The following is a 72,089-nucleotide window of genomic DNA, read 5'->3' on the forward strand; positions in this document are numbered from 1 at the left end:
ATCCCCTGGAAGGTGATCTTTGTACCATCCCACCCCAAATTCAGAACTTCTGCATTAATTTTTCAAAACTAATTGTTCTTGAAAAAACATCAATTTCTTTAGAGAAATTAGTTTAAAATGACATCACCTTGCAGTATACATTTTAAAATGTGTTAAAATAAAATATCTTTGTGATAATGTCTAAAAGAAAACTATTTTCTTCTTCATCATCCATCATCATTGAAAAACATTTATTCACAATGATTCTGCAAACTTTTTTTTCACCCCAGTAATGTCATTTCCAATGTCATCTATGCCAAATGATTCATAGTAATCAGAATCATTGTCATTCTGTTTATATTTTTTTAGAGATTTCTGCTGCTATAATTTGCATTTTCTCATTGATACCTTATAGGTATGAGTTAGAAAAATGAACTAAAAGCTTTGGAAGAGCTAAGTCAAACTCAGTTACACTGCTGTATTTCTTTATACACACAAAAATACAGTAATTTGTAATTCAAAATTCTAAGGTTGTACAAGGTTACATTGTATTATTTATAATAATTAAATATATTTTAAAATTTTAAATCTACTTCTCTACTAGCTACTTATTTCCTGTCTGTGCTGTGCTTAGTCGCTCAGTCATGTCTGACTCTTTGTGACCCCATGGACTGTAGCCCACCAGGCTCCTCTGTCCATGGGGATTCTCCAGGCAAGAATACTAGAGTGGGTTGCCATGCCCTCCTCCAAGGGATCTTCCCTACCCAGGGATCAAACCCAGGTCTCCCACATTATAGGTGGATTCTTTACCATCTGAGCCACCAGGAAAACCCATGAATACTTGGGTGGGTAGTCTGTCCCTCCTTCAGGGGATATTCCCAACCCAGGAATCAAACCTGGGTCTCTGCATTGCTGGCAGATTCTTTACCAGCTGAGCTACCAGGGAAGCCCCTACCAGAGTCCATGGGGTTGCAGGAGAGTCAGAAAAGACTGAACAACTGAGTATGCACACACGCACAGGTGAAGAGCCTGATGAAGAGATTCATAGGCGAAGGTCTGGAAGGGCCCCAAGTGCAGGATCTGCTATTCCTACGGAAGTGGGGTGTATCAACCTCCTTGTGTGTCTCCAGCTGTGTCTATGTACAGATGTGCCGTGTGAAAGAGCTGCCATTTTCATTGGCTAATCACTGCTTCCCAGAACCATCCTCACCTCCATTACCCCTTGTCCAAGCCTCCCTGCTCCTCAGCAACACTACTGAGAGTAGTACCATCTAGCCAGGCTAGTGCTTGGTCCTCTCTTAATGTAGACAGTTATAGACTTCAACTTCTCTGAAAATAGATGGGTGCAGTCCTAGACTGTTATATGTGGATCATATCCACATACAACCTTCTTGTATGTGAATATGATCACCAATCTAAAAATTCTCCAAACCCTAAACTTTGGGGATTTTTAGGGAAGCTTCATCACATAGACATGATCAGTCAGTCAGTTCAGTCCCTCAGTGGTGTCCAGCTCTTTGCGACTCCATGGACTGCTTCCCTGTCCAACACCAACTCCCAGAGCTTGCTCAAACATAGACATGAGCCATCATTAACTCTTTTTCCAGCCTCTCTTTCTTTCTCAAGAGAATGGGTGACAGGGCTGAAAATTTTAAGCTTCTTATCACATTTTGGTCTTTCTAGCGAACAGCCCTCATTCAGAAGCTATCTAGGAGCCCACACCCTGAAGAGTTGTCTCATTAGAACAAAGGACATGCCTATTGCCTAGGAAATAATAAGGTTTAAGATCTCTGCACCAGCTCTGGAAACAGAGATTAATATATAATTTCTATTATCTCATATAGACACAACTGTGTTCTTAATAAATGGTGTTTGTGGTCATGTTAATGTTATAAAGAGAAATATATATTCAAAGAGAGGACTTATGCATCATATGAAACCAGTGGACGATCATAGGATTCTGACACAAAACATTCTGTAACAAACATCTTTTCCTCATTCTGAAACCATATTCTGATAAATGGGATGGAAGATGAAAATCCATTTTATAGAATACATGCTTTTATTAATTACACTGAAGAGTATAAACAAGATATTAAAAATGAAAACCATTGAGCAGACTCCTGATCCCTCAGGAGTCAGATCATGTCTCTAGGTCTGATCCACTTCACCTGATAAAAATCTTTTAATATCATTTTAATAGCTTGGCTTTGCTTTCATTAAATTTAATTGACTTAGGCTATAGATTGCATGATTACACAATTTAGAAAGAAATTAGTTCGGAAACATAACCAAAAAATGTTTTATAAGAAAAAAAGAAAGCTTTTAATTAAAGAAATCATTCTTCTGTCATCAGTCTGCCTGGTAGTGTTCGGAGGCATTGAAACTGTTAACTAATGAACTAGAGTAACCTCAAAATTATGGTGACACACTAGAGTTTTAAATAAGACTTGAGTTTAAATAGTTTCAGGTTGTTAATTGGAAGAATTCTCTTTGGTAAGACTTAAAAATGTAGCACAATTTTTCGATTTTACTTTTTAAAAGTTTTAGGACTTTCTTTTTTCCCTTTACCCGTTTGATTACTAAGCTTTCGTGTCAAATGCATCTAACAAGAATAAAGTGGAATTGAAACTTTGACTTATTACTCCCCTAGTTATTTTTATACATTTCATAAGGAACAAAGACTTAAGATTTAGCCAGCATCAGAGCCTCGCTCTTACCTAATGTTACTCAGTATGTCGAGTTTCACTGAAGAATTCACTGAAGTAAAAATCTGATCAAACAAATGAGGATCAAACAAGGCATTCAGATACAATGAAACCTTAAAAAATGGTTAAATGGTAACAATGAAGTACTTCCATACTCTATACAGAAAGACTGAAATAAATGATTGCCTGACTTGTTAAATAAAGAAACACATCCTATCAATAAGCATTTCTTGATATGTGTATTTCACATAGAGCAAAATTCTCATTGAGGCAGATGAGATGAGAATGTTTGTCATTCAAATAACTTCAGTTTAGTAGACGCCTTCTCAACTGTAAAACTTCATATAAATTGTCTCTCAACTGTAAAACTTCATATAAATTGTCGTCATGTCTACCTTTGTGATCCTATCTGACACTTCTCAGGGAATAATCATTTCCTGTGGTTCATTTTTATCGATTCGGTTAATGTCGTATATTTGTTTTCTTTTTCCTGATTCTGTGCAAGTGCCATTCAAATTCAGAAGGTACTGAGGAGGTAGGTTGATTAAATCACTAGGGATAGTACTTAATTCTTATAGGAACTTCAAAAGAGAGAAATATTTACTCGTTTAATTATTAAATTTCTAAAAAGTACTAGATAGAGAAGGCATTTTTATGATTTGTTAGAATGTTAAGAATAAGACATTCTTAAGCAAGTAAGAAAGGAGATCTTTCTACACACATCTACTCATCTATCAATGAGATTCAAAATCTATTATCAAAATATCTATAGTTCTCTAGTATTAAAATAATTTTCAGTTATATGCCTTCAACTCAAAAGATAACTTAATGTACGTGACATTTTTATATTGACTGAAAATTTTCTGTTTACTACTCACAGCATGAGGCCACCATGGAAATGCACACAATAGAAGCCTCTATTAATGGCATAGAATTAACAACTAAACTATTTTCTGTTTTATTTTTTAACTATTATGGATTTTTCTTTCTAATCACTTTGTATGCATCATTGTATGTGCTCAGTCACTTTAGTTGTGTCTGACTCTTTGCGACCCTGTAGGCTGTAGCCCACCAGGCTCCTCTGTCTGTGGGATTTTCCCAGCAAGAATACTGGAATGGGTTGCCAAGCCCTCCTTCAAAGGATCTTCCTGACCCAAAGATCAAACCTACATCTCCTGCATTGCAAGCAGGTTCTTTACCTGCTGAGCCATCAGGGAAGACCATGTATCATTGTAGAAACTGGTAAAAATTTGACAAAAAGAAGAAATAAAAAGCTTGGATAATCCCACCATCAAGGATATATTGTTCTCTGCTGACTGAATATACCAATTCTTTTAAAAAAGATACATAGTTTATATTTTATTACATGTCCTTACACACAGACACAGACACACACACACATATATATATATACACACAGTAGAAATCTTATATATGGTTTCATTTTTCAATATTTTGGAAACATTATGTAACTGGTTTATAATGTTCATTGCATTAAAATGCTCTATTTTAATAAGCCATAATCTATTCCAATATTTGTTAATTCAAACTACTTCCCACTTCTGTTTCTATATGCAATGCTGTGACAATTATTTTTTTCCTTAAAGTTTGGTCCACATGTCTTATATTTCATCAGAGTAAAAAAATTACATTCTCAGGACAAATGATATGAAAATTCAACGGTTGCAATCCATATTGCCAAATTATTTCTGTGATATTTCTATATAAGGGATCTGAAATCATTTATATACCAAATTCTGCCAAGTATTTCACTATAGTGTGTAAAATCCAAACAATTTTTGGCTTTGAATTTCTCCATCATTCTTGCATGTTACAATGAAACTGTTCCAAGTACTAGAGTGATAACTTACTACCATTAAAAACTGAGATAAAAATCTGTATGCTACCATTTATCTTTAAATAAATAATGGCACATTTGATAATACTTTTACATTTTCCAAGTACACAGTGCTCTAATATTAAGATACTGTGCAGTTATAGAAGAGAACAGCTGATCTTGGAACTTTACAGAGTTGTCACATCCTTATTGTTTGACAATCAGATTGAATAAGATTAGAGTCATATATCAATCTGAATCAAAGAATTCTAGATAAAGCCAAAACCATTGCTGGAAACAATGAACCATAACATCGTCAGCTAAATTTTGCTGCCTCAGAAGTACCTTGTCAAATGATGCACAAATAGACAAGGGACTAGAAAACATACCAAGATACCCTGACCATCTGTTGGTAGATTATCAAACAGAAGTTGGTGCCAATAAGGCAGGAAATGTAACATCAAGGTCAGCATCTAAAGGTTATGGTACTATATTTTCAAAAACCAATTCATAGGTTCAGACTCAAATGTCTTTCCTGTGCTAAAAATAAAAAGTTTTACCTGCATCTTGCATATTGTATTCAGTATCAAGTATGAAAAGAGATAGCCTCTCTAATAGGTAATGTGTTACTTACTTTATTGCTATTGCCTCCCAAGGAGCAAGCTTGCACGTACTTTCTGACCTCCTACTTTCTTCATTCTGTCCTGCCCTGGGGTTATGGTTACAGGACAAAATACACTAACATGTTGAGATCCTCTCTCTAATTTATTAATCTACTCCTTACAAGGTAATGTTTGGTCTCAAATTTCACAAATAGTTTGTTCTGAAACAAACTCTATCTCTACTAAACATGGTTTGACAGACCTATTTAAACACACAGCCATTTTAAAAGGTGTAATTGACACGTAACACTATTAGCTTCATCTGTACAACATAATGATTGATATTTATATACACTGTGAGGTGATTACCACAATGTCTAGTTGACATATGTCACCATACAGTTATCTTTTTTTTCTCATGATGAAAACTTTTAAGATCTATGTTCTTAGCAACTTTCAAATACACAATACAGCATTAATAACTATGGACATCATAATGCACATTAAATTGCATGTATTATGTATTTCATAATTGGAAATTTATATTTTTGAACATCTTCACCCATTCCATTCACTTCTCACATCCTGCCCTTGGTAACCAGAGTCTGTTCTCTGTATCTATGAGCTCATTTGTTGTTATTATTTGTAAGATTCTACATGTAAGCCAGATAATATGTTTTTTGTGTTTCTCTGTCTTGACTTATTTCACTTAGTATAATTCCTTCACAGGTCATCTATATTGTTGCAAATGACAAAATTTCATATTTTATGGCTGAATGATATTCTTATATATATATATATATATACATATATGTATGTGTATATATATTCCATTCATCCATTGATGGACACTTAGATTGTTTCCATGTCTTGGCTATTGTAAATAATGTTGCAATGAACATAGAGGTGCATAAATCTTCTTGAGTTATTTTTAAATTTTCTCTGAATAGATATCTAGAAGTGAAATTGCTTGGCTGTGCTATTTTTAATTTTTTGAGGAGCCTCTATACTGTTTTCCATAGTGAATAGCTGCACTGATTTACATTTCTACTAACAATGTACAAAGGGTTCCCTTTTTTTCACATCCTCACCAACACATATTATTTCTTATCTTCTTGATAATAGCCATCTGACAGGTGTTAACTGATATCCCATTGTGGGTTTGCTTTGTATCTCCTTGATGATTAATGATATTGAACATCTTGTCATGTGCTTTTTGGCCTTATGTATGTCTTCTTTGGAAAAATGTTTATTTAGGTCCTCTGCTTCCTGTTTAAACATCAGATTATTTGAGTGTTCTTTGATGTTGAGTTATATGAGTTCTTTGTCTATTTCAGATACTAACCTTTATCATATATCTAGTTTGCAAGTATCTTCTCTCATTCAAGAGAAAGTCTTTTTGTTCTGTTTATAGCTCTTTTGCTGTGCACATTTATCCTTTCTTAAAGCTAGGCTAGAACAAAGCTTGTTGTGATGTTAATTTTATGCCCAATCATTTGGCCAAACATTTCTTTGGGTGTGTCTGTGAGAGTATTTCTAGATGAAATTAATATTTTAATTGGTGGAGTGAGTAAAGCAGATTGCCCTCCCTTATATGGATGTGCATCATTCAATCAATTGAATATCTAAAAAGAACAAAATGAGTGACCAAGAACTCACTTCATCACAAAAATGTGACAATGGGCCCATGCTTAGGGGATTCACTAGTTTTACCATATTCCCCACCATCCTGAAGCAGCTGGCTTGACAGGATGATTGAAAAGCTTTTCAAAGTCTCAGTTACTGTGCCAGTTGAGTGGCAATACCTGGAAGAGTTAGGTCAAAATCTTTGTAGAAAGTCGTGTATGCTCTGAATCAGTGTCTGATATATGGTTCTGCTTCACTTACAGCCAGGCTTTGAGGTCCAGGAATCATGGCCATAAATGTGAAAGATATCACCCACTTTTACACTTAATGATCCCACTAGCAATATTTTCACTTCCTGTTCCCATGAGTTTATGCTCTGTTGATCTAGAGGTCTAAGCTAAAAAGGAGGCATTTCCACCAGGAGACACAAAGATGATTCCATTGAATTAGAAATTGAGACCAGAGCCCAGAGATTGTGGAATCCTTATGCCTTTGGATTAACAGGCCAAGAAGGGATTTACTGCACTTGCTACAGTGATAATCCTGAATATCAAGGGGAGATTGGGCTACTACTCCACCAGGCAAAGAATCACAACAGGCTGAAGTGCTTGCTCAAGGCAAATAGAATACAGGATGAATAGTGGATGAATAATATCAGCTATAACCTCGTGACCACTAAAGAAATGAGGATTGTGACTGTTATTAGTATTTTCTCCTTATTTTGTTGTGAATCTGTGCATGCATATATGAGGTAAATATGTTTGCTTTCTTCCCTCTATATTCCCTCATCATGTAACCCAAGATGTGTTAGCCTTATATCATAATGCTTAAGTACCACTAATTAGTTATGGAATATCAAGGAGAAGAATAAACATCACTCAAGGACTTTACCTTCTTTTCTCGGAAAGGGGTTAGTGTGTTTTCGATTGTACACAGCTGTATTATGTGGGGTAAAATTATGACCTTGTTATTGTCCTTATTCGGAGCTAAATGAGAGTAATATTTGAATTAAACAGAGCAAAGAAGATAGACCTCTCTAATGTGAATGGGATTCATCCAGTCAAAGACCAGAATAGAACAAAAAGTCTGAATGAGAGAGAACTCCTGCCAGACTGCTTGTCTCCCAGCCTCGGTCTTCTCTAGCCTGTAGGCTCAGACTAAAACATTGGCTCTTCCTGCGTCCTGAGTCTGCAAGCTTTCAGACCAGACCTACACATCAGATCTCCTGCATCTCCAGATTGTCAGCCTCAGGTCCTGGAGTTTCTGGTCTTGGGGACTACGGCAATTTCAAGCCCAGGCACCATGTTCCCTTCTATGAGTTGGGTGTCTGTCCTTTTAATAGTATATCCAGACACTTTAACAATATATCCAGAACCTTTAATACTGTATCCAGAAACTGAATAATTCTAATCTTCTGCACTGCCACAATCTTGCTCCAAGCTGGGAGCTGCCCCCATTTCATGCCTAGATAATTGCAAAAGCCTCCTAATTTTCTTCTGCTTTGCCCCCTGCCCACCGTCTCATAACCCTATTCTCAACACAGCAGCCAGAGTGATCCTGTTAAAACATAAGTCGGGTGTATTATTCTTCTGTGAATAACCCTGCAAGGGCTTCCATCTCATTAAGAAAAAAAGCCAGCCTTACCTTAGCATGACTGAGCCTACCTGATATGGCTACTCATCACCTCTCTTCTCTCATGGCCTACTTTTCTTGCTTTCATTTTCACTGCTCACACACCTTCTATCCCCACTGGCCATTAAACACACGGGGTCAACTCACATCTCTAAACTTTTGTATGTGCTTCTCTCTCTATTCAGAGGTTCTTCCCCAGATATCTGTGTGGCTTGCTCATACCCCTTTTGGATCTGTATTCAGGTATCAGCTTTTCCATGAGACCAGATGAGGCCACCCTCTCTGATGTATACACACTTCCACATATAAAATAGGTAACTAATAAGGACCTACTGTATAGCACAGAGAACTCTGCTCAACACTCTGTAATGACCTATATGGGAAAAGAATCTAAAAAAGGATGGATGTATGTCTACATGTAACTGATTCACTGTGCTGTACACTCGAACATAATACAACATTGTAAATCAATTATATTTCAATAAAAATTTTGAAAGGTAAAATAAAATTGCAGCCACCTTCAGATACTTTTTCCCCTTTTCTGCTTCATGGTTTCTTTCTATATTTACCATTATCTAACAGTCTCTGTATTTACTGGCTTATTTATTATCTGTTCTTTGACTAAACTGCTACCTCCATAAAGACAGGAGATTTTTCCTATTTCATTCACTGCTACATCCTAATCTCTAGAGCTGTGCCTAGGACATTTTATGTGCTCAGTAAATATGGGTTCTATGAATGATTACAATTTAGAAATGTTGTATCATGTATGTGAGCAGAGAAAAAAGAAATTATTGAAGATGAAGTGGTAAAGAATCTGCCTGCCATTGCAGGGGACACAAGAGAAGGGAGTTTGATTCCTGGGTTGGGAAGACCCCCTGGAGTAGGAAATGACAACCCTCTCCAGTATTCTTGCCTAGAAAACTCCATTGACAGAAGAGCCTGGCAGGCTCCAGTCTACGGGGTTGCAAAGAGTCAGACGTGACTGAGGAAACACACACACACGTGCACACACACACACAGTTGTCTTACAATATTGTATTAGTTTCAGATGGACAGAAAAGTGATTCAGTTTTATATTTATATATATATATATGTATATATACATATACATGTATGTACATATATATGTTTATATAGAAATCGATTTTTTTTCAGATTATTTTCCATAATAGGTTATTACAAAATATTGAATATAGTTCCCTGTGCTATACAATAGGTCCTTATCATTTACCTATTCTATAAATTGTTGTTTTAGTCACTAACTCTTTTAAGACCCTATGGACTGTAGCCCACCAGGCTCCTCTGTCCATGGGATTTCCCAGGGAAGAATACAGGAGTGGGTTGCCATTTCCTTCTCTGGGGGAATCTTCCTGACCCAGGAGTCAAACCCATGTCTTCTGCGTTAGCAGGCCGATTTTTCACCACTGAGTCACCAGGGAAGCCCATTCTAAATATAGTGGTATGTATATGTTTCTTGCAAACTCCTAATTTATCCCTCCTCACTCCCCTTCTCCCTTGGTAACCATAGATTTGTTTTCCACCCTATAAAAGAAAAAGATACAAATGAATTTATATACAAAGCAGAAATAGACCCACAGACATAGAAATGCTGTATTAACATAGCTGTATGCTGAATGAGTTCACCATCCTTAGAGAAGATTGTCTTTAAAGATGAACTCAGAGCACACCTTTTTTTGTTTGTTTGCTTGTTTTTTACTCACTTGCAGAACTACTAAGGTATAAGACACAGTTCTGACCCTGAAAAATCTAGCAAGGAAGAAAGGGTACTTAAAATTGTAATATACATTTTTGTAGAATGCCCACACTAAGGTTATTCCTAGAATTTACAGCTCTAGCTGAATGCAGATTGTAGGATCAGCTTCTTCCTTCTTACTCAAAAGGCAAGAGAAGGAGAATTTGTTAAAAAATGCCATCTTTATCTTCCTCCTTTTTTCTGTGAAGCTAAAACTCCTCCTGGTTCACCTCTCAAGAATTCCCTGGAACATATTGGCCATCATTACCACTCAGTCTTTAATTTTCCACAGTGAGCTGCCTCAATATATATACAATTTTTATCTTTTGATTTTTATTGGAGTATAGCTGATTGACAATGTTGTGATAGTTTCAAGTGGACAGCAAAGGGACTCAGCCATATATACATGTTTCCATTCACCCCCAAACTCCCCTCCCATCCAGGCTGCCACATAACATTGGGCAGAGTTCCCTGTGCTATACAGTAGGTCCTTGTTGGTTATCCATTTTATTTTATTATTCAATTTTTTCAAGTTTATTTTTATTGGAATATAATTGCTTTACAATGTTTTATTAGTTTCTGCTGTACAATAAAGAGAATCATTTGAAATATATGTGGGTATGTGTTGATCTCAAACTTCCTAACTATGCTTTCCCCCCACAGCCCCCACCTCCCATAAATTCATAAAACCATAAATTCATTCTCTAGTTCTGTGAGTCTGTTTTTGTTTTGTAAATAAGTTCATTTGTATCATTTCTTTTTAGACTCCACATAAAAAGGATATCATGCCCTAGAGATTTGGAGCTTAATAACAGATTCTGGAAAAACCTTATGTCCCAGGACTAATGGGATTTTCCACCTCTACACTCCCAATCTGCTGCTTTTTCCCCCTCTTTCAACCCAGTGGTGAGCAAGTCCCAATTTGGACTCTTAATCATACTCGACCACATCTCTTCCTTTGGAATCTCATGGCTTTTCTTCTGTCAGTTGCATCATTTCCCATACGAGTTACCGTGACTAGTCTTCCAGGCTCCAGGCTGGTTTGGCTTCTGATCTTTTCAATACTCCATTTGATGAAAGATGGATTAAAAATTCAAACCTCTGAAAAGCTAGAGTGTGATTTCACTGCTTAAACCCACTTCGTGGCTCACCAATGCCTTCAGGATCAAATTCAAACTCCAGATAGCCTTCTTTACTGGTGATCTGGCATCTGCAAAAGTCTGCAGACTTGATTTTTCTGACTCATGAAGTTTTACCATCCATCCATGCTAAAGTACTTAAGGATCTTTGAAAATGCCATACTAGACTTTTTGTGCAAAATATATTACCTTTCTCACCCAGCCCCTCAGTTGGCAAATTCCTTCTCACTATTCAAAATGTAACTCAGATGTCTTATCCACCAAGAAGCTTTCCTGATCTCACTTTGCCTTCTTCTTCAGTCATCTATTTTCCATTCTGGCTGGAATGCCAGTGCTCTGAGTACCCTGTACTCGCATTTTTAACAGAGAACTTGTCACACTGTGTTATAAGTACAGGAACTCTTCATACTTCATCTCCTATTTAAGTTATAAAACCTTCAGGGCTTAACGAACTGTAACTTCTCATTGTCCATCTGCATCTAAGCTTCCCATCCTCGATGTAGCCTGTCCTCTCTCACCATGATAACCCTTGTTGGTCTTAGAATGACCATTACCCTGGGTAGAAGAGCTTAGCATGTTTCTAGAATTTTTAAAGCAGCGACAAACTTAACCATTTCAGGTAAAAACACAAAGGTTTTTCTCATTTTATTATTTATGAAATGCATCTCAGTTGATTTTAAAGGGAAGAAAAAAAGTCTTGGCTATTGAGTGTCTAAGGATACAGCTAGAATTTTGTATAATTTTGTAGAGAAGCAAATTGACTTCATAGATTACCTCACTATATAATTTTAATGGTAACAGACCTACAACATGTAGCTAGAACCTTCATATTTATTTCTCTGATTTCCCACGAGACTAGGAGTCTATGGCTTTTTTAGGGATTGCAGGTTCTGATGCTACTTGTCCCCAGTCAACCACAAAGAAAGCCTTATTATCTGCCTGTTGGGGAAACTTGTGCATCAGATCCCTGACTCTGATGATATTTTCTTCTTTTCACACTGTGTGAAAAGCTGAGATATAGCTACTGTCGGCCTGTTTGCTTCCCTCCCATTCATACAAGATTCACCCTCAGGAATGGCTGCCTTCATTTCTGGTTTGTTCTCATCTCCCAGAATTCAGTGGCTTTAAGCTACCTTTTGGACTAACCTTCTGACCAGGGCACTTGGTGATATTCCAGTCTGTAATCTCCTCTCCATTGGTAGGTCTGTTTTCTGAGAAGCCGGGGAGAAGGAAAGTTTGGCTGTCTTTGGAGCTAAAGTATAATACCAGATAGGATATGTTAGGTATTAAATGCATAGAAATTATAAGCTACAAGTGTTCAAAGGCTACCATTTTAAAAACAGAAGTTTATAGAAGGTAACCAAAATGAATCTTGCCAAGAATGGTGTAAAAGTCACAGAGCTTAAATTAGATAAAGATTTGACATGAAGAAGATGGAATCGTAATAGAAAAGATAGCAATTCAAACATTAATGATAAAAGGAGATGAAGAAATATACATCAACTGGTATTTTTAGCCTTTTATTAGGCCTTTTGGATATAACACACAAGAAAAATTGAACAGTACCTAGTGGTTGAGAGCAGGATTTGGAGCCAGAGACCTAGATTCATATTCTAGCTCTGCCTCTTCCTGAAGTTGGGAAGTTTCTTATTCCCTCTGTGACTCAGTAAGCTCTTCTGTAAAGTGGAGACAACACTAGTGTGAATTAAAAGTGATTGTACATGGCAAATGGCATGTTATAAGGTATGTGTGTGTACTAGTCACTCAGTCATGTCCGACTTTGTGATCCCGTGGACTGCAGTCCACCAGGGTTGTCTGTCCATGAAATTCTTGAGGCAAGAATACTGGAGTGGGTTGCTATTTCCTTCTCCAGGGAATCTTCCCGACCCAGGTATAGAACCCGGGCCTCCTGTATTGCGAGCAGATTCTTTACTGTCTGAGCTATCAGGGAAGCCCATAAGATATGCAAATACTATTAACTATTATTAATTTTATTATTATTATCATTGTTATAATCACTGTTAACCTTTCTTCTCAGATATGCATCTAAAATGATTAGAAACTTATTGCTGTTTGAAAAAGAATAGAGAATTTTGAAAACATCTCACAGATGATGTTCTTTTAAGAATCTGAAAAGTCATGATGGCTCAAGGGTCTATTATTTTTAGAACTCATTTGGGGCAAGCCAAATATGTCCTACATTGTATTTTCATATATAGTCTTCTCCTAATTACATATATTGTTATGGAAAAAAGAAGCAACCCATGTTTCATTAGTGTCATTTAATAAAATTAAACCAATCAATCAATAAATCTCATCTTTGGTTGGATATTGCTGTGCCAGTCTGTGGACTGCCATTGTGAAGTGCATCCTGGGACTGGAATGAGTACATGGTCCCTTTAGCTTACATCATCCCACATCTCAAGCTGTTTAATCCATAAAGCCCAGAACATGGTGAAATACTTTTATTAACCATACTTTTTGTAGGGGAAAGAGAATTATGGCTTGTCCTTTGTGGGTATGATGAGCTTTTTTTGAATTAGTATCTTATGAACACTGATAATGCAGTGGCTCATAAGCTTATGTTATTTGGTCCCTTGTTTAGGTTGCAACTCTGAGCTCTTTAGTTGCCATGGTGACGGTAATGATAAAAGCTGATTGGAAGAAGATAACATCTTATCTGGGATTTTTTTTTGTTGAGAGGGAAGACCACACTCCATGTTGCCCTATTAGACGAGATACTGGGTTACATCTATGTTGATTAGCAAGGCTCACATTTTTTAGTACAGATTGTTTTGGCGTGGTACTTTATAACTAAACACTCTAAGAACTGACTTGGGATTTAGCAAGTTTAACATAACCTAATATCCCTCCTTTGAGCTTTCTCTGAGAGTAGTTGATCAGTACATGAATTATTATAAGAGAAGAAATACTACATTTAATACCAAAAAGCCAATTTCAGAAGTTCAAGCAATGTACAAAATAGTTTTTGCATTGATACAATTATTCAATAAGACTCCATTAAGCAGTCAGGAAACTATAGGAACTCCAGCAATAAGTAAATTATGAGGGCTTATTTCCTTTTAATTCTCTGATCCCAGCTGGAACAAGGTGTGATTGGAGAATGGCTTAATTGTTCATGGACATCTGTCTTTGGAGTCAATTGAAAAATAATACCTTGGGCATAATATGGCCTCCAGAATTTTTGACATTTTTATATCATTCACAATCAAGCCTTTGTCAAAAAGTCAGGTAGTGAAACTCCTAAAAACTTATGGATACATTTAGGGTAGAGGGGAATAAAAACCTGGTAATATATCAATATGCACAGCTGGAAAGCAGATGTTCAACTGAATGATCTCAGTACTTAGAGAAAGGCATTAAACCTGTTACTTACTTAAATGAGAAATCCTCATAATTTATTGTCCTCATATTTGACTGACTTCTTTTGGCTCCTTTAAATTAACTCTGGAATGATTATTTCTATTATTATTGTTGTTGTGGAAGCCAATTACCATGGAAGTTTGACTCTATGCAATACTGTAACATGAGTGCTAAGAAATGCCCAAGGCTGCTGTCAATCAAAGTAACCAGTGAGTTACAAGTTGTTTACTGCACTGGGAAATGAAGTGATAAATGTGTACCAACCGGTAAAACGTGACACTGAGTATTAGAAACACCACGTTTAAGTAGATTTTTATTCATCTCTCAGAGTGCCAAAATGTAGTTTTAACCGAGTCTTCATTGTCAAAAGAGACATGTAACATTCAGCTTTGTAAAATACTGATGATTGTGTGGTTTGAATTTTTTAAGGGCTGTGCACCTGGGAGGGTGCTGACATAATTTAATCTAGGTGCAATTTCATCTTTTCTCTGTGTTATTGGTCAATCACATAAATTACCATCAGCTCTTTTGATTCAACCAAATTTTGGGGATGAATCAGTGTGGGCTCACAATATGACTAGTTTTCCAAGGATAGCATCAGAGCAAGCCTACAGGCTTACTACCTACAAGTTTTCCAGTTGCTGTCTTCACTGACTGTCCAAAGTGAAATGATGATTCACCCACCTTTGGACTGAGGAGGGACTTTTTGTTGTCATTTTTTTTGAGTTGCTAAGTTGTGCCCAGCTCTTTTGCGACCCCGTGGGCTGTCCATGGGATTTTGCAGGCAAGAATACTGGAGTGGGTTGCCATTTCCTACTTCAAGGGAACTTCCTGATCCAGGAATTACACCTGTGGCTCCTGCCTTGTCTCATACATTGCAGAAGTGTTCTTTACTGCTGAGTTACCAGGGAAGCTATGACTAGTTTAGTGAACCTTAAAAAGAGACTTCACAGGGATTTGTATCATCCTTACAAATATTAAAGACCACATCTTGCTAGCATTATTTGATGTTCCATAGTTACTTTAAGTTCACATTGCGTGGCTTCTTCTCCTGAGATGTACTAACAGGATTCCTTTAGGGGTCCTATCAGAGGCCAAAACTGCCCTGCAGCACTAGAAACTCTTAATGAGATGCCCAGAGGAGCTGGCAAGGAAGATTCCAACTCTGAGAATACCACTTAAGCATGAGTACTGCGTCCCCACTCCAGAGGGAGAAAGATCCCTTTTCTCATAGTCTCTTATTAAAAACAAAAATTAAATGCTTGTGAATTGGTGCTCTATGAGTCTAGCTCTGCCATCTCCCTGAACACATAATTAGATAATTACATTTTAGACAAAACAGTACTATAGTAATTCACAGCACAAATTCCAGCTAGGGAATAGAAATTGATACATGAAATATGTATCAATACAAATATAAATACGTGCATATGTGCTCTATGCAGGCCTCAGCTATTAAGGGCCATTAAAAACACTGGAGCAAATAGCTCCTGGGGATTAAGCTCTAAGAGCCCTCTTTATAATCAGAAGGCAGCTAATCCCTGCCTACCTATTTGAATGCTTAGTTTCCCCAATACAACATTAAACTATTATTTTTTATTCATGATGCCGCATGAGCAAGGAAATACTGCCCAAAAATATCATCCCCAAAAGATCTTGGGATGCTTCCAAATTGAATAAACCTAGAGGTAAAAAAAAATACAGCTTGGATCACAGAATATTTAAAAAGGTTAAGTCCAGGTAAAATTCATTAACTCGTTTATTTCAGCTATCTTGACATTTCCCATGACTATCTCACACTTCCTCAAGCTTCTTTTCTCCTGCTAAGTTGCATTTCTAGGTTCAGAGAGTAGGTCTTCAATATTTCCTGACACCTATCTATAAATTCCTCCTAAGTTCTTAGGCAGATTTTGCATCTGCTTTATCTGCTAAAATGTTATGACCTTGTAACCTTGAGGACATCACCGTCTGTTTTGACTGGGACCATTGATGGTGGTCAGAGATTGTCATAGTTCTGTTCAGAAGGAGCTGAGACATTCTTGAGGCTTCCTTCTTCAAGTATTTCCTGTATGTGTACATATACTATTAGTATAAAAGCATATGGGATAAATCCCATAAGCACTAAATACCAAAACTTCTGTTTTCTTATTATTAATAGACTCCAACAGAAATGCTTCTGGGCATCTTCCTTATGCTTCCAATCATAGTTATCTCTTGTGTAACAAAAACTGAGTGGCAAAATACTTATGTGTGCTCATTTGCTTCAGTTGTGTCTGGCTCTTTGTGTCCCCATGGACTGTAGCCCACCAGGCTCCTCTGTCCATGGGATTCTCCAGGCAAGAATACTGTAGTGGGTTGCCATTCACTTCTCTAGGGGATCGTCTTGACCCAGGGATCTAGCCCAGGTTTCCTGAATTGCAGGCAGAATCTTTGCCCACTGAGACACTTGGGGAGCCACGCAATATACTTTTATAAAAGTACAAGTCTGCTCAAGATGAAGGTAAATGATAAAATAAATAAACAAAAACTGACTGTATAGTACAGCGAACTGTATGTTCAATATTCTGTGATAAACCATAATGAAAAAGAATATAGCAAGTAATATATATATATATGTATAAATAATTGCCTTGCTATACTGCAGAAATTAATACAACATTGTAAATCAACATATTTCAATAAAATAATCTTAAAAATTAAAAAAGAAGATAAATAATATAAATTTAGTGGAATTGCTTGTATTGACTTTAAACTCACAGTTTAAATGCTCTACTACTTTATCTTTTATATTAATATGCAAATGCAATGTGAAATATTTTCTTCCCTTACTCCCATGTCCTTATTTTTATCAATTCTTCCAAAGGAAGATGGTTAATGACTTCTGATTTTCCAGGTAGTATTCTCTCTTAGTCTTAAAACAATATTTATTTAAAAAGAAACACATTTTGATAATAAGTATAAATAGACTTCATATATATAGATATATATGTTCAAGTGTGTGCGTGTGTGTGTGTGTGTGTGCCCGTGCGCATGCACGCGCATACACTTCGTTGCTCAGTTGTGCCAAAGTCTTTTTGACCTCATGGACTGTATGCTACCAAGCTCCTCTGTCCATGGGATTCTCCGGGCAAGAACATTGGAACGGTTTGCCATTTGCTTCTCCAGGGGATCATCCTGACCCAGGGATAGAACCCTGTTCTCCCATATTGCAGGCAGATTCTTTACCATCTGAGCCATCAAGGACACCCATATTCGTGTATCAGTCCCATTCAGTTCAGTCGCTCACTCGTGTCTGACTATTTGCAACCCCATGGACTGCAGCACGCCAGGCCTCCCTATCCATCACCAACACCTGGAGCTTACTCAAACTCATGTCCATTGAGTCAGTGATGCCATCCAACCATCTTATCCTCTGTTGTCCCCTTCTCCTCCCGCCTTCAATCTTTCCCATCATCAGAGTCTTTTCGAATGAGTCAGCTCTTCACATCAGGTGGCCAAAGTATGGAGTTTCAGCTTCAACATCAGTCTTTCCAGTGAACACTCAGGACTGATATCCTTTAGGATGGACTGGTTGGATCTCCTTGCAGTCCAAGGGACTCTCAAGAGTCTTTTCCAACAGCACAGTTCAAAAGCATCAATTCTTTGGTGCTCAGCTTTCTTTATAGTCCAACTCTCACACCCATATATGACTACTGGAAAAACCATAGCCTTGACTAGATGGACCTTTGTTGGCAAAGTAATGTCTCTGCTTTTTAATATGCTGTCTAGGTTGGTCATAATGTCTTCAATTTCATGGCTGCAGTCACCATCTGCAGTGATTTTGGAGCCCAGAAAATTAAAGTCAGCCACTGTTTCCACTGTTTCCCCATCTATTTGCCATGAAGTGATGGGACCAGATGCCATGATCTTAATTTTCTGAATGTTGAGCTTTAAGCCAACTTTTTCACTCACCTCTTTCACTTTCATCAAAAGGCTCTTTAGTTCTTCTTCACTTTCTGCCGTGAGGGTGGTGTCATCTGCATATCTGAAGTTGTTGATATTTCTCCTAGCAATCTTGATTCCAGCTTGTGCTTCATTCAGCCCAGCGTTTTTCATGATGTACTCTGCATATATGTGTATAGATATGTATGTATATATATCCATATACACAGCTGTGACACTGGTTCTGTACACTGTTTGCAAATGGCTTTCTAAGCCATTTCAACTGTCACAGAATAATGAATTGAAACAAGACCCAAGCACAGGAATCCCTTGCCATCCTGTGTTTTGAGGGAGTTTCAGGGATCATAAGCCCAGAGAAAAGAAATATATTGAACGCTATAGATGCCCCCCTCACTTGGGGTCAAGCAGTCAGCACCAGCACACAGCACAACCTGGGACCCAAACTATATACTCTATCTGGTGACTAACCTCTTTTAGACTTCATGGTTACACTGATCCACTATATTTTCCCTGTTTCTTCCAAACAAAAGGTAACCACATATGGATATAGTGGTTTATATCCCTGTTCAATTTAGAGATGGACAGTATTTCAGAGGGCAGGAGAATTGAGCTGTTGATGTGCTTAGGTAAGAAAAATTCAAATTAATGAACTTGTCAAATCCTTCTCTCAGAGAATAAGAATGCAAGAGATTCTTGCATGACAAAGGGTTGTTTCCCAGGAGTGCTGAGTATCCATTTTCTTGCTTCTGTTCATATTCCAATTTATGGTTCCAGAACACTAAAAAATTAGCACATCAAGTACAAGGCAGCTATGAAACATTTTGGCATGTAAAACAATTCTTATTATCCTTGCATTTGCATGTATGTTGCTATGCATTTAAACATGCATGAAATATGGGACCAATTTGTAACAATGCCAGGTACAGAGACACTAGACATTGTAAAGGACTCTATTTGTAAAACCATATTACAAAAAAGTTCATTAATTTTGCAAAAATTAAAGTTTTTATTTTTGTGTATTTTTTGATTCAGTAATTATAAATTATGTTTTGTGTAGATAAACATTTGAATACTTAAGAGAAACTCAGGAAAACATAAAAAATTATTTTTGATTTCTCACATTTAATTTACTTTCCTTGCATATTTATGTTTGCTTCCATTTACATTCTGTTAAATGATTATAAAAGAGAATACAATTGTATTCAAAATGCACTCCTTAATATCAGTAGTGTAAACATTTAGTAAATCCCTTATTATAATGAGATTATTTTGTTGAAATAAAGGCAAGGAAAATACATTTTATGGAATACTATCATAATTTATGGAATTATTATTATTTTAGTTCTTATTTAGATGCCACCAACCACTTAATGATAGCTAGTCATGAAAAAAAAAATTCAGTTGTCTTTATATTCATTGGCATCCTGTTATATAAGTATTATGGCTAAACCAGTTTTTGATATTGTCATTTTGAAGATGTATTTGTTATGATAGAAGGATAAAACACTCTTTACTTTGATTTATAATTTTAAAATATTTAGACATGCAATATGTTTTCTTCATTTGTTTTTTCCAAACTAATATTCGATGTACAGTACGATATTTTAAAGTGTTTTTAGAGCTGGTTTGGAAACAAGTACTCAACTTTATACGGAAATTTTGATTTATTACGGGCTATAAAACCTCTCACCATACTTCTGGAAGGCTGCCATTTGGAGAGCTATCAAATAGTTCTGTGGTATCTACTGTTTTCTGAATTAATCGAGCCCAATCTACTAACCCTTCAGAATCTTCCAGAACATATAGTCAGATAAAATTATAACAGATTTGAAGAAACCCTTGATTGTACAAATCATCAAAACTTGAGAAATCTTAGAGTCTCAGAGAAACTAAACATGGCATATGGTGGAGGGTGGAGAATTGGCTGGATGGGAACACAGGGCAAGAAGGAAAGAAAACGGGCGATGACACCAGTTGTCCTTTACTCCAAGCTAATCAGTCTATTTTCACAATAGTTTTCTAAGAACAAATTCATAGTTCACAGATTTAAATCTTTGGTTTGTTTAATTTTGCCCTTTTGACTGCTTACTGTTGGTCTCTCTGCTGCCATGTTGCTGGCAGGTCTGTACAATGTGGACAGATTAGGAGCTAGTGGTTTAACTTGTTACCACTGAGTAGAAAAAAGACTACTGTAGACTTTTGCCTAAATGTGAGACAGAGCCTTAAAAAATATTATTTTATTCCCATTTTATTCATTACTGGAGAGATAATGCTAGGTGTTTTAAATGACCTATTTCAATTCAATTTATGATCATTTTACACTGAGACAGATTTTGCAGTATATCACATATTCAGTACACTTCAACACCAATCGTTTCAGGTTAAAACATCTAATGAAAATCTAGTAATAAGAATAGTCAAATACACCATGTTTCTTATCGATTTTCTGTAATAACCTGGAGTCCTAAATTTTTTTCAGATTTTTATTTTCTTCTTGAATGTGGACAGTCCTATTTGAATAAAATAACGTATGTGAGAAACCAGCTACACTTCCTTATTACCTATGAGCTTTGTTTTGCTTTATTTTCGATGGTTTATTTAATCTTCAGATTAAGGTAACATTCTACAAAATCCTAAACATTTCTAGTACATAAATAAGAGCAAATAAATTTGTATACCATTTTCCCACAGAAAAGTCTTAAAACCTAAATCATGTGGGCTTTGTCAGACTGTATGTAACAAATTAGACAAAAATTCAAGGGCTATCAATAGTTACCAATACTTTGACTTTCTTCTTTCCTATTCTTGTCTCTTTCTCCAAACGACCTTATTCTATTGCAAGAGCAAATATTATGGTGCTTTTCAAGGTTATTCTCAGAAGTGCAGTTTTCATTTAATATGATGTAAGTGTATCCTTAAATTTATTTCTTCAGAAAAAATTGGAATATCATTATCTTCAAGGTTGAGGAACTTAATTAGCAGGATAGGTGTGGCAGAGTGAGCACAGGAAAAAAGAACAGAGAAGCATGACTTTTCTTCCTGTTAAGCAGAATTGTGAATTCTATGACTTAATGATACTTAGTTTGTATAATGCAAAGTATTCACATAAAGTTTGATCACTAATGTGCCTACATAAAAATATTGTTAGAAACCAGATTAGGTAAGATGTACAGAAACAGGTTTCTGACTTTTCACTCACAAATGAATCTCACCAGTTTGTCCAAAAATGAGTTTTTCTTCTGTAATGAATAAATGCTTTTTATTTTTTTTACTGTAGACCAACATTTATACTTTCTTTCAGGCTGACATATAAGCTTTTCTGTTTCAAACATTTAAATTCCTTTATTTCTTGTAAAGGAAAAAATGTACTAAAATAGGTTGAAATTTCTGCCCCAAGATATCAGTGAAAATTATATACATAATATTTAAATTACAATGCTGTTGATTCTATCAAATACCATTTCTCACTAGGTTACATAGTATTTTAGGTTAGGATTATATATTTGGTCTTATTAGAGTTCATTGTGAATTACTGTTTCCGAAATGAATGTTTTGTTCTTCTGCAGATACTTTGCTACTCTTTGCAAAATCATAAATTGAAAGAATAAAGAAGGGACAGAGAAAGGAGAAGGGAGGAAGGAAGGAATATAGGAAGGAAGGGAAGGAAACTTTAAAATGCTGTTAACTAAGCAAATGATTGTGAACCCGGAAATAAATGAATACAAAGTGGCAGTTTGCTGTGAAGATTCTGATACTCAGGAGTAGCAGATTTAAGAAGTGATATTACTTCATATACACAGTATACTGCCTGAAACAAATCTATTTTGCTTCCACATCATATATAAATACACCTGTTTGGCTATTTGATACCAGTCTATCTAGGTGGTGTATTTTTATTATTATTATTTGAGTTGGTTTACAATGTTGTGTTATCAGATATACAGCAAAGTGAATCAGTTATATATACATATATATCCAGTCTTTTTTAGATCCTTTTCCCATATAGGTCATTACAGTGTGTTTAGTAGAGTTCCCTGTGCTATACAGTAGATCCTTATTAATTACCCTATTTTAATTATAGTGGTGTGTATGTCAATCCCAATCTCCCAATGTATCCCTCCACACCTTATCGCTGGTAATCATAAATTTATTTTCTACATCTGTGGCTCTGTTTCTGTGCTGTAGATGGGTTTATTTGTGGTGGTATCTTGATCAGCTTCAAGTCTGCCATAGTCCTCATATTAGAACTGTCACCACATCAGCTAGGCTTCCAACAATCTTTACTTAGAAACTAGGAAACAAAAATATCTCAGTTTAAAAACTTTTTCATTTTTGTTTAAATGTCCTTTATTGTTGTTACCACAAAGAGTAACATAAGTTAAATTGAGTGAAAGTCGCTCAGTTGTGTCTGACTCTTTGCAACCCCATGGACTTTATCCATGATAAATCTCCAGAACACTGGAGTGGGTAGACTTTCCCTTTTCCAGGGGGTCTTCCCAACCTAGGAATCGAACCCAGGTCACCCTCACTGCAGGCGGATTCTTTACCAACTGAGCCACAAAGGAAGCCCAAAATGATTAAATAGAACTTTAGTGTTTGAAAAACAATCCTTTCTAACATTTGGAGCATCATGCAAGATTTTTAAATAAATATGTCATATGTCCTAAAATTTATACAAAACAGATTAAATGAGAATTCACATATCGCTACGAGTCAGATACGACTGAGCGACTTCGCTTTCACTTTTGACTTTCACGCATTGGAGAAGGCAATGGCAACCCACTCGAGTGTTCTTGCCTGGAGAATCCCAGGGACGGCGGAGCCTGGTGGGCTGCCGTCTATGGGGTCGCACAGAGTCGGACACGACTGACGCAACTTAGCAGCAGCAGGAGCAGCACATATCAGAGTTTCTAGTTACTAGGATTCTTTTGAACCAAATATATTTTAATGATTTTTGGTACTTCTTTTATCAATCCCAAGAACACTCAAGTGGGGCAACTTGGTATTACTGGAAGTTCCATTACAAATTGAAATAATAAAGAAGAGTAGCCCGCTTGAGATGACAACAGTCAGTCTGTCAAAACTGGCAATAGAAATAGAGGGAAATATGTTACTATAACTATAACAATAGAAGAATTCACACAGTTGTTCTAATCATAACTTTGGATCAAACATAACAATATAATTCCAGCCTTGTCAATCTTTTCTATAATTGTAGACAGATGGAGAATACTGGGTTTACTAAAAACTGAAGATCAGAAAAGAGTGGGATTGTTTCTAACAATATATAGAGATGTAATTTATATTGTTAAACCACCATGTTGCTGAAACTGAAATCCACTTATTATAATAGCATTTTTCACATATCTGACAATATAAATAATATCTGAAATTCCATAATAATGTGGACTAACACGTTATTATTTTCATCTTGGCACAGTACTCTAAATTTCTAATAGTAACTTCTGAATATGTAGAAATAATAGTCTGTAACTGTCTCTTAAAAGCACATCTATGTGCTTTAGGATATCTTCATAAAATGTTTCAGCATTGTTTGCAAACCATGAGTCAGTTCTAGAGGCAGATCTTCATTGCATCAAATTTAACAATCACTTCAATTGTCATTCAAATCACAGAGGAAGCATACTGTAATGATATATCTTAACATTTTATATTGTTTACAAGCCAGTGTTAAGAAATAGCTTTATAAAATATTTAATTAAGGAGTTGAAATAAGACCTTTCAAAATAAAAAGAATATGTATTTTATAAAGTGAAAGATTAATAAAGTCAACTTGTATTTGATATTTGCCACCTATAAATAATCAGAACATATTGAGTCAACTTATCTGATATCTAAAGTATTTTATAACTCTGTAAATTTTTCCTATAATTCTATCTTACAGAAATGTGTTTAGTGGAACAACGTTACCATGTATTATTAAGGTAGCATGTTCCAAAAATGCAGGTGCTACTGCATTATACTTGATATAATAATGAGAATTGAAGCCCTCCAAAAGTACCATGGTATTCAGCATATTCCAAACATTTTGAACTTGAAAGCCTTTTTTCCATAAAAGGCATTTACAAATTATTTTCACACAAAATATTTTCAAGAGAACATGTAGAAAATCAATCTCAATAAATAATTATTACTTGATTATTTATACTCTCCAATGAGTAATGTTGTTATTAGCAGTAGTCATACTATGTTTTAAAGTCATGGATTTTCCATCTAGATTTTGCAGCATCATTGGGTAGCTTTATTTTTTACAGTAGAATATCTTTAAAATATTCAACTTTCAAAGCAAAACTATTTTAATAAAATTAGCTTTAAATAATAAGTATCCTTACATAAGTAATATAATAAATCATGATGTAGTATAAGACTATGCACTTTGTCCAAATTAATCTGATTGATTTCCTGGGTTATTTAAATTCTATAAAATAAATTTATGTTTTCTATGACAGATTGACCCATAATAAATAAACCTGACATATTCTTAAATGTGAGAATATTTAACATAAAATAGCTAATTGATATGCATATATCATACCATTATTAATGTGTGTAGTTTGATATTAAAATAACTTCCACTCATTGAAAAGCATTAAGTAATCACCTGGCAATAAGTTAAGGATCTGATAATGAATTTGGTGGACCTATTACCTGATTTCACAACTCTTTTGTATTCAGTACTGTAGGCAAGCAAGAGAGCCTAGGCCGGGCCGGGCCGGGGCCCGGGGGCCGGGGGCGGCGGCCGACAGGGGCTAGGCCAGGCCGGGGGCCGGGGAAGGCGGCCGACAGGGCCTAGGCCGGGCCGGGGCCGGCGGCGGCGGCGGCGGAGAGAGGAATTACCCAAGGCCCAAGGTAAGAGAAACCCAAGTAAGACGGTAAGTGTTGCGAGAGGGCATCAGAGGGCAGACACACTAAAACTAAAATTACACAAAACTAGCTAATCTGATCACACGGACCACAGCCTTGTCTATCTCAATGAAACTAAGCCATGCCGTGTGGGACCACCCAAGACGGATGGGTCATGGTGGAGAGGTCTGACAGATTGTGGTCCACTGGAGAAGGGCATGGCAAACCACTTCAGTATTCTTGCCTTGAGAACCCCATGAACAGTATGAAAAGGCAAAAGGATAGGACCCTGAAAGATGAACTCCCCAGGTCAGTAGGTGCCCAATATGCTAATGGAGATCAGTGGAGAAATAACTCCAGAAAGAATGATGGGATGGAGCCAAGGCAAAAACGATACCCAATTGTGGATGTGACAGGTGATAGACGCAAAGTCCGATGCTGTAAAGAGCAATATTGCATAGGAACCTGGAATGTTAGGTCCATGAATCAAGGCAAACTGGAAGTGGTCAAACAGGAGATGGCAAGAGTGAACATCGACATTCTAGGAATCAGCGAACTAAGATGGACTGGAATGGGTGAATTTAACTCAGATGACCATTATATCTACTACTGTGGGCAAGAATCCCTTAGAAGAAATGGAGTAGCCATCATGGTCAACAGAAGAGTCCAAAATGCAGTACTTGGATGCAATCTCAAAAACGACAGAATGATTTCTGTTCGTTTCCAAGGCAAACCATTCAATATCATGGTAATCCAAGTCTATGCCCCGACCAGTAACGCTGAAGAAGCTGAAGTTGAACGGTTCTATGAAGACCTACAAGACCTTCTAGAACTAACACCCAAAAAAGATGTCCTTTTCATTATAGGGGACTGGAATGCAAAAGTAGGCAGTCAAGAAACACCTGGCGTAACAGGCAAGTTTGGCTTTGGAGTACAGAATGAAGCAGGGCAAAGGCTAATAGAGTTTTGCCATGAGAACGCACTGGTAATAGCAAACACCCTATTCCAACAACACAAGAGAAGACTCTACACGTGGACATCACCAGATGGTCAACACCGAAATCAGATTGATTATATTCTTTGCAGCCAAAGATGGAGAAGCTCTATACAGCCAGCAAAAACAAGACCAGGAGCAGACTGTGGCTCAGATCATGAACTCCTTATTGCCAAATTCAGACTTAAATTGAAGAAAGTAGGGAAAACCACTAGACCATTCAGGTATGACCTAGATCAAATCCCCTATGAGTATACAGTGGAAGTGACAAATAGATTTAAGGGACTAGACCTGATGGACAGAGTGCCTGATGAACTATGGACAGAGGTTCGTGACATTGTACAGGAGACAGGGATCAAGAAAATCCCCATGGAAAAGAAATGCCAAAAAGCAAAATGGCTGTCTGAAGAGGCCTTACAGATAGCTGGGAAGAGAAGAGAAGCGAAAAGCAAAGGAGAAAAGGAAAGATATTCCCATCTGAATGCAGAGTTCCAAAGAATAGCAAGGAGAGATAAGAAAGCCTTCCTCAGCGATCAGTGCAAAGAAATGGAGGAAAACAACAGATTAGGAAAGACTAGAGATCTCTTCAAGAAAATTAGAGATACCAAAGGAACATTTCATGCAAAGATAGGCTCGATAAAGGACAGAAATGGTATGGACCTAACAGAAGCAGAAGATATTAAGAAGAGGTGGCAAGAATACACAGAAGAACTGTACAAAAAAGGTCTTCACGACCCAGATAATCACGATGGTGTGATCACTACCTAGAGGCAGACATCCTGGAATCTGAAGTCAAGTGGGCCTTAGAAAGCATCACTACGAACAAAGCTAGTGGAGGTGATGGAATTCCAGTTGAGCTATTTCAAATCCTCAAAGGTGATGCTGTGAAAGTGCTGCACTCGATATGCCAGCAAATCTGGAAAACTCAGCAGTGGCCACAGGACTGGAAAAGGTCAGTTTTCATTCCAATCCCAAAGAAAGGCAATGCCAAAGAATGCTCAAACTACCGCACAATTGCACTCATCTCACATGCTAGTAAAGTAATGCTCAAAATTCTCCAAGCCAGGCTTCAGCAATACGTGAACCATGAACTTCCAGATGTTCAAGCTGGTTTTAGAAAAGGCAGAGGAACCAGAGATCAAATTGCCAATATCTGCTGGATCATCGAAAAAGCAAGAGAGTTCCAGAAAAACATCTATTTCTGCTTTATTGACTATGCCAAAGCCTTTGACTGTGTGGATCACAATAAGCTGTGGAAAATTCTGAAAGAGATGGGAATACCAGACCATCTGACTTGTCTCTTGAGAAACCTGTATGCAGGTCAGGAAGCAACAGTTAGAACTGGCCATGGAACAACAGACTGGTTCCAAATAGGAAAAGGAGTCCGTCAAGGCTGTATATTGTCACCCTGCTTATTTAACTTATATGCAGAGTACATCATGAGAAATGCAGGGCTGGAAGAAACACAAGCTGGAGTCAAGATTGCCGGGAGAAATATCAATAACCTCAGATATGCGGATGACACCACCCTTATGGCAGAGAGTGAAGAAGAACTAAAGAGCCTCTTGATGAAGGTGAAGGAGGAGAGTGAAAAAGTTGGCTTAAAGCTCAACATTCAGAAAACTAAGATCATGGCATCTGGTCCCATCACTCCATGGGAAATAGACGGGCAAACACTGGAAACAGTGTCAGACTTGACTTTTTTGTCACTGCTGATGGTGACTGCAGCCATGAAATTAAAAGACGCTTACTCCTTGGAATGAAGGTTATGGCCAACCTAGATAGCATATTTAAAAGCAGAGACATTACTTTGCCAACAAAAGTCCGTATAGTCAAGGCTTTGGTTTTTCCAGTGGTCATGTGTGGATGTGAGAGTTGGACGGTGAAGAAAGCTGAGTGCCGCAGAATTGATGCTTTTGAACTGTGGTGTTGGAGAAGACTCTTGAGAGTCCCTTGGACTGCAAGGAGATCCAATCAATCCATCCTAAAAGAGATCAATCCTGGGTGTTCATTGGAAGGTCTGATGTTGAAGCTGAAACTCCAATACTTTGGCCACCTCATTCGAAGGGTTGACTCATTGGAAAAGACCCTGATGCTGGGTAGGATTGGGGGCGGGAGGAGAAGGGGACGACAGAGGATGAGATGGTTGGATGGCATCACCGACTCGATGAACATGGGTTTGGATAGACTCCGGGAGTTGGTGATGGACAGGGAGGCCTGGCGTGCTGCAATTCATGGGGTCGCAGAGAGTCGGACACGACTGAGCGGCTGAACTGAACTGAACTGAACTGAATTGGAATAATGTGGAGTTAGAAAAATTGTACTTAGATCAACTTCTGTATAAATTTGCCTTGTACCTTTTTTCAAATATACCAAGCAAACCAACTAGCACTCATAATAAAGTTAATTATTTTACTTATAAACTGTAAGATTCAATTATCTAATGGTTTGAACTAGCTATGCACTTTTTAGTAATTTTTTTCTACTCTGCTAATAATACTATTTATATTTCCATCTAAGGTGAGAGAAAATACTTCAGGATCAAGTGTAAGGGATGTTGTTGGGGAATGTTTTCTTAAAAGGCAACTAAAATTTTGGTGAGCATAGAGTAAGGCAGGTGAAATAGTGTTCAACTATTTTCAACAATAATGATCTCGCTTATGAGTTTTTTAATGGAAATTTAAGTGCACAATAAGGTGAGAATACTTTGCAGACTAAAACTAAGAAAGCAGCAGGTATTTTTATTTTTAGGATTTTAACATATAAACATCTTATTTGCAGGAATAAAAATGATTAAAAAAACATGTTAACCCACTATATATTCAGTAATTTACAAAATATTCACATAAAGAAGTCTTTATAAAAATTTAATAATTAAAAAAAAAGAAAGAAAACCTTAAAAAAGAGTCCTTTAAATTCTCCCACTTTCTCAGGTATGTGGTGGTTGGAGAATGGCACAATTATTTGCAACATCTCCTATCAAGAGGTAGAATCTATTTATCCACTCCTTCTATCTAAATTGGACTTGGGCATTTTGTTAGTGGAAAAGATGGGCAAACTCTGTATCTGTCATGAAGAAGCTATGGATTTTGTTGTATTCTTAGAACACTATAACCCTCCATGTGTATAAGCCTAAGCTAGGCTGCTGGCAGCAGCGAGGGCCTCTGGAAGAGGACCACGGCCTCCAGGCCAACTGTCAGCCAGACCTAGACAATGACCAAGAGCATCAGGACCACACAGAGGAGCGAGAGCTGTGAACGGTGAAAGTGTGGACTGAGTAAGTGACCCTAAAGAAAATGTAAATTAAAAAAAAACTACTCTGACACTTATTTTTTCTACTATTTGACTATGTTTGGTAAATGAATATACAAATGGCCTTCTTGTTGTCATTGTTTAGTGGCTAAGTTGTGTCTGAATCTTTGCAACCCTATGGGCTGTAGCCTACCAGGCTCCTCTGTCCTTGGGATTCCCCAGGCAAGAATACTGGAGTGGGTTGCTATTTCCTTCTCTGGGGAATCATCCTGTACAGAGACTGAACCCATGTCTCCTGCATTGGCAGGTAGATTCTTTACCACTGAGCTACCAAGGAAGCTCCAAAACGGCCTTTGATATCATTAAAATACCATTTTGGACTTGATTATTCAAATTTATCACCAAATATTGCACATTCTTTTCTTAAAATTCCCAGTGTTTATAAAAGGGAACAAAAAGACACAGATCACAAATGTAATTGGCAAGGTTAATTAACCTATTATTTTTGCCATTCCAGAAGTGAAGCTGCAGCCCCAGAAAAGTCCACTGATTTATAGCTAAACATATTACCCTGTCTGTACTGAAGCATCAGAAAATTGCATGGAAATAACTGGATCAAGTAATGAGTATTTATGGTCACAAAGGTTATAACAGCTACAACAACAAGGAATGTTTTGAAAAGTAGCTGCCATGACAGGGTAAAATATATCCAGCAAGACTCCTTATTAAAACTGAAGAAATACATTCATCTCTTGCCAAACCTTCTACAAAAGGAAAAAAAAAAAAAAAACTCAAAAAGGTATGTGTGGACAAAAGTGGGAAGGGAAATTTTCCACTCATATTTTCTTATTCTGTACTTTGTATAATGTTCTCCCTCAGAGAGGACAAATATAACTGATGAAAAATTAATGCAAAGGCTGAATGATGCAGCTAGGAAGTCAAAAGAACCATTGTCTCTGAATGAGACGCTTTCATCCTCAAATTACATCTCCCAGACACATCAAGAATATTTGCTATCAGCATCACCATCTTGCATTTTTGAGTAAACTGACATTGTCCATATGTCCGTAATCACTAATGCCCGTTATACATTTTCCATAAAAGAAAACAAAGACCCTTCAAATGATAAGATAATAAAAAAGGCAAAGTCCTATTATTGAAACAGAATGTTGAATAGCTGCAGGTAAAAATGTGTGGGGATTTCTTTATTGTATTTGTGTAGTAGTTTTCTATAGAAGTGTCTGCATTACTCAGATGATGGAGAAATTTCGCAGGAAGGATCCCACAGCTCTCTTGGTTTTAGTTTTCTCATACAGAAATTTAGACTTCTATTTTTCTCTTGTTTAAAGCTAATTTTCCTCAGAATCCAAATAATATATATTTTCCCAACTAAAATACCAACTCACTCTTCCGTTTTTTCCATATAATTTATATTTCAGCAGATCGAACAATTGGTGCGGTTACTGTTCAATGAAACCCTCCTACTGGGCTTGAGGTTCCTGCTGTGATGGCTTAGCCGCGCACCAACCACTCACTTCACCTGGACACCTTGTTAGTAAATTATAACCTCAAATCAATGGAAAACTGTGAAAACTCCTAATGTTTTCTCCAAAATAAGAAAATTAATCTCAGGACTACAACAGAGCTATTTTAAAAGATAAAGTTATTATGCTAACATGTTAGAGAATAAACATACAAGTAACATTTTAAAACTACTTTAAAAATAGCTTATGCATGTAAAAGTTCAACTTCTCTTTCCATACACACACACACACACGCACATATATATATATAAAGCTTTGTGATGATGAGTTATGAAATGGAAAGCATTATGATTAATTTTTTACAAGCAATGGTAATAACAAAAATTAGATACTGGAAACCTTTCAATATTTCTATGAAATAATTTTTTAAAACTATGTTTTAACAATAGGAAAATGTGAAAATCAGAACTTAACCAAACATTCAAAATTAGAATAACTCATTGTGGGACAACTTGAAATTACGCAGCTTATAAAGTAATGCAATATAATGTATACACAACGATGTTTAATCTGAGTCTGATTGAACTTTAGACAACTTCTGGTTAACAAGACATACAGGGCATGAAGAAACAAACATCACATTGAGGACATAATCAGATGAAACTCAAACACGGGAAATTCTACAAAACCATAGGCTTAAATGCTTCAAAAGACAATTTTATGAAAAAAAAAAAAAAAGATACTTGCGAAGGAAAATTTTAGAGATGTAAGAGGCATAGTAATTTCATTTACAATATGTGAACATATCCAAGCTTAGCAAAAAAACTATTAAAAATATGTTGGCCAAATGTAAACTTTGTATATCATTTGGATATTACAATATATGGTACTAAGGAATCATTGTTAATTTTTCTAAATATGATAATAGCATTTTGATTATGAAGAAAATGCCCTTCTTTTTAGGAGAAGCATACTGAAATATATGAATATTATAATTCTGCAGCAAACGATTGTACAGCATGTGTGTGTGATTTTGTACACGTATTTTCCAAAATGTTAACTATTGCGGAAACTAGATGGAGAGACTACAGGTATTTGTTGTGACATTTTTTCAATTTTCCTTCGTGTTTAAATATTCTTATAATACATGGTTAGAAACTATTATCATACGTTTACATATATCAATGCATATAAAGAAAACAAATATTTAAAAAAATTCAATAACTTAAACAAGAAATATTCTTTAATTTGGAAAAAAAATTCTTTCTAATTGTGCAGCAATGTGTGAGACTTTGACCTTGAAGTTATAGCAATGTTATGCACCCCAATTCTACTGCCTCTTTCTCACTCTGTTACTCTGAAGTCAGTGTGGTTCTCAGGGCCAAGAAGATGAGCCAATTACTTTTGCTCCTGATGACACGAGGTTAGGATAGTTAATCAATACTTCCTATAGTGCAAGGCAATAGGTCTTCTCTCAGAATCATTTGATTCTTTCAGGTCAGTTTCATCACTCAGCCTTGTCCGACTCTTTGGTCACATGAACCTCAGCACACCAGGCTTTCCTGTCCATTAATAACTCCCAGAGCTTGCTCAAACTCATGTCTGTCAAGTCAGTGATGCCATCCAACCATCTCATCCTCTGTCATCCCCTTCTCCTCCTGCCTTCAATCTTTCCCAGTATCAGGGTTTTTTCTAACGAGTCATTTCTTCGCATCAGGTGGCCAAAGTATTGGAGCTTCAGCCTCAGCATTAGTCTTTCCAATGAGTATTCAAGACTGATTTCCTTTAGGATGAACTGGTTGGAGCTCCTTGCAGTCCATGGGACTCTCAAAACTGTTTTCCATCAGCACAGTTCAAAAGCATCGATTCTTCAGTGCTCAGCTTTCTTTATGGTCCAACTCTCACATCCATACATGACTACTGGAAAAACCATAGCATTGCTTAGACAGACCTTTGTTGGCAAAGTACTGTCTCTGTTTTTTAATATGCTGTCTAGATTGGTCATAGCTTTTCTTCCAAGGATCGAGTGTCTTTTAATTTCATGGCTGCAGTCACCATATGTAGTAATTTTGGCGCCCAAGAAAATAAAGGCTGTCACTGTTTCCATTGTTTCCTCATCTATTTGCCATGAAGTAATGGGATTGGATGCCATGATCTTAGTTTTTGTATATTGAGATTTAGGCCAGCCTTTTCACTCTCCTCTTTCACTTTCATCAAGAGGCTCTTCAATTCCATTTCACTTTGTGCCATAAGGGTGGTGTCATCTGCATATCTGAGGTTATTGATATTTCTCCTGGCACTCTTGATTCCAGCTGGAATCAAGCACAAGTATTTGATTCTATACTTATCTCAAAGCCTTATAATTCCTAGGCTCTCTTCTTAAGGGAAATGATGGCTATTTATAAGCACAGTTGTCCAAATTGTTCAGGAAAATCACCCCTATTTAATATCAGTCAATTCTATTTATGAGTATTTATGAATTTAAGTAACTCTAGTTCTTAAAAATTAGTCAAATCTGGATTACTTATTTTAATTTTAAAATAATGAGAACCTGCTTTAGAATTCTACAGGGTTCGCTTTATTTCTATTCTACTATGAGCATTTCTTAAGCTTTCACTAAGTCCCAGGCCTAGTAGTAGGATCTGGCCTAGGAGTAGGAGCTGGAGATAGCATCAAACTATTGAGTTATTTATTGATTATTTTCTCACCCTTCTCCTCCTTCCCTGCTTCACTCATCAGACTATCCCTAGACTCATTATAAACCTCCTTCTTCCTTCATCACTGCACAGAAATTAAATGTTTTAAGAAATAGAACAATCCTTTTGCTATATGTAACAATACGATTATTATAAGGAAAAAGAAAACTTGCTCACATACAGAATAACAGCCTGCATGTTCCTCCCCAGGGTCTGAAAGAGGACTGTTGGGGAGCAGAGGCAGGGGGAGAATTACTGCCAGGGAAGGATTACTACCTGACATGGTTGTCAGAGGGCAACCACGTGAGCAAGCACTGGCATGAATGGACCATGTCTATGTCATCAGGAAGTAAGGAAGCAGATGTAACAAATATGGCCAACTTACCAACAGGCATGACTCCCCTTCCTTCTAGATAAAAGAAGTCCCCAAATATGAAACTCCAAGCTGTGAACTTTCAAAGTTGCAAACATGCATCTAGTTCTAGCAAGGAACCAGAACCTGTGCCATCAGTGTCAGGGCTGAGTGAAGTTGTAGCCTGCCTGCCATCTCTTATTGTTGATGATCCTTCAGCTCTACCATCTCCCACTTCCTCTCCCTCCTCCAGTCAGTAACTCTTGCCTGTTCACTTGATATCAGCCCCTATATGCCAGTTGTTGTGCTGTACTATTGTACATTCAAGGAACTGTAATGTTAGAGTTTAAATGCTTTATTTATTTTTTTGTATTTTTATGTATTATCTGTATGAAAAGTATTGTAAATCTACTATGGTACAGTACTATAGTACTGTATAGTACTATATGCTAAGTTGCTTCAGTCGTGTCCAACTCTGTGCGACCCCATAGATGGCAGCCCACCAGGCTCCCCCGTCCCTGGGATTCTCCAGGCAAGAATACTGGAGTGGGTTGCCATTTCCTTCTCCAATGCATGAAAGTGAAAAGTGAAAGTGAAGTCACTCAGTCATGTCCGACTCTTTGCGACCCCATGGACTGCAGCCTACCAGGCTGCTCCGTCCATGGGATTTTCCAGGCAAGAGTACTGGAGTGGGGTGCCATTGCCTTCTCCGATAGTACTATATAGATGATTGTGTTAACTGTGTACCTAGACTAACTTTGTTGGACTTACGAACTAATTGGCTTTATGAACAGGCTCTTGGAATGGAACTCATTCATATGTAGGGGACTCACTGTAATAGAAATTTTGTCATTGAGCCTCCTAGTGCTTTGCAGGAGGCTCATTTTCTCCCTAGACCTACTAGTCAAATTATACTTGACCACAGGCAATCACTACACCATTCCCTTTACCAACAATTGATTTAAGCATGGACATAAGAAAAAATACTAACCAATGAGTTCCTAGAAAATACCTTTTGAGAACTGCTGGGGATGGATTTCCTCCTGGATGAAAATATATGCAATGCCACTAACCTTCCTATCTTTCTGCTTCTGATGTCACTGCTACCTGAAATGGAGACAGCCAACTTGTAACCAACCCCACAAGTACCAGTCCACATGCTACAGAAAGAGAATAGAAAGGTGAAAAGTGTGTGGTTTCTTGATGACATCACTGAACTGCTAAATTCAACAAACTGAGAAATATTCTGCCTCCAGAATCATATGATGTGAAGTAATACATGTTCTTTATTTAAGCTGAGTCACAGTTTATTGCTTGCTGATGAAAGCATACCAACAGATGCAACCATATAAGTGGAGGGGGATGATAAAAATCGTGCAGCTCCAAACATGTGTTTTAGGATGTAGACATGGTGGAATAATCTGCCAAGCAACTAGAAAAAAATGGAAGTATTTGGAACTAATAGCAAGACCCACACATTTGGTAAAAGGAAGGACTTAGTGAACTGGTTTGTTAGTGAGTCTGTCCTGCGATGTAGGGCTGGGCTGTTAGTCAGTCAAGAGAGAACACCCTTGGACAGCTTGAAGCCTGCAAACTTCAGCCCATGATTAGCACCAAGGATGTCAGGGTAAGATAATGAGATACAAAGAGGTCAGAAGATGATACAAATATGTTCTTGCATAGGTAACAGTAGCAAAGGAAGAGTAAGCAGAAGCTCATCATCCAAGACCTCGGTTCCCAAGAAGCAGGGCCTCAGGAAGTCCTGTGGTCCATTGTAGGGGACTCTGCTATTGGACAGAGTAACCAGCTGAAATTCTGAGTTGGAACTGAGGTTTATGTACTCAGTCAATGTGGAAATAGGGAGGGATACAAGTTATAATTTGGGGGGAAGAAAAAAAGCATGTCAAGCATCTTAAAAAAGGAATAGAAGAGATGAATAAAAAATTAAGAATATAATATATCAAAGATAAGCTATGCCAACCAACTATTCCTCACATTTTAAAGAAAGACAGATTAGGATGAATACATAAGATGGGAGAGCAGATGCCAATGACCCATGCTGTAATGAAGAGATAAACAAGGGTTCTATGCTATGCTGAGGCTAAGATAGAGTTTCCAGGAAGTAAGGCTAGTAGAATATTGGGGCTTAGTTTGGGTGTGTCTGAATACATTGAAGGAAGCCGTCCTGGTGTAGGGTGTGAAAACACTGGTTGAAAGACACCAGTACTGAACTCTTGAGTCCAGCTCTTAGGAGCAGAGACAGCTGCTTGGGTTGCTCCAAAATGGCAAAATCTGATTACTGCAAGCCCTGTAGACCCATCTAAGTACTGGGGTCCAGAAGCTCAGACTGATTGCAGTTACTGGGGCTTCTGAAGCATTCTAAGCTTCAATATTCTTTCCTGGTAACTGTAGGTATCATGTCTAGTTCACAAAGTGGATACAGGAAACAAGGCAAGAGCCCCATGAACATCAGTGAGGCACTCAGTGATGCAGTATCTATACTCAGAGGCTGTGGAAACTTGGTGCTGATGGTTCATGGAGGTTGTCAACTGTCCTTATTTATGTAAACTCAGAGCTCAGGCAAGAGGAAGAGTTGGCATAGGAGAAACCTAGGCAGGGGAGATGTCAGTGGAAGTGGCAGTGAGCAGCTATGATAAATAGATAAAGGCTGGGAGAAAAGCGAGCTGGAGCTCTGACTTTTGCACTTTTCATTGTGAATTCCAGCAGATTGCCGGACACACAGCAGGTGCTCAATAAATAATTGTTGGATGAATGATTTAATTAATTGAGGCTGTGTGGTAGCCCATTATGATCTAAGCGTTATCCTTCACAGAGAGAAGTGTGTGTGTATTGCTTCATCCCACAAGCTGACCTCAAGTTTCTTGGCCACTGCATCTCCCAGATTTTAAGTTGGCCATATTTCTTATTTTATGAAATGAAATAAATGCTAATGTTCTAGCGGAGGAATGTAAACAAGTGTGCTTCGACAAATTCGATGTGACTAAAAAGAAATGGTAGCAGGTGGATGAAAGTGGGTCCAATTAAGATATATTTGCTTTTTGTGCCACAGATTCTATGCTTTTCCAAATACAACTGTTAGATGATAAGGGGATGGGGACTATTTTTGTCTCTTTTTTTTTATCTTGGAGAAATATATTTTCTCATCAATAGTTTATGCAGTTCTCTTTTCATACTTTGTTTTTGTGATGCTTCCTTTAAAGACTTTCTGTGCTGTTTTATTTTGTGCCATTGTTTATACTGCATTTGTTGTTGTTATTTTTGCATTTACATTCCGCAGAGAAATAATACTTAACAGCATAAAAATCCCAGAACCGCATCAGGATAAAAGAGGTGATTTATAAACACATAATAGTCATTTTTGGTACTTTTCATCATTAGTCAAGCTGAGAGAACAAATTGGAATTTGTGCTTCTGGTGGGCTTTCTGAAGGGATCCTCAGATAAATGTAGCCGAAAATGAAAGATAATTCCAGTTAAAAGATAATGGATATTATACACAATTATGGCTGTGGCCAAGTCAAACACTTTGAAATTAAATGTATTTGTATGAGAAACCACGGTGTTAAATAAAATAATCAACAGGAATTTGTTTCTGTCTTTGCTCTGATCTATTCACATCTCCTATTTTGTGTAGTAAGTGACAATTCTATTTAAATACAAAGACACCAAAACTTTCCAACCTGGAGTAAAGGCTAGCATTTAAACTAGTGTATTATTAAGATTATTTAAAATTTTCAGAATTTAGCATATAATTTTATTTATGTTCATTTCATTTTGCTAATTTAGAGCCCCAAACTAGAAAGCTTCTGCGTGACAAATAATTTTTGATCCTAGTGATGACATCTCTGTAAATGTTCCATGTGCTAAATTTATCACATCTATAAGAAAATATGGCAAAAATAGATTACAGAAGAAATGATAGTATTCTTACTTTAAAAGCTATGCTACCACATGTCAGTTCATAGGACTATACCTGAGACCCACAGAATAGTAGCAAAGAGAAAACAGTAAAATTAGTACAACCAAATGAGTAAAACAAATATATCATTAATTCCAGCAAAACCACTAACTCTAATGACTCACTGATATGACTGTGTCATGTGCAGATTTTAAAAAGAATTTTTAAATGATAGTCTTTTTTCCTTGATAGCATGTTGATTATCTGATGTTACCAATGATAAAGTGAGATTCCTCTAAGGTCACAGAAGATGTGTTATTTTAGTGTATAGTTTCATCAAAAAGAGAAAGAAAAAAAAGCAAAGACAGACATACGTAGATGAAATACAGAGTGGGAGGATTATTATCGCTTCATGCTTGATTCAATTTAAAATCCCACAGCCTTCTCAATCTCCAAGGCAACTTAATCTTTTGCCCCATGGATTACCTCTAGGTACCAAGTAAACATTTGACCCTGAAGCTCTGTGACTGCTAGCTGCAGTTTATTAAAAGTTGTCACCCTCAAAAAATAAATCAGATCACTGGGCTCTCTTCATTGTGTTCTGTTAGGGCCCTGATGAGTCTTGTAAATAATAAGAGATGTTGTATCTTTCCAGAAACTGGTTATGTGGAGATATGCCTGTTAACTTAATGTTTGTGTGTTTATCCAGTTTGCCAATTTCAAAACCCATGGAATGGGAGGGAGGATGTGAAATTAGAACTGGCTATCCAAACACTCTCCAAATTGGACTTGGGGGACATTTTGGGAAAGGGTACAATAAGACCCCTAATGTTTATTGCTCCCACTGCAAAGAATACAATTAAGGTCCCTTAATGTTTATTGCTCCAGCCTGAAAGAACACCATTAAGTCCGAAGCATCACCTGATGGCATCCTCATTCAGCCACACTCCTTGAGCACAGATGGGACATTATGTAACACAAAGAGAGCTGGGTTGCTCACCTGGCTGCATTTGAAGAACCCTGTCAAGAACTTTTCTTTAAACAAATCCAGTAGCAAGATAATATGGCAGCCCACCTCCCCCATCTGCCAACATCCTGTAAGCTCTGTGGCAACATGAACAGAACTGAATCAATATTCATGATTCCTGTTGTTTGGAGAAAAAAATGAAAGAAAGAATTAAAAAAAAAAACACGAAAAAACCACTATATGTTCTGCTGTGTTAGTGTGTCTAATGAGAATAAATTAAAACTCAGCTGAGACATGACCCTGAACCTTCTGCTTCCTCTTAACTGTCAATTTAAGTTTCCTTAGCTCTGTGATCAACTACTTTCTAAGTACAAGTTGACACTGGCTCAATGTCTTGCAAATACAGGTAAAATGGGAGGGGAATGGCCTGAAACTTGATGCTGATGGCACCTGGTTCTGCCCCATTACCCCTCATCTTGGTCTTCAGCTTCTTGTAGCTCTAATTTCATTTCTTTAATAGCCTGGCTTTTGATAAGAATCTTCCCCTCTCTGCCCCTTCCATGGCCAAGTTCCCTTTGTGGTGTCATTGTTAACTTCTCACAATGTGACTTCATTTCTCTAAGAAATTCCCAGCAGTGGTCTTTAATGGCAGGTTAATGGGCTGTTAAATCTCAAATTTTCCAGGATGATTTTGTTACTAGAAGTAGTCTTCCTCCTATTTCCAGTGTGGTCAATAGAAGCCTGTATTAGAGGCACTTAATGCTTTATACACTAAGGATATTGTGCTCCAAATCAGAACAAACAAGAGACACTTTTTACTCCTTTATGATATCAACACCATTTTAGGAGAATGTCTGCCATGGGTCCAATTTGTTATGCCTACATAAATCAATAAAGGCTCTGAAAAATACAGGAAGTTTTGCCAGCTATGCGCTTACAAATATTAGATGAGAGGGTTCCCAGACAGCAGATCATCCATAAGCTGGTTCTCAAGCCTGTGTTGTCGTATGCTTCATGACTTGTTTCATTATCTGCCACTGCTACTTTATGTTGGCCATTTCTTTCTGAACCCCTCATAAACAAAATCCTTAATGATACATAGCCCAAGTGAATTCATTTACCAACAAAATAGAGCACAAGATTATATATAAACCAGAAACCTAGGTGCCTTGCTACAGAATTTCTATAAATTATAATAGCCTGTTGGAGTTTATCATAATTTCCAATTGGATCAGTGCTATAGACAATTAGAAACCTAGCCAATGCCAATATGAAATTCTTCCTAATGATTTTTAAGAATGGTAGGTAGCTATTAAAATCATGGTAATTCGGACAGATGACAAAGAGTAAATGACAAAATAAAGCACTTTCCAGTAGATAGTTTTTGGATCTGATATCCTTCATAGATTCTACCTTAAGCTAAAATAATTCATTGCACATTTTTTCATTGAATATTTAAGGTGAAGGTTGTGCCAGTTCTTAACATGTAATCTTAAGATATTTGCATATAATTTTATAGAACAGAATATTCTTTTATTCTAATTGAATAGTATAGACATATTATCATTTGTTAGAAATGAAATGGATACAGTCCAAGGAGCTTTTTTTTTCTTTACTAAGAAACTTAAAATCTGATAGGAAAAAAATTTACAAGTATACAAATGACTAAAGTTCAAAATGAAAATTTAAAAAGCTTTTGAGACACCCTATTTTCTTTCAATATGTTATTAAATGAGATATTACTTAAAGTCTTGCTAATAGAGAATAGGTAGAAAAGGTATAATGATACAAACATAAAAGAAGATAATTTATCATACACATGAAAGTTCAAAGCAGATGAACATCTTACCTGTAGAGACTCGGGAATATAGTATCTTTCTACCTAATGGATGTACCATCCCTTAAGACCACTCTGTCAGTTGCATCAGTCTTCAGAAGGGGAAAAGGAAAGTGTAGCCTGCATACCCATGTAGGGGAGGAAAAATAACTTTTTATCTGCCTTTGTAGGTTCTTGCTTGGTCTGATAATTAAATTGATATAAGGTAGACTAAAAGGAGAAACATGTGCTTCCCTGGTGGCTCAGTGGTAAAGAATTCTTCTGTCAATGCAGGAGATGCAGTTTTGATCCCTGGGTCAGGAAGATCTCTTTGAGAAGGAAATGGCAAACTGCTCTAGTATTCTTGCCTGGGAAATCTCATGAAGAGAGGAACCTGTTATGGAACAGGAACAGTCTATGAGGTCGCAAGAGTCAGACATGACTTAGAGACTAACCGACACAACAGGAGCGATACATATTTAACTTCGTGTGTATGGCAGTCCTGCAAATATATGAGACTCAAAGAGAATCAGGTAACTGAGGTTTAAATACCATCTTGAGATAAAAGGGAAAGGATCTGGGGCATCAAAAGAAAAGAAGATGATTCACAAGAAGATGAGAAAAGCAAATATTTAGTAAATAAGTGCTTGCTTGCCATGCATCTAAGTCTTTCAGATGAAAAAGTTATCTGTGCTATTACCACTTTAGCTGGTACAGGCCCCTTTTATAAATTATTTTAGGCAGTTAAGGGGAGGTAGGAAGACTTTCCTGAATCTGCTGGGTCTTGATTGCCTTCAGTTCAATATGCCAAAATGGCATGCTTTGGGGTGCCTCACCTGGTTTTTAAAAAGTCTTTGGGCAAAAAAAGCACCTATTGCTTCCATTCATATTCCACTGGTTAGAATTCAATGACAAGGACACACCAACTGTAAAAGAAGGTAGAAAATGGGTCCTAGTTGTGGCTTGAAAAAAAGACGATGAATTTTAGTTAAGTGCCAGCTAGTGCTTCCTTTTACGGTGTTGAGAAATGGAAAAATCCTACTGAGTAAACTTTCTTCACTCTCTGAAGAGGAATCTTTAAAGTAGGAATCTAAGAGTCATTTAAAAGTGGGAAGACAAGAGAAACTCCATAAAGAGCAGACCTGCTGCTGAAATCAGAATGTCACGAGCATAAACACAGTATCGTATGTGATTGTGTTAGACATACTTGGGAGGTGAGTACTTGGGACAAAGGAAAGCAGACAGAAGAGAACACCGAATGCTGGGTTATCTGGCCGTGAGTGGCAGGAGTGAAGGAGCCAGTCAGGCCTTACAGGTTATAAGTTAATAACTAATACGATTCAGGAGGTGGTTCAGACCAGAAAGGAAAGGACACGAAATCAAGATGGATGTGATCTGGTAGGGGGATAGTGAAAAAATGAAAGTCAAAGACCTTCCAGGACAAAAGTGCAGAGGTAAATAGCTAAGGAATATAAGTCCACAGAAAAAGGTTTTCAAGGCAAGAACTTGGCAAGTAAATTATTTTTATTGATTCAGTTGTGGAATGGGGTTTTGCCAGTGGGTAAATGGACTGGAGATAGAGATCACTGGAGGAGGTAACACGAAGAACTTCAGAGAGCAGGGTGTTAAAGAGGCATCAACATAAATCTGGGAGATTCTGATAGTGACAGAAAGAAAGGATCCACCAGGAGAAACTGGTAGCCACAAGCACGGCAGTAGGGAACAAGGAAAAAATTTCACCCTACCCTAGATTTTTTGAGTTGAAAAGAAGTATACCTTAGTGAAGATGGTTGTGTAAAATGACGCTGTGTTAGGGACAATGTTTTGCCACCCACTCCAGTATTCTTGGACTCCGCTGTGGCTCAGCTGGTAAAGAATTCACCTGCAATGTGGGAGACCTGGGTTGGATCCCTGTGTTGGGAAAATCCTCTGGAGAAGGGAAAGGCTACCCACTCCAGTATTCTTGCCTAGAGAATTCCATGGACTGTGTAGTCCATAGGGTCACAAAGGGTCAGCCACAACTGAGCAACTTTCACTTTCACTTTGCCACGGTACTGAAAATAGAGTTTAGAAATGAAATGATAGAATATTTAACAATGAATTTTAAGATTCATGTTGTATTTCTCTTCACCAATATAGTAAACACTTTTTTTTGTAAATACATTTTTTAAAACTTCAGGACAAATACTTTATATTAGATGTAAGGTGTGGGCCTGCAAGCATGCTCAGTCACTTTAGTCATTTCTGACTCTTTGTGACCCTATGGATTGTAAGCTCCTCTGTCCAGGGATTTTCCTGCAAGAATACTGGAGTTTGTTGCCATTTCCTCCTCCAGGGTATCTTCCAGACCCAGGGGTTGAATCTGCATCTCCTGCATTGCAGGCATATTCTTTACCACTGAACCACTCAGGAGGCTCTGGTATAAGGTATCATGTTTTAAGTCACTACTCTGAGAGCCCTAAAATTGGAATCGTACTAGTTGGAATGATATTACATTTGGAAGCAAGGATAACAAGGAAGAACAAAATGTAAATGCATAAACAGTGTTTATATCTTTAATTTTACTCCTAAATCAAATCGTAACCTTAATATTCTTTACTAAGTAAAAAAAAAGTTTATTGAATGTAATTATTACTGCAAAATTATGATGGGCAAAATTTAAGCTTATTTTTATTTACTAAGGGCATGATTAAAAAACAGCTGTTAGTTATTTTTAGCTGCCTTTAAGATTGGAAACGTGTGGTGCAGTATAATAGAGTAGTTGGCTAATTAATCTTTGTTTTCATAAACTCTAAATGTATAATTATAGTCTTTAGTAGTAGCACATGGAAGGCTCAGAGGAGCTTTCCTGGATTAAGATGCATTTTGATGTGCATAGCATCATGGCTGGCAGGGCATAGAGAGTCTAGATCAACTATATTCTATAAGTAGTATCTGTATTATGAGTGTATTTCAATCATAACTATCTACATATTCATAAAAGTAAAAACTATAGCTCAAATTTATATAACATAAGGAGAAAAGGGAAACAGTCTCATAAATGTTTTCTGGTATCTGCATGCAAGAGGCTCATTAGAGATGACAAGGAAAGAATAAAGAGAGAAGGAAGAAGAGAAGAAAGAAAATACTTCATTTTTAAGAAGCACAAAGTTAGTCTCATTTCAGAAAACACAACACACACAATTATATGCAAAAGCTTCACTGAGCTAGGTGGAGAGTAATTTGATTTTCTAAGAAAAGTTAAATTTTAGAATGTACAATTGCTGTTTGACTGTTTTTTGTAGTCTATAATAAATGTTTACTATAAATAATTTACAAGTCCACCACACATCACTCTGCTGAATAGACACGTAATAAATATTTATTGAATGAATGAAAGATAGGTACAATGGATCCTATTTCTAAGAGGATAAGTAAAATGTGAAGAAGACTATGAAATCTATCTTACACATTATTAATAGTCACTTCCTTTCTTATCCTTCAGAAAACATTTCATGATTCCTTTTATGGCAGAGCAGAAATTAGATTTATTGTTTTTTAGTATTTTTACAGTAAGAGTTACTGTCAGAAAAAAAAAAAAAAGGAAGATATGGATTCCAAGTAATATAATGTTGGTTACTTAATAACAAAAAAGAAACCATCATATTCAACTGAAGCATGAAAACACAGACTCAAGAATATGAAAGCTGCCTGTGGAATTCCGTAGATATCTATAGAAAAGTTGAATGTACTTTCTCTGTCACAATGAAGTTAGAAAAGGACTGACTTCAACACTCAGTGATTAACAAAACCGTGGAGTTGTGTAGGAAGAAGAAAGCAATGTCACAAGCAGACAGGCAGTCCCAGGGCAATGCTTTGGTGTAAGGAGGTCAATAGAAACTGAGTTGGACAATGGCACTTCAATGACATTTTCATGATGATTCTTGGAAGACTGCACAGGAATTCATTTTCTGTCTCATAAAAGAATATAATTTGATATGTTTTTATCTTGTTTTTTGTCTCTCCTTCCTTCTATACTGCTATGTCTAAGTTCTTTTCTTGCTCCCTTTTCTACACATTAAATGCAAATCACTGGAAATGCCATGACTGTCCCATTTTCTCACAATCGCAATGCCGCATGCGGGACTGTCTAGCTCATCACTTATTCATTTCTGAGGTCCTTGGGAGGCAAAGTAAGCACACTTTCAGATACCAGTTTTAGGATTTTGCTGCATTCAAACATTTACTAATGTTACATTTGGAAATGTGTATTTGTTAGCTGCTGGTAGTCCTTGGCGGTCTTATTACAAGTGTCATTAAAGCATCATAATATTTGGAAGAATTGCTCTGCTTCGAGATATTCAGGTTCATTAATGAACATTATCCATCTGACACATTTGGTAAACACCAGAGCTTCAGAGAACAGCTCATCAGGGATAAACTCGACCCTCTGGGCTCACTTGGAGAAGCTCATGAACTCACTACTGTTCACCCTCATTAGGCTTGAGATGCAGAGATGAAAAAAACAACACTGAAAACTGCCAATATTTGTACTTTCAAGTTTAGAAAGTCTAATGTCTTCTTTCATTGTTGTTATGGAGATTGTGGGCAAGAAAAAAAGAAATGCCCTATGCAAGTTCTGTTTGCTTTTCTTTGGAAAATGTCAGTGTTACCTTTGAATTAAGTTCTGAAAAAAATAAAAACGAGGTTGTAATTTAAATTAAAAAAAAGGTTTTCTATCTAGCACCTCAGTTTGGGGGGAGGGGGGGAATCAGGAGTATCTTTCAGGGCACAAATATTGTTGAAAAATGGCATAGAAGAATGTAAACATTATTTTTCTCCAAAATGACATTTCCTCTAAAATGGTGATCTATGGACCAGAAGGCATGGGCCACATTCAGCTATGACCCATGTACTATAACCTATGGAAATATTCAATGAAACTGAATTAAGTCCAACTTTCCAAAGCAAACAGGATCCCAGATATATACTTCTTTGGACACTTCAACTAAAATAGCTTCTGCCAAAAGCATAAAACATGCTTTCTCATCACTATGTAAACTATAGAGTAAAAATATTTGAGTAGCTGTATAATTTTTTGTACATAACAGATATGTAACCATATCTTACAATATTAATATTTACCTGGGAATCAAAGAATTTTAAAGATCATCATCAAAAAATATATTTAACAGGTTAAAGGTCTTATATTTTATTATTTAAAAGAATTATGTTGATTGAGTCTAGCACTTGATAAGACTCTCACTAATGTCTCTTTGAAATCATAAATAGTTCCCTGCTAAACATGTGAACTAAGAGCTTCCTCGCTCATTTTAAAGTTATGGGGAGATTCAACCTTCTGAATCCTCTGAAATCCTCATATTTCAATTGTGTCCACTGAGACCATTCAGATATTTGGTCCCACTGTAAAAATAAAAATACATTTGTATTTCAAAAGACTTTCTAACTATAATGAAAAAATATATATATGTGTGTATATATATATATATATATATTTACTGATAAAGCAGTTGAAATCAATTGGGTACTCAGAATTACATCCAAGAGAAATTCAATTCTTAGTAGGATCAAAAATCTTCATCCATCAAATATTTATATCCCTTATCTTCTCTTAATTTTAATTTGGCATTCATAATAAAAGCAAAATAATTATAAATGTGTGGGTAAAATAGTTCATTGTATTAACAAAAGTATGTTCACTAAGGTAATTTGATAGTTTTCCAAAATCCTTCAGGGAGGTACAATTGATCCTCATTTTCCATGGATTCTAAACTTTCACAAACTTGTCATCCCCAAATCAGTATTCATAGGATATTCACGGTCATTTGTATTCATGCACAGAGCAGTGAAAACCTTGCCCAATGCACACATTCTCAGCTGAGGTTGTACGAGGCGATGCTCTGCTATGTTCTGACTCTTATTCTGTCAAGAAGTATCCTTTCCAAGATCTATGTACTGCCAGTTTTTCACATTTTTGTGCTTTTTTGTTGGAGATTTTCCTGCATCAAATGGTCCCCCAAGCATAGTTCTAAAGTGCTAGCTAGTGTTTCTATGCACAAGAAGGCTTCAATTTGCCTTTCAGAGAAAATGTGTATTTCAGATAAACTTGATTCAGGGATGAGTTATAGTGCTGTTGACTATGGATTCATTGGTAATGAATCAACAAGACACACTAAATAAGGTGTCTTTAAACAGAAACATAATACATAAGACAAGTTTCTGTATTATTCAGTTGGTTAAAATGTTGTGACCAGAGGCTCACAGGAACCTAACTCTGTGTTTCCCCTAAGAGTAATAGTTAATTACTATTAATTCACTAATACAGAGTTCATGGCAATGTATTGAACATGACAACCACAAAGAATAATAATTGAATGTATATATTATTTTGTAATTCCTATTAGGTGAGACTGGAACTGTTGATATCACTCTTTGCTTAGGCAATATACAAATTCAATTTTCATCAAGCCAAAGTCTTTGTATGCTATGCTCTCATTCCCATAAGAAGCAAATTCAATACTTTAAACATTCTCTCAGGTAACCAAACATTTTCTTTGGTTACCTGAGCATTTCAAAGAATGTGCATGCAAATTAATGAAGACTGTCATTTGGTAGGAATAATTCTCCTGCAAATATTTTGGTTGGGTTTTGTTTTGGTGAGTCATATTAAGATATTATCATAATATCATCTTGACTAGTTAAGGGTTTTTCCATATAGTCATGTTAAAAAGTATAACATACAATATTTGTTGTATATAACTATATTGAATCTGGCAATCTGAATGTTTAATTGCAGAAATAAATAGCCATATATGAATATAAATTAATAACATATATATGAAATGTATACGTGCCTATATATATACATATATATACAGCACTATTTTATATACTGTACAATTTTTTTCAGATAAGCTTGAAGATAATTATACATTTATTTTAGTACTCTAAAGAAAATACCTATTTCAATACCATTAACATAGTACACAGAATTAAGAATTGAATAGCTTAAAAAATTTATTGATGATATTTTATAATAATCAGAATTTTACAGATACACCTGACTAAAATAACTTCATTTGTAAAACAAAGACAAACGATCATTTTACTACTCTGACCTAAATTGTAAGACTTTTGAAACTTTCAAAATCTAGCTGTGAAGTTGGTTGAGAATTACCATGCACTTGGACTTGATATTGACATCAGTAATCAGGAAGATAGATATAGCATCAAATGTTAAACTAATACTTGCATAATAATAAAACTGCATTTAGTTGAGATATATCTGGAAACAAAGGCCCAGTGAAGGGCATGATAGGAACAGCCACCAGTTAGAACACCACATGGCAGAAGAAGTGGTCATTGAAAAGACCTTAAGATCCTTTAGCTGAGGCTCTTATTGAGGGTGGGGGTGGGGTAGCAGCTTGTATCCGGGCAAAGACAAGGCACTGAGTGTTGGGATGGTGGTGGTTTGAGCACAGTTTTAATCTTGGCAAGCTGGAGATTTCATGCCTGTCTTATTTTCCTTTGAAAGGGACCTTTTCTTATCTCGGACACTTGTGCATGGGATTCTTACTGTAATTTGTCATCCATAGTTGGCCACTCAGCAAGCAACAGAGCTTAAGAAGAAGCATTTGTTGTTCCAGAAAGGTTTCTGGGTAGTTATACCATCAGACCTGTCAGAAAAACTAAGAGCACTGATTTAAATTTTTCGGTGTGTTACTTAATTACCTTTTTAATTAGGATAAAATGTCTTTTCACCCTCTTCTATTTGAATACTGCCATCCCTGCTTTCAGGGCCAAGTTATAAATACACTGCAATGAATAGTTCTCGCCCCCTCCCTTCTCTTTCCCCACTGAGCCAGCTGCTCCTGTGTGTTCAACTGTCAGGATCTGTGCTGCAGAGATGCTCCGAGTGCTCCCTAATAACTTGGGGAATCGGTGCCGCTCATCGCCAAGGCTGACAGCTGAACACAGCTCAGGGGAACTAAATGTGCAAGAGGAGCAGGAAGAAGAGGGGAGATTGATTCTTTGAGATGCAAGGATAAAATGCCTACAAAAATAGCCATAATCCTGCAGGGTGGGTGATAAGGGTGAGGACCAGGAAATGTGTTAGTCGACATGGGAAAAGGAAAGTAAAACTCCAGTTGCAAAGTCGAAGAAAAGATAATTTACAAGGAACACTTGATTTATTTCCTCATCTCATGGATAGAATTTTAAAACAATCTTCTTTGTCTGTCGGGACCCAGTTCTGGGAGACATAGATGTCTGAAGTTGGGGACCCTTTGTCCACAGGGCCAGATTTTCCTTTGGGGAAGAGAATCTGCTAAGAAAGAAAGAGCCTGCTAGTTGTTCTCTGCATGGCCTTTATATGAGGGCTTCTAGAATTATAAAACATTCTAGCAAGAATAATTTTGAGATACAAATTTTAAAATTATGATTCAGTTCAGTTGCTCAGTCATGTCTGACTCTCTGCGACCCCATGAACCGCAGCACACCAGGCCTCCCTGTCCATCACCAACTCCCGGAGTTTACCCAAACTCATGTCCATTGAGTCGGTGATGCCATCCAGCCATCTCATCCTCTGTCGTCCCCTTCTCCTCTGCCCCCAGTCCTTCCCAGAATCAGGGTCTTTTCCAATGAGTCAATTCTTCGCATCAGCTGGCCAAAGTATTGGAGTTTCACTTCAGCATCAGTCCTTCCAATGAACACCCAGGACTGGTCTCCTTTAGGATGGACTGGTTGGATCTCCTTGCAGTCCAAGGGACTCTCAAGAGTCTTCTCCAACACCACAGTTCAAAAGCATTAATTCTTTGGTGCTCAGCTTTCTTTATAGTCCAAGTCTCACATCCATACATGACCACTGGAAAAACCATAGCTTGGCTGTACAAATATCTAATTTTAATCCTTTTGATTTATATACCCCAAAGTAAAATTGTTAGCTAATAGATCAATACTATTTTTAATATTTTGAGGTATCTTTATACTGTTTTCCATGGTATCACTTGAATTTCTACCAGCAATGTCCAAAGGTTCTACATCCTTGTAAACACTTTTTATTTTCTGGTTTATTTGATATTAACCCTCTGAGTGAGTATGAGTGCCTTGGATACAAATTTCTCTAACTTTTTTTTTTTGCAGATGAAAAGTGTTGGGCCAGAAATATTGTTTCTATCTATACAGTTTAGTAGCAATGCAGAGATAAAAACCAGGTATCTTGGTCAACAACTTCAACTCAGGTTTCCAAAAGTGGCCCAGCTTGTGTTTCATCTCGCAAATGACAGTCAACAATGCATCCAACCACATTCCAACTATCCTTAAATTTACTCTATTTGAATGCACACACATTTTGAGACTGCTCATTTTGGGCTCCTGGAGAACATCCAGCCTAAAAACAGAAATGGAGCACAAAAGACTCAAGAGGAGTTCAAATTTAAATACCACTCAATAAATAATGGTGGCGCTGGTGGTAAAGTTATCACCTGACAGTGCAGGAGAAGCAAGAGAGGCTGGTTTGAACCCTGGGTCAGGAAGATTCCCTGGAGTAGGAGATGGCAAATCAGTCCAGTATTCTTACTTGAAAAACTCCATGGATAGAAGTGCCTGGAAGACTACAGTCCACGGGGTCACAAAGAGTCAGACACAACTGGGTGACAAAGTGTGCACACGCACACACACGCGCACACACACACACACACACACACACACACACAATGAACAATGTTCACAGTGCATATAAGTGCTGATAATCTGTAGAGTTATGAGCAGGAAGAATGTAACAAAATTTTTTGGCAATTTTATATAGTAGCTAAACCTAATATTAAAGAGTCTGCTATGTGCTAAGTCGCTTCAGTTGTGTCCGACTCTGTCCGACTCTGCCCCATAGATGGCAGCCTACCAGGCTCCCCCGTCCCTGGGATTCTCCAGGCAAGAACACGGGAGTGGGTTGCCATTTCCTTCTCCAGTGCATGAAAGGGAAAAGTGAAAGTGAAGTTGCTCAGTCGTGTCCGACTCTTAGCGACCCCAAGGACTGCAGCCTACCAGGCTCCTCCATCCATGGGATTTTCCAGGCAAGAGTACTGGAGTGGGGTGCCACTGCCTTCTCCGATGTAGGAGAATATATAGTAATACTGGGCAAAAGTTGTAGTTGATAAATTGTGAGAAACCAAGTTACAAGAAATATGTACCAAAAAAAAAAAAAAATCCACACAGTTATTCCTTTTTCTTGTTAATGTTTGTCTACAGGAAAAAAGAATGTATAGCTACTAAAATTTTATTTTCCAGTTTTGAGATTTGCTTGTCTAACCATCAATTGAATATCTGATGCAAATGAGGCGCTAGGAAAATAGCACAAAACAAGATAAATAAGGTCTATATTCTCTCAGAATGTCTCTTCTAATGAGAGATCACTTTAAAGAGGAAGTAAGATAGATATTGATTGTGACAAATAAGGAGTCTCAAACTGGTCACCCATGGGCAAAATATGGATAGCAGATGGCCAATTCTGTACGACTTGTAAGGTTTGTTTTTAAGTATAAATTAGATGGCATTAGGTAATATTTCAAAATTGGAAATCTTCACCCCAAACTCCAAATTTCTGGCTTTTTTTGAGAAATTTGGAAAAACTTCAGATGTAATCAAGTAGAATAGATATAAAAGTCATGCCGATGAAATGATTGTATAACTAACATTTGAAATATGAGAATAACTAGGCTTGGGCGGTGGTGAGGGAAGAGCAGTTAATACAGAAGGAACAAAATACTTAAGTCCTGGAAAATGGCAGAATCTGGGATAGGGTGGGACAATGAGGTGGCAGATCATGTGAAAGGATAGTACTAAGACTTGAGAAGAGGTTCAGTCAGTCTATGAATTTGAAATTGTTAAGTCAGAAGAGAGACATATGTTAATTTCTTCTTTTTACCCTGTATTTTCCAAATACATCAATATAAAGATGCATATCACTTTTATAATATAATGACAAATAATATTTTTAAAAAGACAAAAGAATACCTTTTGGTAAGAATATGTTTTAAATAAGATTTTGAATAGAGAGAAAAAATCATCAAAAAGCAAGATCACTATTTTGTCCTTATTGAACATAGTAGTAGTAGTGAAAGTCGCTCAGTCATGTCCAGCTCTTTGTGACTCCGTGGACTATACAGTCCATGGAATTCTCCAGGCCAGAATACTGGAGTGGGTAGCCTTCCCCTTCTCCAGGAGATCTTCCCAACTCAGGGATTGAACCCCAGTCTCCTGCATTTCAGGCTAATTCATTACCAGCTGAGCCACAGGGGAAGCCCATGTAATTATGACCCTAAAGTCAAAATCATCTTCCATCTGTAGACTTATCCTTTATAGAAGAGATGCAGAGGTGCTACAGGAGAGGAGATTGAATGAGCCATCAGGGATTATCTGAGAGAGTAACAAGAGTTAGTAATATACCAGCTGTCACAACCTTTACCTGATCTTTAAAGGTAAAACCAAATGCTTTCCTCCATCACAAAATATGAATGTATTGGGTAATTCTTGGGGGCATAAACTTCTGATTTGAGGAAATGGAATGGAAACAAAAGAGGGAAAAATTTAATATAAATGACAGCAATTCAAGAGAGTCATGGTAATAAGCTCACTGATATTCAAGTAAGACAGGTCTCTGTTCAGGTCCAAGTTACTGTCAGTCAGTCAGTCAGTTCAGTCGCTCAGTCGTGTCCGACTCTTTGCGACCCCATGAATCGCAGCACGCCAGGCCTCCCTGTCCATCACCAAGTCCCAGAGTTTACCCAAACCCAAATTTTGAAAAGCCATAGCCTTAACTAGATGGACCTTTGTTGGCAAAGTAATGTCTCTGCTTTTTAATATGCTGTCTGGGTTGGTCATAACTTTTCTTCCAAGGAGCAAGTGTCTTTTAATATCATGGCTGCAGTCACCATCTGCAGTGATTTTGGAGCCCAAAAATTAAAGCCTCTCACTGTTTCCATTGTTTCCCCATCTATTTGCCATGAAGTGTTGGGACTGGATGCCACGATCTTACTTTTCTTAATGTTGAGGTTTAAGCCAACTTTTTCACTCTCCTCTCTCACTTTCATCAAGAGGCTCTTTAGGACTTCTTCACTTTCTGCCATAAGGGTGGTGTCATATGGATATCTGAGGTTGCTGGTATTTCTCCTGGCAGGCAATCTTGATTCCATCTTGTGCTTCATCCAGCCCAGCATTTCGCATGATGTACTCTGCATATAAGTTAAATAAGCAGGGTGACAATATATAGCCTTGACGTACTCCTTTCCTAATTTGGAACCAGTCTGTTGTTCCATGCCATTTCTAACTGTTGCTTCTTGACCTGCATACAGATTTCTCAAGAGGCAGGTCAGGTGGTCTCGCCCATAATTGCCTCTAGATCAGAACCTGTGAAGCCAATAGGGGGACAGTCCAAAAATACAAATAGACTCAAGAGGAGTATTGGGGTAATTTGGATTGTAATTTGGATTTAGATTGTGTATCTCTTTCAATGTTGAATTTTTCTCATAAGTTCATTTATAAATTTGTGTATTTGTTTATTTTTCTCTGTTGTGTTTTCTTATAATTTTTGGAAAGAAATAATTAGCTAAATAGTTAGAATATAAGCAGTAAACATCGGAAAATTTTTAAAGCATTTATGTCATAATAGCCTCCATTGTAAATAGAGAATTCTGAAGAGTACCACTGGCCTCAGAACTTGGTAATGAATTATTGAAATAGTTGTTCTTTGAAGGGAAATAATAGAGTTTTAAGTTAATGTGAAGTCATGAATCTGAAATATGACTCAAGCTGAGTTTGTGGGGTTGTTTGAAATAATATGATCTTATATCAGTTTAAAATGCATATGTGAAACCCTATATATTCTTAAAATTAGCCCTAAAGCTGATATTTGAAATACAAAAAGCTTATGCCCTGATAGGTAATGAACTATGACTCTCTCTTTTAGAGATAATCAGTCATTAAAACTTAATTTTAAGTCAACTATAGAAATAAATAGAATTCTGTAAGTATTCAACAATTCATGATTACATTTTTTTTTCCAATACCGTTATCTCTCCTTGTTCAAAGAAATAACCAAATTCTACCATGTCTGCATTTTTCAAACGAATGGTTCCATACTCTCTGCTTTATCTGCCCTACCACTGCTGTGGCCATGCAGAAGTCTCATACAGGATATATTGTATAAATCTGACTATGGTATTTATTTATTCAAAGACCTTCAACTTCTAATTGTTGTGAATAAAAAGAAAGATAAAAGGAAAATAAAGAAATCTTTAGGCTCCCATAGAGAATAAGACCTACTATGACCTAGCTCCTATCTGTCTCTCTCTGGTCTTGTCTTTCATTATGTAAAAAATAAATGGCAAAATAATAGAGAACTGTCAGTGGGGGGAGAGATGCCTTTGAAGAAAAAGTCTTGTGGAATGAGTGACATTTAAGACAAAATACTTTTTAAGAAGTACCAACTGTTTGAAGCACAAAGGCAAGATCATTTCACTAAGGAGAAAACAGGAAGATTCAAGGACTTAAGAGGAAGAAAGGGGTAACTTGAACAGGATGAACAAGATGTCCCATGTTGGAGATGCTCTTAGATTCAAAGGTAGTTGACCCATCACATAAAGACTTATAGACCATGATGAAAAACTGGTGTTTTATACTAAGTGGGGATGGATTTAAGGAAAGAAGTGACCTGAACCAACTTTTCCGAATATCACTGTGAAAAAAAATAAAAGTGTTTGTCGCTCAATCATGTCCAACTCTTTGTGACCCCATGGACCCCCAGGTTCCTCTGTCCATGGGAATTCTCCAGGCAAGAATACTGGAGGGGGATAGTCATTCTCTTCTCTAGGGGATCTTCCCAACCCAGGGATCGAACCCAGATCTCCCACATTGATGATATATTCTTTACTGTCTGAGCCATGAGGGAAGCTTAAAAAATACTGGAATGTGTTGCCATTTCCTTCTCTGGGGATTTTCCTGACCCAGGGATTGAACCCGGGTCTCCCCCATCTCGGGCAGATTCTTTCCCATCTGAGCCGCCAGGGAAGCCCCATAAAGCAAATAGCTTTCCCCATTTTAGAAATAATAAAACTTGAGAGCCTGATATGTTGCATCTTAAGTGGCGGAGGCAGCATTCAAACCTCCATTTTGAAAGAAAGAAAGGCTTCTTTCTTTTCATTATACCGTATCAAAGGGAAATATTTTGTTAGGATCTCCGTCATTGTTGTATTAGTAGAGAAAATAATCAAGTACTTCTTTTCCCACCTGTCGATTTCTATAGCATTTTAAAAGCAAAATCTCATCCACAATATTTAAGCAAGAATAAATGAACAAGTAAATACAGTTATGGGGAAAGTACAGAAAAAAGGTAATAAGAAATTGGAAAAGGAAAAATAATCTTTAGTATTAAAATAAGTGGGAGGAAGAGGAGATCAAACAGTGGTTTGGCTAATTTGAATCTCCCCTGGGTGGGCAGCACCGGTCAGTTCAAAAATGCCTCTTAAAGTAGGTGAGTGCCCTCTTCCCTCCTGAAGCTGGTAGAGGCACATCAGTGCAGCTACACGGAAGGGCCAAATGGAGAACAAAGAACAAATCCCTTACTGTGTGAAGCCAAAGCCACCTTATGCTCTCAAATGGCTCCACAACTGGTCGTGGCCTTTCCGGTCCTAAGAGCAGTCCTGATAATGTGAGGCTAAAGGCTGTGTGCCCTGATGAGAGATGCTGACAGCTTCCACCACTCCAAGTCCATTTAACACCTAAACTATGTGCAGCCTATCTGAGGAACTAGAGAAGGTAGCCTTTAGGCAGCCCCACAAATAGCCCACTGACCCTTGATGTGTCTACAGATCCGTGCCTATCTCTCACACTTTGAACGTCATTATGGAAGAACCAGAGCAGGAGAGTCAAATATCACAATAGATATTACTTTTGCTAAGTGTTGTCTTGGGAGAGAAAAAAAAGAAAAACAGGAGTGACATTAGCATACAGAAGCAATTGGTGACATGGTTTATTTATATATTTATTTGGCAAGGGATATTTTAAATCAATGCAATGCGCATGGACTCGGGAGTCAGACACAAGTCGATTGTAATGAGAAGTTCCCAGCCATCCTAAGAACCTAGGCAGGTTAACTGAATTACACTGAATCACAACATCAACATTGACAAAATGAGAAATAATAAGCAGTTTAAAATGTATTTGAAAATGTGCCTAATACATAAATGTTGCTCAATAAATATTTGTTTTTTGCCCCTTATTTGAATAGTTTCTTGCAGCCAAGAGGGGTTGAGCCATGAAAGACTGCTTATTTATAAAAGCAACTAAAAAAAAAAAATTGCTAAGGTACTGTGTCCTTCACCAGTTTGTTTAATATCTCTAGTTTTATTTCAAAATCTTTCAGAAAAAACTGTATCCCCAGAAAGCAATTATGAGACAAAAGATAAGAATAATTATGATTCTCATAATCTCTACTCAGAGATCTTTACTCAGAGTTTGAGAAAAATATGTTGAAAAAAAACAGGTACTTAGATTGTTATAATTATTCATGTTTTTATTGAGACTAATTAATGCCAAAAATAAGCACCAAAGAGATATTTGAAAAGCCGTGATATTTCTTTGGAAGTTGCTCCTTTCCAAAATATATGATTTTAATGTTCCCTGAGACTGCTTTTTGTTAGAACTATTTTTACATAGATACATACCTATCCAATACTTAGCCGTTAGTACTAAAATGTGTTTTCTCTCTGAGATATAAATGATGTTCAAAGGCCAATCACTCTGTACAAATGTCACACTCTTCAAGATTGATTTAGCATTTCTCCAACCTTCAACAGATTCTTGAATCAGTAATACAAAGAGACACAAAACACATCAAATATACTAGTGTAATGCTTACAAAATCAATAAATGGTGGTCTTGTGAGTCTTGTTATGTCTACTTTATTGATGGACTTTTTATTATATCTGTAATTACAGTTCAAAAATACAGTTTGATGTTCTTAAAAAAAAAGTATTAACTCTTAAATTCTCTAAACCATAGGGCTTTGAATTTCTCTTTTTTTTTTGTTTTTAACTATTCTATGATGTAACCTATTCTACATCCAAACAAACAGGAAAGCCACAAATGAATCTTTGCAGTTCAGGGGCTGGAATAGAGGCTCTTATTATGATAGTCAGATAGCTCTACCTGTCTAAGCAAAGAAGTACTAAGAAAAGCTCCTTTAACTTGGGACTTAATCGGGATAATCAAAGAATGTTTTGATACTGATTCATCCCACTATCTCTAAAGAGAATAGTACTTACATACAATAACTCTAGATATTGGGTGTGATTTCTGGTGGTTTTCTGTTTCTTCTCACCAACAAGTGATAGTTATCAGCACATGGCCAGGCAAATGACTGTGGTTCAATTTTACTCTTCCTCTGGTTTTCTACTTCCTAGATCTCCTACAAGAGATAGACTATCAAGAACATCTTTTCTGCACTCCAATGCCCTTATTATTATTTCATAGGAGTACTAGGATTTACTTAAAAATAAATTGGTACAGGTTATGTATGTGTCAGCTATATGGATAGGGTCAGTTCTCCTAATCATAAATTCACTCCAAGGAGTAGTCAATATCTAAATAGGTGCCATTTTTGTTGATCAAACATACTTGAACATCATCCATTTCCTATGGTTCAAATTAATATAATGACCAGCATTTCATAATTTTGAGCAACATAGAGGCTTAGCTGTTAAGCTTAATCCATTTTCAAAGAGGAATTTTCTTTGGTGAAATTATTGACTTTGACATACATGTTCATGGATTTTGGAAATCATTTTTCCCTAGTAAAATTCATGCTATTCAGATATGTGGAGTGGCTTTATTTCAGAGACAAACTATTCTCTCATGAACAGAGTACAACAATCTAACAAACCCTTTAAGGCATAGCCACGAGGATGATGCCTGAGGCTTGATCTTTTAGTGGTCCTGTGTCCAGCCATTGGTCTCCAGAATACTTCTCAGATCTGCTTCAGCTGACTGTCCGATGCAAACTATGATAGTAGAACCTACAAATATAGGAGACCGAGGTTTCGTTCCTCTTATAGAGTAAGTTGTTCAAAATGTTTTATACCTATTTGCCAACACATGATTGTTTAATATGTGTCTCTATGGGTGGTTGAATTTGATCTGACACTTGCTTACATTATTGCTCAGTTAGGAAGTATAGGAAGTGGCAGCTACATGGTCACCGAAAATATCCTAACAGTTGCACATAACTAAGTTTTCTTAGGTCACTTGGTGACACAATATCTTAATCTTCTAAATGTGTCCCTGACTAAAGTACAGTCTTTGTGGGGTAATTATTCATCCATCTCTGTGGCAGACTGCCCTTCCTCCAGAAGGCTGCCCTGTGCTGAGGCCTCTGGGATGCCATGGTTCATTGACTGTAGACCAAGTACTCGGTGTTAAAGTCATGTGGTTTGTGTCAGTTCTCACTGGGATCAGCATGCTCTCTGAGAGGATTTAAAGCCTTTTCAGCTGGAAGAGTCACTTCTTGCTTAGGGCGAGGACTCCAGACATTACCTTATCAACTTGAACAGTGATGGGGTTATGGTACTCAATGTTGATATTACTATACTTCCTTCCCTGAAGTGTGGGGCATTAATGCTTTATGGTCTTGCAGGAAAGGCTTTATGTGTATCCATGCTTTAAATCCTACTTTACAACTTACGTGAAAGTGAGGCACAGCTTACTATGATTTATAATGTAACATATTATCACATATGAATTTTGGAACACAAAAGCCAGAGTTTAGGGTTCCCTGAAAAATAGATTTTGAAATACAGATTCATATCAACTGGTCATTGGGTGTGAGCTGCTCTCATAAAAAGGGTATAATATTAGTCAAGACTGCTGCTTTTTGCCAAGGAAAGTGCCCAGAGAGGGACCTGGCCATAAATTGTCAGCAGCCAACACTCTTTGGAACTTGAAGAATAAAGACCACAATCTTGAAGGCTGGTCAGATTGGCACATCACAACATCTCCTCCTAGTTAGTCTGAGATTTGTACTATTCTCAATGAGGTCCCTTTCTTTTCCTGAGAGTGTCTGCCTGTTCTGGTTTTGACTCAGTCTCAACTTTGTGCTTGATTTCTCCAGTGCTGCCATAATTATATGCACTCCCCCACCTCTCTTCATAAATGTCATGAACCTTAAGGGCACAATATTTGTCAAGAGTATAGGAGAGGCTCCCTTTCCTGTTCAACACCAACCCAAACTGTGTCCAGCACTAACTAATAAGGGAAAATGTAGAGGAAAACCGTTGTTGAAGAGAAATATGATAATTTTAAAGTATTTATTGATTAATTTACTCGCTATCTAGTAATCTCTACCTCCTCCAATGTAAAGATGGAAACAAAGGAAAACGCAGAGGCTTCCAACTTGGAGCCAAGTGCCCCTGAGAAGTAGGAGAGCCTAAAAAAAGTGACTAGAGTAATTCAATATATTATGTAACCTAGTAAGTTAAAAATGACTTAATGACTGAGAAGTGGTCAAAGGCAAATTAGCACCAGAAGATTAGAGTTGTATCCCAGTGAATAAAGGAAATGATAGTGGGAAAAAGAGCTCAAGAAAACGTAAATTATTTTGACATGATATTCCTGGGAAAACGGGAAAAGCAAGAAAGAAGGAGCTGGAGTGATCAAAAGGTGGGTGAAGTGACTTCTGCTACTCTTAGACTAACAAGTGTTCTCTGATAGTTTCCACCTACAAGACTATCCTCAATTTCCTCAGGTTTACAAAACCCCACATTAATGCAACTCCCTCTCAGGTACAGCAAGAGGGGGATTAAGTACCACATTAAGACCTTCAGGAAAAAATGTAATACTTTAAAACAGCATACTTTCTCCAAAGTTTCTAGATAACAGTTTCTAATTTGGGCCTTTTACTTAAATCCCATGTGGGCCTATCCTGCCAATTTTCACCTCACCAATTCTACTTTCGCTCAAAGTGTTTTTGAAATGCAACACACGCCATGAAGGTTTCCCCCATAAGAATGGTTTCTGCAGGTCTAGCTAATCTGAGCATGCAAATACATTGACATTCTCACTTATCTCGTCCTTACTTCATGTACTCAGGATACTTGATTGTTTAGAAATCTATTCCCCAGTTTTCTTCATCCAGTTTACCAATCCCAGAACCTTACAGGTAGCTATGATGTCAATAAAATCCTGCAAAATAAAACAGTCCATGGGGTCCCGAAGAGTCAGACATGACTGAGCATGAACGAAATGATGACATAGTTTGTCACTCAAAATGATTTCTAATGTGTCAGTATGGTCACATCCTATCCAAGAGTACACAGTACAAAAAACCAAGAAGCTCTCGTGAGGGGCCACTGGTCATCCCTCAGACTGAATTTATTTACGTCTATATCTGTCACTACCAATATGAATATCTATAGCAAACTCGAGCTCTGTAACGTGTCATCTACAACCGCAGATACAGAAATAAAGATATAAGGGAACAGAAGAGACCCATCATCTTTAAATAAAAGGGAGCAATGATCTTCACAGATTGTCTCCATGCAGAAGAAAGTCCCTGTAGAGAGGTCTATAAACAGAATAGATGTGCACTCACTATATTTCATTCAGAGATACCAGTGTTTATTTTTAAACAAAAAGGAAGGCTCTCAAGACCCATTAGTTTTTTCTTAACCACAGACAAACTTCACCCACCCCCTTTGGAACTGGAGATTATTTTCATAGTACTCGGGATCATTTCAAAAAGAATAAAATATAATGAAGGGCTGCTCTTACAAACACAAATTTTATAGACTCCTTTGGACTGGCAGCTTTGGAAATTCTTCTCTCAAGGGAAGTAAATTTAAGTGGAGCCGCACTTGAGTTCAGTTTGTATTCCCCTCTCAATTACCATCAATGCAGCTGAATCAGGAGCTACACCAAAATTCCTGAGATAGCTTTTTAAAAATCTAAAATAAAAGAAGAAAGTGTTACTGCAGACTGAGGTAAAAGAAATTTTGATACAAGAGGGACAAAATCCCTGGAGGGAGGAGCTGAGGGCAAGAAATAATGAAACAAAAGCTTGCAATACCCAAAGCAGAATATGCACACTGTGATCTTTGTTCTTTCTTTTAATTGTTTAGGCCTGCAAATATTTGATATGAAGTTGCTTGACTTAAGAGGCAAGGGAATTTTTTTAACAGATATAAAATGAACAACCCAGGTGATTATCATAATGTGGGAAAGGAACAGCAAGTTAGGATAATAGATTTGGAAGTTGCTGTGATTATAAAATTCCCCAACAATGGACCCCAGGCAGCAGGCAGTGGGAGAATCCAATCATGCGTTATTGCTTAGGCATGCTGTAGGCCACTACTATATCAACACTTATTAGCTCAAAACAGTAAGGTATGTTTGTAAGACAGAACATTATTCAGTAATGCTTCTCTACTCCCAATAGCTAGATCTTTGCTTGGGCTTCGACTTTTCAATAAGTGAGAGACATTTTGACTAATTAAAATGTGCAAAATACATGTTTCAGAGCTGGTTGTTGGATTTGAGCAACTGCAGATAAACAACTCTTTTGAAGATAGTACAATCTGATATTTATGAAATGCTATTGAAAATTAATACTCAAAATGGAGTAATTTTGGAACTACTTGTCTGTTTCTTACCTTCCTGTCAACTCACGCCTGGGATTCCAGCCATACAAAACATTTAACTCTTTTCTGAAAGCTTCAAGTGTTAACAGAGAGGGTTTTAACATAGCACCAAGAATACCCATGGGAGCATCATTATGTTGCCCAGAATGTGCATCTTGATGCATTACTTCTAGTCTGACAGCTCCACTCTATGAAGTACACTTTGGTTCATGTATGCATGTCAGTACCACTGTAGCTTTCCCTCTGCTGACCCAAGGTACCATTGAGGAGATTTAAATTGTATCTACACAGTGAGAATCTGAGCCCGTTAGATATTAGAAACAAGTTTTCTGATTCCAGAAAGATTGATCAAGGTACTTCCACAGGCATTTTTGGAAAAGGTTGAAAAAACAACAAAGTATTTGGTCTACATTTTATAAATTGACTAAACAAATCAGTATCAGATTTGTGATGGTAAATGTAATGCTTGCATTTTGATTCTCATCTATTACAATACAGGGCTTCCCTTGTGGCTTAGCTGGTAAAGAATCTGCCTGCAATGCAAGAGACCTGGGTTCAATCCCTAGGTTGGGAAGATGCCCTGCAGAAGGGAAAGGCTACCCACTCCAGTATTCTGGCCTGCAGAATTCCATGGACTATATAGTCCATGTGATCACAGAGTCAGAAACGACTGAGAGACTTTCGCTCACTTCACTCACAATAAAGACGCACTAATTTTAAGAGTTCATGGTGGGTACTGTGCCAAATACTGTGGATATAGAGGTAGAACAGATCTGGGTTCTAAGAATTATATCAACATATAGAGATGCACAAAATATGTAAAGTTAGGAATTGAAGGAAGTTAAGATTTTAGTAGATTCAAAACTTGGCTGTGAACAAGATCTGAGATTAAGACTTAATGCTGCAGGGAAATGGTTCTGTGATCTTACACAGTCTCTTTCATCACCATAAACCTCAATCCCTTGTTCTGTAAAATGGATTTAATACCAAAAGCTGTATCCTTGGGTGATTTTGTGATATAAGTGAAGTAATTATGTAACTCATTTACTATAAGACCTTGATGATAATAAATGCTCAATTAATGTTAGCTAGATGGCATTTTAACCAGTGATTTAAAAAGCAACAAACAGACTTTGGGTTTGAAGTTCTAAATATACAACAATCATAAAGGTCCTAGTGAGAGTGAGAGAGAGGGAGAGAAGTGATGGTTAATGTGTGTTCCCCTACTAACTGGCGGCTTTAAGTTCCACTTCATAGGGGCTGTTCAAGAACATAATAACGGGCCACAAACACAACCGCCCTTCAATAACATGAAGGTGAGCTGCACGCAGAAGGTGGGCACAAGGACTACAAAGGTGCAGTGAAGCACAATGGGAGGAAACATAAAATAGCTGTTGATCACTGGGATGTAGTAACAGCAAGAGCTGGCGGGGACCAGTCAGAGAAGAGGTGGCTCAGAGGAAGGGAGACAACTGAGCTTCCCATGAGACAAATTCACTGAGCTCCAAACAGCAGGCGACTGGGCGAGTCTACCAAAGGATTTCCCCTTGTACTCTGGCCTGGGGTGCTGTCCAGGTCAGCGGGTCTCTCTCTCTCCACAGTTGGAACACAGATCCAGACAACATATCCTAGAGACAGCCCAGGAGAGTGAAAAGAGCGGAGGCTGTGTATTTTCTCACAACTCCACCAGCTCGGTGAATTTGGGCAAGTCACTTGACCTCTGTGGGACTCAATAACACAGTCTATAAAACAAGACAACATTGTCAACCCAGAAAGCAATCAATAAAGGCTAGTGTCATCAGATTTCCTTCTCAGCCCTAAGTCATCTAACAGTTGGCTTATTTAAATGTGTATGCTTCTATGTGAACACTAGATCCAGCCCTTAAAGCACCTGGGGGTTACTAAAGTGAATCTGTGGATTCTTTGCCATGGGGACAAGCAGATTTCTCTTCTCTGTCACGACAGGAAATCATCACCACCCATCATTCCTCTGTAATCATTTCAGCTGCAGCTGAAAGAGGTCTCATTCTTTATCTCAGGATTACTGTTACTCTGGGAAACTCTCTAGAGCTTCAAAATTCTTGGTGCATTTAGTGAATTTTGCTTTCAATCCAGATTCCAGATACAGACTTTTAAAACTATGATTTAATTTGGTTTTTTTTCTTTACATCGTGGCAACCAAACCTCAAATCTTTTCAAACCTCAAAGAAAGCCTGCTGTCATTGGTTTTGCCCTTATCCACATCGGCATGTACTTCCTTACCACAAATTAGGTCACAGATAAGTTTGGAGCTGCCAATCAGCCTCGGATTCATCAAGCATTTTAAACTACTGGTGCCGCAGTACAGACGCGCCAGTGTGTGCCACCGATAACGGTATCATTTGCATAGTTACAATCAGTTAGTGATAGAATGCCTGAGAGGCAGAGGGGATGCATGGCAAATGCAAAGTCACTTTCAGATTTGCATTCATTTTGGTTTTAAATGGGGAAGAGAGGACCTGACTGAAAGGGGCGTCACCTCCCATGCAGCTGGATTCTCCGGCGCCTCTGCCTATAGAGCATTTCAACCCTTTGAAAGTGCTTTGTGATCTTCCTATGTACTATTCTTCTCAACAATGTCTGACATCCCTAGTAGGCATTATTATCCATAATTTAGTGAAAGGGAAGTGAATCAAAAACAGGTTGAATGACTTGTTCAACCCCGCAGGAAGTCACAGCGCAGGCAGAGGAAGAACCCACAGCTTTGTACCGGCTCCCCATCTGTTGCTAAGCCCCATTAGCTGTGCTTCCTACCTGGACCTTGTAATTAGCCAAACTAAGCGCTGCCAAATTAGGACGATGCATTGATTTTTTTTTTTTAAATCACATTCCCTTTGGTGAACTTACTTATTTGACTTGCAAAACCGTGTAAAAATCCCCCCCCCAAAAAAACAGGAATAATAAAAAAAGAGAAAGAGTAAGTGGAGTTCATTTATTCTGAGGATTGAGAGCTCAAGGAGTTAATGGTTCTAAATACTGTGGCTGGTGCTGGGAGAGAGGCTGGTAAACCCGAGAGAATTGTGCTCTACTTAAATGACAAGTACCAGGATCTGATTGATATTCTCTGTAAAGTTTTCCCTGGTTACATCGTTTTTCCTTGGCACCTATGATTTATGGAATATACCCGTATTAATTAGGCATATGCTAGTATTTGGGAACAAGAGGCAATAAGACAATCCTCTTGCATTTCATTGCATAATATATACAATTTATTGAAAAGACACGAGTTTGGAAACTTGGAGAAAAGGTTAAGCACTTGCTTCAGGTACCATAAAGGAAAATGCTGTCAAAAGTAGATCACCATCCCCTAAATATCAAGAAACCAAAAAATAAGTTCTTTCATAGGGAAAAAAGTTAAAAACCACGGCAATCCCTGACTCAGCAAAGGAAAGCAGTTGATAAATGCACCTGCTACCCTGTCTACAGCTGATCTTGTCTTTTCAGGGTGGCCTTATCAACTTAAGATCTTGTTGGAGAGTAACGAACAGGAGGAAAGATGCTGGTCCTCGATTGCTCATCATTAGAGCTCCTTACATAGCTTGAAGGGGAGCAGGGACTGGGAAAAATCAGTGCTTTGAACCTCCTGATAATTGGTGTTCAAATCTCAGAATCTGGGTATGATTCTTGGCTAAAGTATTTAATATCTGCCACCTGGCTGGATTGTTCCCTATATTCATATGGGGAAGACATAGGTTCATCCTTGCAAAAGGAGCTGGCAGAACTGAACTACACGCAAGCCTGACCTAGTGTGTACCCCAAGCCCTCTCTTTTCTCCCAGTTTCTCCCATATGGATTAGGAATGACAGTCACTTCTGGAGAGGGCAAGGGATTGCACACAAGAGTAGAGTTCATTTTTAATTAGAGTGCCGCCTAAATGCAAAAGCAAACCTGTATCGCAGAAATTTAGCAACATGAATGAACCATTTGTTGAATACCGACTTGGATATAACATTTTACAAAAGACATTTCTAAACATCACAAGAACCCTGCAGAACAGGTAGCTCAGAATGACCTACGCAGGCAGCTAAAAAGCCGAGAGTGGCAAGGTTTCTAACTCTGGGGTCAGAGGGCAGTGCTCCTGAAGACTTGTTCTAATTCATTGGGCAATTCAGAGGAAGTCCCAAAGTGGGTTCTTTCTTATGTTATCTGTGATATTTAGACTTGCTCAGTCCTCAGTCAACTTTTATAAATATAATTACCTACAGGGATGTCTTCATGTTCACATTTACTATGCTGTTTTCTCGCCAGTGTGGCATCCTTGGGCATCCAGCCATCTGGCCATGACCACAGGTTGACAGACACTTTCCTGTAAGTGGGAGCATTTTTATTCCTTTCTCCACCCCACCCCCACTCCATCAGTTCCAGATTCCTTCTCTTACTCCCACATGGTCCTCGGGATAGAAAACTTCTGCTCATATCAGATAGGTCCCACAAATCACTTAAAGATCTGTGGCAATCACATAACTGCAGCATCATTGGTTTTCTTTTTAATTTTTTAAAAGTTATTTATTTGGCTGAGCCAGGTCTTAGTTGTGGCATGTGGGATGTAGTTCCCCAACCAGGGACAGAACTTGGGTCCCCAGCATTGGGAGCATGGATCTTAGCCACTGAGCCACCATGGAAGTTCCACAGAATCAGATTTTCCTAGAGTTTTTAAGATCGTGAAGAACACCCATGGCAATGATTACTCAGCCTGGCTTGGGAAGGAGTCTGCTGACGAGGGACAGTCCAGGAGGTGCTCAAATCATGGCTCAGGCTGTGAGCAGCCCACGGATGGTTTTACCACAATGGTCACTTTGTCCATCATAGATTTATGTTTATCTGATTTGCTTAAGAGGAACTCTTCAAATTTATTTGTCCCTGTTTTACACATATTCAGCCAACACAGGAGAGATAATGATACTCTGCACAATGGACAAGTCCTTTTTTACTAAACCTGTCTAAGACATGCACATATATAAAATACATTTCCCAAAATAGCAAGTCTGTTTGCATCAAAATAAGATGATTAAGAATATATGTCCTGGAGTCAGTTACTAAGATCCTTAGCTGTGCGTTTTGGGGAAATTTATTTCATTTCTTTAAGTCCTTGGCTTCCTTTTGTGAAAACAAAATAAAAAGAGAACTTACATTATAGGGTTGTTTTGAGGATTAAATGCAATGATGTATATAAAGCCCACAGCACAGCATCCAACCGTACTGAACACTTGATGATTATTTTTCCAAGTACCTCTGTCCACATGCACACAAAGTGCACACACAAGGCAAGGAAGGAAGGGCATCAGTAGGATGGACACTTCCTATAATGAGTTTACTCTCCATTAGAGGAGATATTGCTATTCTCATCTTATCCATGAGGGAAAAGCAGAGACAGATTAAAATGGCTTCCACCAGCTCACACAGCTGGTTATTGATCAAATCGGAATCAATTCAAGATTCCGATCCCAGCTTGTCTTCACACAAAAGCTCTTCAAATAGCCACACTCTGCTTCTAACAACACAGTGCTCTCTGCTATAGCTATAATCAGCCTGAACAAAAAGCAAAGGCATAATAAAAAAGCTTCATGGAAACTGCTTTCAACTTTATTCCATAATATTTTTCCACAATTCTTTCTAACTATACACCCTCTAGTTATCTTAGAGGATAGATACACAAGGCTGGGGCTTCCCAGGTGGCACTAGTGGTAAAGTGTCTGTCTGCCAAAGAAGCAGATGCCAGAGACAGGAGTTTGATCTCTGTGTCAGGAAGATCCTGTGGAGGAGGGCATGGCAACCCACTCCAGTATCCTTGCCTGGAGAATCCCATGGAGAGAGGAGGCTGGTGGGCTGCAGTCCATAGGATTGCATTGAGTTGGAAGTGACTTAGCACCCACACATGCACCCATGCAAAGCTAGTTCCAAGCCCATCTGGATCTAATCGCTCACAACCTGAGTAAAGCATAGAAGTAAGGATGTTGTTACCAGAGGCTGGGGGCAAAACCAGTAATACATCTTTTAAAGCTGAAATGAACAAGATTGAAACATGTTCTTAGCTTTGAAGGTTTTTTGTTAAGGTTCCATTTATATTTAGTTATTTTGATCAGCTATTTTCATGTTAATCTTATTTATACATATTCTAAGTTTCAATAAAATGTGCAGTGGCTCTTGTTTTCTCATTTTATATATATCTGTATCATCCTTATTGGCTTTACATAATGAAAAAGTGGCTTCCCAGTGTCATTAATATTGATCTTGATGAGGGCGAAAGTGACTGTTAACTCTCAAAATCATCTGTAAATATTTAATCATCCCCACCGATACTATGAAAAATAGATCAAGTGCTTATTTTCTTTCCTACCATCATAGTATTTGATCTATAAATGGAAGAAATCTGTATCCTCATGGTTAAAAAAATAAGACAAAAGCAATAAACAAAACCTTAGATATCTATGAGACTTTTCAGATTTCAATGAGAAAAAGGATGCAAGAATCTAAAAATAAATCTTTTTCTTAAGGTATTATTTTACCTCATTTATAACAATAGTCATCCGAAAACATTTGAAAGAAGGTGCCGCCAACATCACAGCTGACTGCCAATATTCCCAGGACTCCTTTCCTCATGGGTACCATGGGACTGACCTACAGAGCTTAGTGCTCAGTTGAGTCCAACTCTTTATGACCCCATGGACTGCAGCCCACCAGGCGCCTATGAACATGAGATTCTCTAGGCAAGACTACTGGAGTTAGTTGCTATTTCCTACTCCAGAGGATCTTCCTGACCCAGGGATCCAATTTGAGTCTCCTGTTTCTCCTGAAATGGCAGGTGGATTCTTTAACCCTGTGCCACCTTGGAAGCCCTGCAGGCCCCATTGTAATAAGGTATGGTCATAGGACCGTCTTTGGTTACTTGAGTGTTAGAAAAGGTAAAATATTTCAGTCTAAAACAGTTAATTGCTGCTGCTGCTGCTGCTGCTAAGTCACTTTAGTTGTGTCCGACTCTGTGCGACCCCATAGACGGCAGCCCACCCAGGCTTACCCATCCTTGGGATTCTCCAGGCAAGAACACTGGAGTGGGTTGCCATTTCCTACTCCAATGCACGAAAGTGAAAAGTGAAAGTGAAGTTGCTCAGTCGTGTCCGACCTTTAGCGACCCCATGGACTGCAGCCTACGAGGCTCCTCTGTCCATGGGATTTTCCAGGCAAGAGCACTGGTGTTGGCTGTCATTGCCTTCTCCAGAAACATTTAATTACCAATGCCTTATCTCTAGCTCTTTCTGCCCTTTGAGGTTGGTTGTGGAAGATTTCTTGTTGTGGAAGATGAAGATGTTGAGGGAGCCCAAGCCATCTATTGACAGAGCTCCCTTTTACTCATAGATGGTGTTGAGTGACTAAAAAATCACTCTATTTTGTTAAGCTACTAAAACCTGGGGGATTGTTTAACCAACCTATCTTGATTTATTGGCCCAGCTATAAAATATTGATGTCTATTTTCTCTTTTACTAAAAGCAAAGATTTAAAAAAAAGTGCCCAAAGACCTCAGTAACAACATGTGGCAAACTTTTGTCCATATATATGATTAGAAGCAAGGGATAACAAGAATTAATATCGTATGTTGATGTATATATATGGAATCTGAAAAAAAATTGGTATAGATGACCTTTTTACAAAGCAGAAATACAGACACAGATGTAAAGAACAAACATATGGATACCAAGGGAGTACTGGAGAGTAGAATGAATTGGTAGATTGAGATTGACATATATACACTACTGATACTATGTAAGAAATAGATAATTAATGAGAACATACTGTATAGTACAGGGAACTCTACTCCATGCTCTATGGTGACCTGAATGGGGAAGGAAAGTGAAGGAAAGGAAAGTGAAGTCACTCAGTCTTGTCCGACTCTTTGTGACCCCATGGACTGCAGCCTACCAGGCTCCTCCATCCATGGGATTTTCCAGGCAAGGGTACTGGAGTGGGTTGCCATTTCCTGACCTAAATGGGAAACAAAATCCAAAAAAAGAGAAGATATATGTATATATATGGACTTTCCAGGTGGTACAGTGGTAAAGAATCCACCTGCCAATGCAGGAGATGCAAGAGACACGCATTCTATCCATGGGTTGTGAAGATCCCCTGGAGAAGGGAATAACAACCCACTCTTGTATTCTTGCCTGGAGAATCCCATGGACAGAGTAGCCTAGAGGGCTAGAGTGCATGAGGTCACAAAGAGTCAGAAATGACTGAGCAACTGAACACACACACATACACACACACACACACACATATTAGAGATTATGTGCTGAGAAGTCATGGGCTTAATAGTAATTGTCCATTTTATTGGCTCTGGATCTTAAAAAAAAAAGAGAGATAATTTAGAAATGATGTAAAATTACTGGCTCAATTATTTTATGTCATTAATTATTTTTTAAATTTTTATTAGAGTACAGTTGCTTTACAATGTTGTGTTAGTTTCTACTGTACAGTAAAGTGAATCAGCTATACAGATACATAAGTTTTGTGTGTATGTCCTCAATCATGTCTTACTCTTTGCAGCCCCGTGCTACTGTAGCCCAACCATTTCCTCTGTCCATGGGATTCTCCAGACAAGAATACTGGAGTGGGTTGCCATTTTCTACTCTAGGGCATCTTCCTGACCTTGGGATCAGACCTGCATATCCTGAATTGGCAGGTGGATTCTTTGCCACTGCGCCACCTTGGAAGCCCATAATCTCTAATAGTTTCTAGTAAGCAAAAGAAAATGACTGGAAAGAAACTCCATAATATATTTATTCAGTATTGTTTTAATAAAATGAAATCATTAGACTATTATTAAAGGATACATAGGGAAAAAAGGATTGCAGTCAAAAAGAAGTTCTATTAGATTGTAAGAGTTCTGAGTAATTTTTTCCATATTCCAGGTTAAGTATAATTTGTTCACATTGCATTTTTTCTTTTTATTTACTTTTCCTCAGTTTAAAACAACATTCTTTGGCTCATAGTTTCTATGGGTCAGGAGTCTGATCCCAGCTTAACTAGATTCTCTGCTTCAGGGTCTCACAAAAGTTCAATTACAAAGTTAGTCTAGAATACATTTCCATCAGAGGCTTTACTGCAAGTATATGCTCCTATGGTTATTGGTAGCATTTAATTTCTCATGGACTGTTGGACAGAGGGCCTCAGCTTCTTGTTGGCTGTTGGTCAAAGACCATCCTTAGCTCCTAAAACTTGCTTCAATCATTCCCTGGATTTTTCTCATTAGTCCCAAGAGATCCTTTCTCCAGGAGGCTGATGTCTTTGGAGTGCATCAGCTGAGCTCCTCTGCCTTCCATATTCCAACTGTGTCTGACCAGTGAAAAGCACCCAGCAGAAAATGTAGACAGGGAGGAGATTTAGTTTGTGTTTCCGTTTCCCTGATTTCGTCTCCTCCCTGCCAGGCATTGAGTTGACTAATTTTTTTCTAAGAAAAAATCAAAGTATTTTTAATCAGGGGCCTTCAGGTCCAGCTGTTGTCTCTGGACCCTCATAGCTAATTCCCTACTTGCCACTTAGACAAAGAGTAGTAATGGCTTCCCAGTTGGCTGGTCCTGGGAGGCTTTATTGTTCCCCTTGGTTTCCCTTAATTTGTTCACACCTTTGAAGACCTTCCCTTATTTAAACTATCCCTGTTTACCTTATTTGACTGTGCACATGTTTGTCCAGGACTCTGCTATAGCCTACTTTCTAAAAAATATCCTAATTTTAAATGACTCCTTAGTAGCATCAGTGACTTTCTTCTCTTTATGAATTATTTTACCCCAGGTTTTTATATAACATGAAATTTATTATCTTAACCATTTAAACTGCATGATTCAGTGGCATTAACTACATTAATATTTTTTGTGCAACCATCTCCAGAATTCTTTTCATCTCGCAAAACTGAAATTGTACCATTAAACTATAACTCCTCTTTCCTCCCTACTCCCAGTCCCTGGCAACCACCATTCTACTTTTGGTCCCTATGATTTTGACTACACTAAAAATCTCACATAAGTAGAATCATAAAAGTGTTTCTCTTTTTGCTTATTTTACTAAGCTTAATGTTCTCAAGCTCCATTTATGCCATATGTGTTTCCTTTTTAAGGATGAATAATATTCTACTACATACATATATCACATTTTCTTATCTACTTGTCCATTGATCGACAACTTGGGATGGTTCCACCTTTTAGTTTGTGTAAATAATGCTACTATGTACATGGATGTATAAATATCTCTTTGAGACACTGTGTTAAATTTTTTTGAATACGTATTCAGAAGTGGAATCGCTGGAGTATATGGTATCTCTATGTTTAATATTTTTTGGTACCACCACACTGTTTTCCACAGCAGATATATCATTTTACAGCCCTATCGATAGTGTACAGGATTCTAGTCTTCCACACCCTCACCAACACTTG

Source organism: Giraffa tippelskirchi, chromosome 9 (genome assembly GCF_054371585.1).
Source record: "Giraffa tippelskirchi isolate mGirTip1 chromosome 9, T2T-mGirTip1v1.2.pri, whole genome shotgun sequence".
Taxonomy (NCBI): domain Eukaryota; kingdom Metazoa; phylum Chordata; class Mammalia; order Artiodactyla; family Giraffidae; genus Giraffa; species Giraffa tippelskirchi.